The sequence below is a fragment of the Vicugna pacos genome, chromosome 21, assembly GCF_048564905.1.
Source record: "Vicugna pacos chromosome 21, VicPac4, whole genome shotgun sequence".
In the NCBI taxonomy this organism is placed as follows: Eukaryota; Metazoa; Chordata; class Mammalia; order Artiodactyla; family Camelidae; genus Vicugna; species Vicugna pacos.
The window spans coordinates 21,604,124-21,656,813 of record NC_133007.1 but is presented as its reverse complement, the minus strand read 5'-3'; the positions used below and the strand labels follow the sequence as shown (position 1 = coordinate 21,656,813).

Genomic DNA, 52,690 nt, shown 5'->3' with positions numbered 1-52,690 from the left:
GCCCTTAAATTTAGTATTGAAGTACTTTGGCTCACCATGCTCCCGTTCCACAATCTTCTGATCAGTGGTATAAAACCACGTGAGTGAGTGGTAGCTCTCAGGCAAACTGGAAATTTTCAGACTCACATTGCTGCCAGAGACTGCAAGTTCTAAACGATCTGCCAATGAGAGAATGAGACCCATCTTAGAGAGGGCAGAGCTACTCAGTGGTCCAGGCTTTGGCCTGGGCTGGCGCAACAAGGAAGGAAGAGATTTTTGCTTGGGAGCAGTGAGTATTCTCCTCATCAGAGAGCCTGACCCCTGATCAGGAATTCAGTGTAAGTTGGAGCTTGAGAAGTGGGCATGCGGACAGGGGATGTTGCTTACAGTCTATCTAGTTCTGCCCCCAGGTGATAGAGATAAAGAACACAGAGGCTGGCCCCAGCTCTCTCCCTTACTCTCTTACCAGTACATTTTCAAGTACAGTGATGACAAGTCACGTCTCCTGTCTGTGCTTGTGTTCCCCGAGGTTCAGTTGCGTTCTCCAGCAAGATTGGTGTGAACAGGAGCCAGAGTTATTCAGGGGCAAAGTATTATAGAAGCATGGGACCATTTTATTAATAAAAATATTGGTTATTTTTCTGGCTTTCGTGATTTTTGCAGTAGTGGTTGGTTTTTTAAAAAGACTTATGATCCATTGGGATTTCTTTTCTCCTTCTAACTAAATTCAATTTTTGTTCCTATTTGTAATTTTGTAGTCTGTTCTTTATTTCATGAGGGTACCCTAAATTGTATAAGCCTCGGTTCTAACAAACCTCATTTGGTGAAGGCGAGGAGAAAGAAAAGATGACAGCTAGGAGATACAAGATGAAGGGAGGTTTATTGATTGTTTTTGTGGCGGGAGGTGTATATGTATAAGTATATATATAGAGAGACTGAGAAAGGGCAGTAGAAAGAAGCTAAGAGGAGAGGAGAGGGAGTATGACCTATATGACTCTGGTCTCATGTACTGTCACACGCAATCTCACCTTGTTTAACCGTGTATCTATACCTAGCTATTTACTTTCCACATGTCTATCATTTCTAAAAGCATTCTTTTCAATAAAGATAAAAATGCCTCTGTCCCCAGGGCTTTCAAATCATTAATCCTTTAAACCATCCATCTATCCATTCAACTACAATTTACTGAGGATTTAACCCATGCGTGGAGCACACACAGACAAACCTAGGTAATATTTCCCACAGTGCTTCTGATTGGTCTATTCCATACTTTATCGTCTCTCTGACATAATCAATTCAGTCCAAGCAACAGTATTTGAAGAATGACTCTATGTGCCAGGCAGGCCCTGTGCTAGGCTCTGATACCAACAATGCAGACAGAGTCTCTGGCTTCTTGGAGCATACAGTCTAGCAGGAGATTCTCTTCAGGATTTAAAAGTCACTAGACATATATTCTAGACTTGTTCTCATTCTGTTATTTGTTTCCATGCGAATTAAGAGAAAAGGTGATAATAGACTGCCTAGGTCAGTGTTTTTCAATCTTGGCACTCGTGACTTTTTGGCAGAGAATTCCTTTTTGTGGAGAGCTGTCCTTGTACATTGTAGGATGTTTAGCAGCCTCCCTGGCCTCTGCCACTAGATACCAGTAGCATCATTCCACGTATGATCATCAAAATGTCTCCAGACAATGCCAAATCTTCCCACCTTCATTCTTGTTGAGAACGGCTGGCCTAGGTCATTCTTGGCAGACTCTCCAACAAATCTCAGACATATGCTTAGGAAGGTAATGCAACCCACAGTTAACCACTTTATATCTCAGTGATAAGTCACAGCCAACCACCAGGATGGCTTCTTGGGAACTGTTACACATAGATGGTGGAGGAGGGAAGAAGGAACGATACAACATCCTGCGCACGCCTGTATCTTAGCACTTAAATCGTAGTGAAATGATCTGTTTAATGTCTATTACTTGCTTCTATAACCAGACTATAAGCTTCCTAAAGACAAAAATGAATCTTATGAGTCTAACTCATTTTCCATTGTAGTATGATGGTTAAGAACATGGCTTTGGAATTACACTGTTCTAAATCTGGCCCTGCCACTTACTAGCTGTGTAACTGGAGCATTTTCCCTAACCTCTCTGACTTTGTTTTAGTATTTATCTTACAGAGTTTGTGATGGTTAAGTTTATGTGTCAGCTTAGTTACAGGATGCTCAGATAGCTAGTAAACACTGTTTCTGGATGTGTCTTTCAGGGTATTTCTGGAAGAGATTAACATGTGAATCAGTAGACTTGAGTAAAGATGATCACCTTCACCAATGCCGGTGCATCCAATCTGTTGAGGTCCCAAATAGGACAAAAAGGCAGAGGAAAAGTAAACTTGCTTTCTTTGAGCTGAGACATTCATCTTCTCCCACCCTTAGACATTAGTGTTCTCGTCCTTGGACCTTTGGACTTGCACTAGGACATACACCATTAGCCTCCCTGAAGCCTCTTTGTGGAAAGAAGAATGAGGATGAGTCCACTGAGAATGAAGAGTACAAAGCATGGAGATTCGAGTTATGAGTCTACGTATTCTCAGGCCTGTGGACTTGTACTGGAGCTACACCAGTAGATTTCCAGGCCTTTATCTTGCAGATAGTAGATCATGGGACTTCTCCAGAGAAGTACATGATATGGATTATGTGTCCATAATTGCATGAGTCAATCCCTCATGATAAGTCTCTTTCTGCATGTTTATATGTGTCCTACTGGTTCTGTTTCTCTGAATAACCCTGACTCACAGTTACACAAATAAAATGCTTAGAATACAATTTAATTAATACAAATAATCAATTAATGTACATAAAATACTTAGAATAATACTTGGAAGATTAGTAATTATTCAATAAATATCATGTAGTGTTATTTTATTATAATTATTTACATTATTTTTTGTATAAATGCATACATGCATAAATTATTGAGATGTTTAATAATTGCCTGTCAAACTTATTTTACCAAAACAGTGGTAAAATAAGGACTAGACTAATAATGTATCTTGTAGGAATGAATCTGAAAGAGTGAAGAATGTGGAAGAATGGGCCTAAAATCCAAAAACATTTTAGCAGCTCTTGAAGAAACTTTCACTTGTAGGCTAGGTCTAAAAGTAAAAGACATAGAATGGACAAAAGATAACACAAAATCAGGTCTTTGGCCTAGGACAAGTGATGATAAGAAAGCGAGGCCCCGGCACCATGGTTAGACCAGAGAACCTACCAGGTGCTTCCTTGGGGAAGGAGGAAATGAGGATGAGTCCAATGAGGAATGAAGAGTACAGAGCATAGAGACTAAAGTCATGATCCAGGCCCAGTTCTAAGACACATCCTTTCTCCTTGTGAGAATGGAGTCTGCTTTATAACAATGAGATCTTGTTTGTCCAGGGTATCCCCCAACATACTAAAAAGAGCATGCAACCAAAGTACAAGAGAGACACATAGTCACTTAGATTGTGAGCTTCTCAAAGGCAAAGACCATGTCTTACTCAACTCTGAATCTCCATAATACCTGGCCCACATTTGGTTTAGTATAGTATAAGTGAATGAATGAATAGAGGGACAAAATGTATTCTTTGTCTTCTCTTCATAACTTCCTACTAGTCATAAATATTGTTCATATTTTTGCTTCCCACTTAGCTTCCTCTTGCTTACTACTTAAGACTAGTTTGGACTGAAAAGGTGGGAAGGAAAGGAAGAGATAAACAGGGGCCGCTCAGGTTGGTTCAGGAAATAGGGGTGCTACAGCATTAAGGCTCAAAAAAGTGAGAATCTTTGGATAGAAGATGGATGGGAAAGTTTGAGAAGACTAAAGAGGGCAGGTAAGGAGGTTGTATGAAGCATTGCTATAGCTTATAAATTGGACTCCCTTTAACATCTTTTGAAAGACTACAAGTAGAAATTTGAGTTACCATTTAACTACTTATGGCCAATGGACTGTGTTTCTTAAGTATCATAATGTGCCCAAACTGGGCCAGTGCAGCAGCCCTGTCTTGTGGCTAGGTCCTGAAAAAATAAATAAAAGATGACTATCATAACATAGACAGCAAAAAACAAACAAACAACAACAACAACAACAAAAAAAACATAGACAGCAGAAGAGCAGGGATCTTCCAGGCTCTTATCTGTCTCAGATTGTGTGTGTCACAATCACAGAGTAATTGCTTTATTTCATTTGATCCTAATAATAACCCCTTGAAGAAACAGGGTTATCAAGCATCTACCATAATAGAGATGAGAAAGTTGAGACTCGGGAAGCTTTTATGATTTATAGAAAATCCTGTGGCATGGAACTCAGAGCCCAAGTCTTATGATTCCCAGTACGTACTGTTCTCACCACATTCTGCTAGTGTTGTGGGGAGACAAGGAGGATGCCCAGAGTGGTGAGGATGTCCTGAGATCAGAGAGCTGAGAAACTCAAGTCTAAGGAGGGATGAAGTAGGAGATTTAAAAATACTTCTCAAATTTTTCTACAAAAGCATCCCTGACCAGGAAGGAGAGAACTACTACATCCCCAGGAAGATCTGGACAGATAGCCTGAAATGAAGTTCTTTCAACTCATTTATTCATAGGATTAATGGTTATTTATTGAGCCCATGCCATATTCTAGACACTGTGCTAGGCTGAGCACTGGACAAGGTCCCTCTCCTCACAGAGTTCAAGGAGACAGATGATCAAACAAGCAATTCACCAACCATAACCTGAAGCTTGAGGCATCGAGGAGGAAGTCATGTGATTATGAAAGGCTAAGGGAGGGGCTAGAGAGAGGAGCGTGCAGAAAATTTTAGGCAGAAGGAAAGGCATGTATTTACACCTAGAGATAAGAAAGCACCTTCCTCATGGCAAACAACCAAGTTAAATTTAGATGAAATGTAGTTATGGGGGCAGGGGAGTCATAAATTGGGGATAAAATGACCATCCATAGTCACAATCTAAGCATGAAGAGATTTAGACACATCGACCTCATGTCTAGAGAAACTCCTGAAATATTCCAGCTCTCCTGGCATCTCTCTTTCCCAACCACTGGATGAATACTTCACCCCACCTCTGACACCCAAGGTCATATGAGTGTTCTATGAGTTAAGTCAGCCCCATGGAGCCCACATAGCCATGAGTGTTCTGAAATCATCATGTCTCTAGACTTCCGCAGTGTAGTGAGCAAAATTTGCCTCCTTCAATTATGTCTCTTTGGCATAATGTCTCTTAATTGCTTTAAGCTGGTTATTGTCTAAGGAAACAGCAGACATGGTAAACACTCTGAAAACCAAGTAGTTCACCTTTTGTAAGAAACATTCACATCTGTAGGAGAAATACCCACTTGTAAGGGCATAGGGAAAGTTAGCTCAGTCCCTCGGCACACAAGGGGGAACAGAACAAACAGTATGGCAGACGAACGAACCTTAACTCTGAATCAGATGTTTGGGGGTTCATCTGATACTGAAGCTTCTGCTCAGACTCTCATTCAGAGACTAGACAGAGCAACCCTTTCCAAGTTTTCTTTCCCACAATTTTGATCTCTCTCTGGCACAACGACAACATCATTTACCTTTGCTCAGTACATAACTCTTTGCACAGATAGAGATCTCAAAGAAAGCCTCAGGGAGCACAGCGTGGCTGAGCATAAAATGTGGCGGCCACCAGTGTAGAGCTTCCTGTTATTCAAAACTACAAACTGGGACTAACTGTCAGGGGCCTACTTCCCCATCTCACCAGGGTCTTATTTTTGTCACATCCTCTTGGGGAAGGAGATGGAGCCTGATTCTCCAAGGCTAAAGAAGGCTCCCCAAGCTCACCACAGCCCTGCCACCAGGGCGAAAATATCTGCTGCCTGGAAATCCTGCCCTACTTCCGGGATGGAGCCACCCCCCACATTCCTTTTTCCGTCTGACTATGCCTACAGGGCACAGCACAGGCAGAGAAGCTGAAGAAAGTACCTCGAATGTTGATTGCCAGGAACAGGTGGGGCAGCAGTAGAAGTCCCAAAGCCAGATGCCATTTCCCTTTCCTGGAGCACATGCTCCAGAACGTCTTAGGAACTCTGGAGACAGTCCAGAACCAGGCTAGAAAAGGACTGAGGCCTCTCTTGAACACATAGCTTGAGGTTAGATTAAAAAACCCAGCAACTGATGGGTGGAGCCCCAGGACCAGAAACAGGAAGTCTCACAAGTTTTGGAGTGTTTTTTTGTTTTTTCTTTTTGAGGGCCCTGAAGGGGAAATAGGAAAAGGCTAATTTTTAGATTTATTTTTACTGCTTGCTTTTAGAACAATCAGCAAACCTGACTGACCAGACACTTCTCCCAGCCCCAGACTCATTTTTAAAGCTAAAGTTATTGATTTCCCCATTTATTTTACCTTACTCGAGCAACTGAAATTTACAATCATGTTTGGATTCTGAGACAGTCCCCCAGGAAGGGAGTCATGGGACAATGATCTCAGGAGAATGACCAGACCCTCTGAAGTTCCTCCTGGCACCTGGTAAGTCTGATCAGATAAAGAAGTTCGTGGGCTGATGACCCTCCAGACCACTGGGTGGTCCCACCATGCTGGAGAGACTCCTGAGATTTAGGAGGAAGCTTCACCAGAGATTGTTGTTGAGTAATATCACTTTTTACACCCCAATTTGTTCACTATATAATCACTGTACCCCATCCCCAAGGTGGGCTCACAGTGTTGAAGGCACCAGCCTGCTGGGAGTCCCCTTTGCCCGGCAAAGCAACAAAGCTGTCTCTTTTCTTCTAAACTCTAAGACCCCGCCTCTGTGTTATTTGGCTCATCAGGGACGGGGGCTGAACTTTTGGCAACAGCACCACAGAATTAACAATTTTGTTTGAATCTGTTTTCTGATGAGAGGATCCATCCAGAGAGGGATCATTTCTCAGAAAAGATTAAAAGCCCCTGATAGAGGCTCCCCTGTCAGGAATTACCCTGATTAGTCCAGAGGCTACAATTAGCAGGTACCTACCCATGGGGATTTCTGGCCTGAGCAACTCTAAATCACATGAGGGGTAGATCATGTGTAGCGTTGTCGTGTGGACTGAAAAAAAAAAAAAGCACAATGTAAAAGCTGAGAATTATATTTTATTCAGTGGACATTTTTAGGACTTCAAGCCCAGAAGGCAGCCTCTTGGACAGCTCTGAGGGACTGCTCCGAAGAGGTAAGGGAGAAGCCAGGATATTTAGGATTTTTTGCAACAAAGACCAGGTAGTCAGAAAATCAAAAGATTGCTGTTAATTAAAGAAAACCAGATATCTCAGGTTAAGGAATTTAGTGCTTTTCTACATATAGGAAGATGCAAAGTTCTGGGTTCATTGAAATCATTCCTAAGATACGCACCTTAGCTATCTAGGGCCAGTATCCTGTGCTTCCCATCCTGAGCCTCCTCAGGGCACACCACTGGAAGTGGCTGCAGTGGCCAATGGCTTGCTGGTGGGCATCCTGTTTCCATCTTGAGCTTCCTCAGGGCTCACTGTCAGGAGTGGCTGCAATGTGATGACTTGAGGGCTGCAACATCCTTTATTTACTGATATGACAGGCAATATTTTTCATTCACTGTAGGTTGAGAGCAGAAAGTCTGGGAAATCAGATCTACATAGTCTGAGTACTGTTTCCCACCCACCAAAGCCCCACCCCCAGGCTCTTCCTCCCATATGATAAATTCACTGTTTGAAACTTTACTTTGACCTATCCACCCATCAGCAGACAGGCCACCTAAAGACTTCCTAAGGCAACATTATTTGACCCAAAAGAATGGATTCCCAACTTTTGAGGTCTAAGAAATTTCAGGCCCTTCCCTCTCAAATCTAAATGAATTATTTGCCCACCCAGGGCACTTTGGAGACCCATAAGGTAAGCTACAGTCCAGCATACAGCATACTTGTAACTACTTCCAAACTGGGGACATTTCTGAGTCTCAGCATGGAGATCACCAATAAAAACACTCTTTCTCTCAAACTGGGAACTCCTGTAATGGAAGTAGTTACCCTTCCCAAAGGATCAGCCTGGGGCTACTGAGTCAGATCAATATCTAAAATTGCACATGAATTGCACTCCATTCACTTGATCATACTGGAGCCCTGTGAAGTGAAGCAGATAGGTACTATTACCTATACCTACATTTTATAACTGAAACTCAGGGTCAGGCTTGCCCAAGGCCATGCGTCAGCTCCAGTCAAACCCAGTTTTCATTCAGCTCTTCCCGCACTGTGGGCTACAGTAAATTTGTGAACTGGAAAAGAAGATGAGACAGGAGTAAAATGAGGAAGTTTGAAGTGGAATCAACTAAGGAAGACTTTAAAATAAAACATGAAAATGAAGCCGAGGAGGAGTAGGTAGGTGGAGTCAAATGACAGAACAGGGTAAGGGATGGAAGTGAAGTAAACTACATGTGGCTTTGCTCAGACCCTGACTCCTGTCAGGGGTCTTCAAAAGGGCTGCTGCCAAGTGTTTTGCTGTAGCATTTGAAGTCTTAGCCAGCAAAGAAAAACAAAACCTATTTCCAGGGAGACTTGTCAAGATGGTGGAGTAGAAGGACCTTGAGCTCACCTCCTTTCACAAACACAACAGAACAACTGACCAATGAACAATCATCAATAAAAAAGACCAAGAAAAGATCTACAACTGGAGACATAAGGAGGGAATCACAGCGGGACAGTAGGAGGGGAGCACTTATGATATAATCAGGTCCCATACCCTCTGGGTGCACAACCCACAAGCTGGAGAATAATTATATTCTGGAGGTTCTCCCATGAGAGTGAGAATTCTGAGCCCCATGTCAGATGCCCAGCCTGGAGGTCTGGCATCAGGAAGAGGAGCTCCCGGATCATTTGGCTTTGAAGACCAGTGGGGCTTAATTGCAGAAGCTCCACAGGACTGAGGGAAACAGACTTCACTCTTAAAGAGCTCATGCAAAATCTTACACGCACCTGGACCAAGGGCCAAAGCAATGATTTCTCAAGACCCTGGGCCATACCTGCCTGCTGGTCTTGGAAGATCTCCTGGATAGGTGTGGGGTGGCTGTGGCTCACCCTGGGGACATAAAAGCTGGTAGTGGACATTCAGAGAGCATTCATCTGTGTGAAATCTCCTGGAGGCTGACATCTTACTTGGGTCATTAGCACCAAGACCTGTCCTCACCCAACAGCCTGTAGGCCTAAGTGCTAGGACACCGGAAGCCAAAACAAACTGGGTGAGAACACATCCACCCATCAGCAGACAGGCCACCTAAAGACTTCCTAAGGCCACAGGCACCTCTAGGCACACCCTTAGACATGGCCCTGCTCACCAAAGGGCCAGGACCCTAGCTTTCACCCACCAGTGGGCAGGCACTGGCCCCTCCCACCAGAAAGCCTGCACAAGCCTCTAGACCAGCCTCGCTCACCGTGAGGCAGACACAAGAATCAAGAAAACTATGACTCCGCAGCCTGAGGAACCAAATTTGCAAACACAGGCCAGTCCCCTACCCTGGGACCAGCCAGGACTCCTGCCCCTTGGGTGATGAGAGGGGAGAGTACTGCTGGGACACATAGGCTGTCCCCTACAGAGGGCCGCTTCTCCAAAGTCAATAAACATAACTAATTGACCATATAACAAAAATACAAATAGAAGCTGTTCGAGATGAAAGAACAAGATACAACCCGAGAAGAGCTAAGTGATGTGGAGATAGGCAATCTACCCAAGAAAGAGTTCAGAGTGATGATTGTGAAGATGATCCAAAAACTCAGAAGAATAGATGCACAGAGTGAGAAGTTAGAAGTTTTTAAAAAAGAGTTAGAAGATATAAAGACAACCAGAGTTGAAGAATACAATAACTGAAATGAAAAATACACTAGGAGGAATCAATAGTAGAATAAACGAGGCAGAAACATGGATCAGTGAGCTTGATGACAGAGTAGTGGAAATCACTGCTGTAGAACAGAAAAAAGGAAAAAGAGAAGTAGAAGGACAATTTAAGAGACTGCTGGGACAGTATCAAGTGCACTGACAGTCGCATTATAAGGGTCCCAGAGGGAGAAGAGAGAGAGAAAGGGCCTGAGAAAGTATTTGAAGAGATAATAGCTGAAACCTTTTCTAACATGGGAAAGGAAACAGTCAGCCAAGTCTAGGAGGCACAGAAAGTCCCATATAGGATTAATCTTAAGAGGAGCACACTGAGTCACGTAGTAATCAAACTGACAAAAATTAAAGATAAGGAGAAAATACTGAAAACAACAAGTAACACACAAGGGAGCTCCCATATGATTACTAGCTGATTTTTCAGAAGAAAGTCTGCAGGCCAGAAGGGATGAAAAGGATAAACCTACAGCCAGGAATACTCTACCCAGCAAGGCTTTCATTCATGTTTGACAGAGAAATCAAAAGTTTTACAAACAAGCAGAAACTAAAAGAATTCAGCACCAACAAACCAGCTTTGCAACCAATGCTAAAAGAACTTCTCCGGGTGGGGGAAAAAAAAAACACAACTAGAAATAAGAAAATTATGAAATGGAAAAGCTCACTGGTAAAGGCAAGCATACAGTAAAGGCAGAAAATCATGCACACACAAACTAATAGGGATGTTAAAGACAAAAGTAGTAAAATCCTCTGCATCAAAAATAAGCAATTAAAGGGTACACAAAACAACTAGATGTAAAGTATGATATCAAAACCAGTAAATGCGAGGGAATGAGAGTCCGAACGCAGGGTATTTAAAATGCATATTTGAAGTTAAGAGATCAGCAGCTTAAAACACTCATATGTATATGTAGACTTCTATACCAAAACCTCACGGTAACTGCAAACCAAAAATCTATAATAGATATAAATATAAAAAAGAAAGAAGAATCCAAACATAACACCAAAGATAGTCATAAAATCACAAGAGAACAAAAGGAAAAAAGGAAGGATAAAAGACCTACAGAACCAAACCCCAAACAATTAACAAAACCTATTTCCAAACCCTCTAGGACCAGGGGCAGTACTATTGCGGGCTGGCCTCTTACTGGTTCCAGTAGGGGGCAGTACAACACTGCAGGTGTCTGAGTCGGCGCCAGTCTCCAGTGAGACTAAGAACAGGGGACCCAGGACAATATCCCGAGGGTAGGGGGTAGGCCTAACATTTAAGAAGCAAGCAGAAGAAGGATCCTGAAGAGGAACATTAGAAGGATCTGTCTGATAGACAGATAGGAATCTAAGAGAAAGCAGTGTCTCAAAAAATAAGAACAACAACAAAACAAACAAACAAACAAACAAAAATAAGGAAAAGAATCAAAACTGTATCCAGATTAGCAAAAAGTATGTCCATTGCATTTAGTAATTTTGTGGTCACTGGTAACCTTGATCTTGGTGAGAATCATTTTAGAGGAGGCAAAAGCCCGATTCTCCTTTGCTCTTCTTCTTCCTCCCTATGTCTATTAGATATTTCTTGAACTACATTTGAGGATGTAGAAATGAAAGCTACGCTCTGCCTGCTCTTAAGCAACTTGCAGTCTCATAGAGGAACCAGACAGAGAAGCAGAGCATTAAAATGTGGTTGTGAAATGGGGAATTATGTGGCCACTTAGAAAAACTATGTAATACAAACTGTACGTGATCAGAGGAGGCTGTTGGGAGACAAGTAAGTAGGTGCGGCTCCTCTGAAGAACAAGAGAGGTATGTAACACAAGGAAGGTGAACCTGGGTAATGTCTGAGAATTTGGAGAATTTGGCTGGTTCAGAAAACTGAGGAAATTTTAACGCAGTTGAAATAAAAGGATCAGTTCAGTTTGGAATGGGTTAGGATTAAGTTGTCTAAGACAGATTTGAATATATGGATGTGGGACTCCAGAGATTGACCTGAACTATATACCAGATATATGAATAATCAACACACAAATTGTGGTTGAGATCATACTATGTGCAAGGAGGATCTTTCCGGGAAAGAATATGTAAAGTGAAAAGGGGGTTGAGGAGGGGAATCCTCTCTGGCTTATCCCACACCAGCCACTGTATCAAACCACCGTAGGCTCTCTGACTTAAACCACAAACATTTATTCCCCACAGTCCTGGAGACTGGGCAATCCAAGATCACGGCACCAGCAGACTCAGTGTCTGGTGAGAGTCTACTTACTGGTTCACAGATGGTGTCTTCACACTGCGTCCTTACATGGTGGAAGGCAGGAGGGAGCTCTCTGGGGCCCAATCTAGGGTGGGGCCAAGATGGTAGAGTAGGAAGACAGCGGTTCACCTCCTCCCACAGGCACACCGAAATTACTATTCACAGAGCAACTATTGATGAGAAAAACCAGCAAACTAGCAGAAAAGATATTCTACCAATAAAGATAAAATGAGACTGGTAGGAGGGCGAAGATGCAGTATAGTCAAAACCCATAATCCCAGGTGGGTGATCCAAGAATGGGAGGATTATTATTACAATTACAGAGGTTCTCCCCAAGAAGTGGAGGCCCTACATTGGGCTCCCCAGCCTGGGGGTCCTGCACCAGGAAGATGAAAACCAGAACATTTGGCTTTGAAAGCCAGTGGGGTTTACTTTCAGGAGAGTGAGAGGGCTGTGGAAGTCTCTACTCCACTCTTAAAAGGTGCACACAAAAGTTCACACATTCTGGGACCCAGGGCAGAAGTGGTAATTTGAAAGGAGCCTGGTCAGAACCTAGTGCTGATCTTGGAGAGCCTCCTAGAGAAGTGGGAGGAAACTAGAGCTCACACCAGGACACAGAAACTGGAGGCAGCTGTTTTAGGGATCTTGTTCTACCACGTGGGCACTCGTGCTGGCAAGAACCATTTTGTAATCTTCTCTCTAGCTTATTAATGCTGGGACCTGGCCTAGCATACCAGCCTTTCAGCACCAGCATTGGGACGCCTCAGGTCAAGCAACTAGTTGGGTGGGGACACAGTCTCCTCCACCAGCAGAGCTTCTGCCTTAAGCTTCCTGAGCTCACAGTTATCCTGGGACCAGGCCCTGTCCATTAGAGGGCCTAGGACCTAGCCTTACATACCAGTGCACAAACATTAACCCTGGAAACCCCAGGGCCCTACAGCCAGAGGCCCTGGGACCTGGTTCTGCCCACCAGTGGGTCAGTACTACATCTAGTGTCAGCCTACTGGTGGGCAGGCTCAGTTACTGACATGACTATGGGTGGGGAGTGTCCGGGATGTCCCAAAGCTGGTATTGGCTCTCTAGTAAGAGAGGTGGTATCCCAGGGCAGCTGGCTGAGGGGTCCAAGGTGTCTTGGAGCTGATGGGCAAGGCTGTGTCAAGGAGGTCCCAGAGTTGGTGTTTCAACTGACAAGTGGGCAGGTCCAGGTCCAGATCCAGTGAAAAGGGGATGGAGGAGGGAATCAACAGCTCTGAGACACCTTGAATCCCTCAGCCAGCTGCCCCAAGATTCAGCCCTACTCACCAGAGGGCCAACACCGGCTTTGGGACAGCCTGGACCCCACAGTCAGTCATGTCCCACAAGTAGGCCGACACTACACCTATGCCTGAACCTGTCTCTACTCACCAGTGGGCAGGTTTGAATTTAAGAGAACTTCAACTTAAGTAATCACACAGTTATGTACAGTGGAGGAAACATGGTCAACAACAAGTATCTTTGTATGGTGACACGTCATAACTAGACTTATCATGGTGATCATTTTGAAAAGTATGAAATACCAAATCACTATGCTGTGTAACAAAAACTAACAGGGTGTTGTAGGTCAATTATCAAAAAACAGGTCAAAAAACAGACTAACTCATAGAAAATGAAATCAGATTTGTGGTTACCAGAGGCAAGGTGGGGAGGTGGCGTGGTGCTGTTGTTTTGGAGAGGAATTTGCTGTTACCTGTCAAAATTTTAACTGCATGAAATCATTGGTACTCTGTTATAATAAACTATATACAAACATATCAGCACAATTTCACAAGGACCAATGAAACATAAAGTGATGTTTATCACCACATAATTTACAGTGAAAGAAGTTGGAAATAACTTACAAGTACCAATCGATGGTGATAAATTATGGTATAAACATACTGCAGGACAATATGGGGCTATAATTTGGAATGAGACAGAACAGAATGTATTGATCTAAAAGGAATCTGTAATATATTGTGAGGGAAAAAATCGCAGAAAAATGCATCCTATAAACTCTTATTTTTGTTAAAAATCTATTCATGTAGGAAGGGTTGTATATAATATGATTTATATGCATATAAAAAGATCTGAAATAATTTATGTAAAAGTGGAAATTAGTGTCTAATTCAGGGTTACAGGTGAGAAGTTTTGATGTAGGAAAACAGATGTGGGGCGCGAGGAGGGCCAAGTCCCAGGTCTCGGGACATACCCTGCCAAGTGTGGATCCTTGGCAGGAAAGACTTCAAGTGCGAGCCACCGTTGAGTTGAGGTAGATTTATTTAGAGAGATACATACTGCATAGAGTGTAAGGCAAGAGAAAGGCAAAGAAAGAGGTGTGGGAGTTGGGTGCTCAGGTTAAAGTAAAAGTAGGTACACACTCCATAGACAGAGTGCAGGCCGTCTCCAAAGGGGAAAGAGAGCGCAAAGTGCCACCAGGCGTGGTGTTGCCACTTTTTATGGTCGTAGTAGCTTCACAGGGCTACAGGTGGGATCAATCCAACTGCCCTGGGGAAGGGGCTGGGATTACCAGGAATTGGGCCATGGCCCATTCTTTGGCCTTTTGAGGTTGGCCTTGGGGCTGTCATGGCACCTGCGGGCATGTTCATTGTTACAATGAGCATATAATGAAGATGAAGTTCTTCTAGATGTTAAGCCTCTTAATCCTTGAGACCCACTAGGAGGTGAATCTTCCACCATTTTGGTGTTAAATTGCTGTCATTACTTGAGTGGTTGTGCCCTGCCCTCTTCCCTCCTGTCTCAGTTTGAGTAAAGCTTTTACCACTTATTATTTGATTTTTTTTATAAAAAAAAATTCTTATCCTCTGTTCCTAGTCTTACCTGTTACTATATATTAAAAAAAAAAAGTAAAGTCTCCATTGGGTTTAATAAATCATGAATTTCAAATGAATCATGGGAGAAAATCTCAGTTTGCAATGAGCTGAGAAATAAATGAGAAGTGTAGAAGTGGGCATAGGCAGTCTAAACTCAAGAAATGGTGAGCTGTGTGAAGAGAAAGAAGCAGGGCAACTTCTGGACTGGTCAAAGCCAGTCATCCACCACTTGCCCTTACTCAGCACTTAAGTCCCACCACCAGCACCACCAACACCACCACCACCACAGTTCTCAAGAGCAAGGTTTACAGGATGCTAAGGGTAATAAAGCCAAGACAGACCACAGCTTATCTGCTAAACCTCCTGCAAAGCCAGAAACCAAGCCTAAAAAGACTCCTGCAAAGAAAGGATAGAAGATACCCAAAGGGAGAAAAAGAGAAAACTGGCAACGATGGGAATAACCATACAAAAAAAGAAGATGCCAAATAGACCAGGCACCAAGGCTAAGGGGCTGGAGATCGCACATGAGGTATGTGTAGTTTTGACAAGTGAATACTTCTGTGAGTGTACTGTTTAAAATTCTACTTTTTGTCAAGTTTTATAAAAATGTAAAATTTTGTTTTAATTGTAGAATAGACAAACAAGATTATACTGTATAGCACAGGGAAATATACACAAGATCTTGTGGTAGCTCACGGTGAAAAAGAATGTATGTTCATGTATAACTGAAAAATTGTGCTCTACACTGGAATTTGACCCAACATTGTAAAATGATTATAAATCAATAAAAAATATTAAAGATGAAAAAAAAATGTAGAGTTTTAAGTTCTTTTAAAACTGTGTTGTTAGACTGCTTCATTATTTTGAGGTGGGAGGCTGTTTAAAAATGTCACTAAGAGAAAGTCTCAGCAGCAGATTGAAATGGGGGAAAATAATTCTCCCTTCTAGCTTTTTTGAAAGAATTCTGGTTCCCAAGAGGAGAGGTTCCCCAATGTTAGCACACATTGGCCACTTGACACAAACTTCTTGTTATATAGGGAAACTATTTTTTTTAATGCTGTCTTCTCCCTTAAACTCAAAGGTACCCTCCGAAATTAAATATATTGGACACCAGAATAAGGCAATCTGGACCTTCCACAATATTGAAAGGGCATCACTCAAGCTGTCCTTTCCTTTCTTTCTTTCCTTCTTTCTTTTCTTTCCTTCTTTCTTTTCTTTTTTCTTCCTTTCTTTCCTTCTTTCTTTTCTTTTTTCTTCCTTTCTTCCTTTCTTCCTTCCTTTCTTCCTTCCTTCCTTTCTTTCTTTCTTTCTTTCTTTCTTTCTTTCTTTCTTTCTTTCTTTCTTTCTTTCTTTCTTTCTTTCTTTCTTTCTTTCTTCCTCTCTCTCTCTCTCTCTTTCAACATTGTACAGGCTGAGAATTCTGTAACTTTTTTAATGAAAGAAAACCATTTCATCAAAATTAGAGTTAGCTCATGAAAAGTTAACAAATTAACTGAATATGGTTCCAAAGGTGTTTTGGGCCTAGCTTAACCTGTCCAGGCACCAGTCCATATAGTGATGTTTCTGCAGTAGAACTCAGTAGAACTCACAATAACCCTTTCCTACTGGCACTCTAGCAATCTATTCTAAGGACTCAGTATGGGTTGGGTCAGAGCCCCAGACCCAGACTGTGGTGGTGCCTTAACAGATGAAGTATAAACAGCCTGAACTGAGGCAGACACCATGTGAAATAGATAAACAAAGAAGCAAATAAATTATACATATATAAAACATATATATGATAGATATCACTATAGATAGATGCCAAATAGTGATATAGATGACATAGATATAAATCTAAAAGTGGTTCCTGACACAAGCTTCTAAAATCCTTGTAAATAGGAGTGCTAGAAGTATCTTTTGTTCTAACATTTAGTCTTTGATTCCAGTTCCTGACACAGAGCTCCTAAATCCCTTGGAATTTCCTGGATGATAGGACTGTCTTTGGTTCCAATGAGGTGACTCTTGGTGGAATCTTGGATGGTCACCAGAAAGACTAAGCCATGATTAGAAGCTTGGAATTTTCTGCCCCATCCTTCATTCTTTAGAGAAAGGGAAAGGGTGGGAAATGGAGGTGATAAAGCCCATGTGATAAATTTTCTGTAAAAATCCCAATATTATGGGGTTCAGGGAACTTCCAGGTTGGTGAACACATCCACATATGGGAGGGTGACATACTCCAACTCCACAGGTACAGAAGCTCCTGCTCACAGGACCGTTACATCTTCCCCTATGAATCTCTTCTTCTGGCTGTTCATTTGTGCCCTTTATCATACTCTTTATTATACAATAAACTGATATTTATTTGTAGAAGTTGTGGGCAACTTGGGGACCTACTACTTGAAATTGGAGTCTGAAGTAGAGGGCAGTCTCATGGAGCTGAGCCTTTAACCTATGGGGTCTGGATTAACTTTGGTTAGTGTCAAAATTGAGTTGAATTATAGAATACCCAGCTGGTGTCACAGAGAATTGCTCGGTGTGGGGAAAACCCCATATATCTGATGCCAGAACAGCTATGAATGTGGAAGTAGTGTGAGAGTAAAGGAGAAACTCACAGGGGCAAGAGTGGGTTTACCCCCGTTGATCTTCTTACTTCATGTGGTGAGAGTACCATCTGGACCTTAATATTTTTCTAAAAAAATTTTAAATGGAGGTACTGAGGCTTGAACCCAGGACCTCATGCATGCTAAGTAGGCACTCTACAACTGAGCTCTACCCACCCTCCCTGGACCTTGATGCTCTTGCTTAGAAGATGCCCTTCCCCTAAATGACTTGGCCATTCTTCCTCTTTGGGCTCACTCTACTTTCCTTCTGCTCTGACTGGATGATCTATTCTAGCATTCTGATCACTATTTGTATATTTACATAAGTAGATGATTATCTATTCAACTTGTCTTTATTCTGGTCACTTTTACTGTAACTGGAAGAATAAATATAGTTTTATGTCTTATCCTGACTGATGAACACACTTGGAACATAGCAAAAGCCCAGATGACATTTGGAAAATAATCAGCTTGTAGATGTGGCCAGATGTTATAATCTCTTGGAAGTATCTCCTGAAAGATAGCTTTTCTACTATTTATGGATGGTAAATTATGACTTTCTGGTAATTGGTTCTATGAGAGTATTCTTTGAATACATTCCCTGAAACTTGACAAACCTGAAAGCTATTCAGAATCAGTTTGTTCACAAGTTCTAGCTTATTGCATGTTCCCGAATTTAAAATGGGACAATACTTTAGGGTCGAGTACGCGCATGATCTGTTTAGCACATCTGATGTCTTTTTGAGAACAGAAGATCGAATGATATAGTCTAACATGGTTAATAGCATTCTACAGGAAAATGTGTTCTGAATGCTAAACAATCAAATTGCAGAAGAATATTGTCAGTTATTCCAAAAAGGTAGAAGATAAGGAAGATTGAGGAAAAGAGAGGATATGGCAAAGTTGGAGGAAAAGAACTACCATTTAATAAGCTCATGAATCAGACTTTGGTCAAGGAGCTCATATATTATCTTATCTATTCCATAATGGGACTCTGGAAGGTAGGTGTTGTTGTGCTTACTTTACCGATAAAGATACTGAGCCTCAGAAAAGCCAACATACTCACATTTACGTCACTAATAAGGAATGAAGTTGGGATTCAATCCAAGTGAGTTTATATCACTCCAGGCTGCTGAGGAGATGTGGGAGACCTTTGAGAGGGTAAGTCTCACTATTCAGTAGGAGCTAAACTACACTGTAGAAAATTAAGTAGGAAATGTGTGGGCAGGATGTGGAGGCAGTGATGGAGACCACAGGTTTGAGTGTTATTCACCGTCACCCTGCCAGACATCTTGTGTCCAGCCTCAGCTGTACTTTCCTCAGTGCTGCCAACCATTCTTTTACTTGTCTCCTCTCCTCAGGGATTACTGCAAAGCTTCACATTCACCTTGAGCATTCCATCACATCTCATGTGCCCTTCTAAGTTGATTATCCTGCCTATCCCACAGATATGATTGAGCCTCTCATAAAAATCAGTCAACTGCTTATCCTGCAGGAAAGTGAATCTATGCCACCTTAACCTTGCTTCCTCCTGCCTCAGGAAAAAGGATAGCATCTGTCTGTCATGACAGCCATAACAATGTTCAGCCCTCTCTCATTTTTTTCTTACAAAATATGTTCATTGTTCCCAGATATTTAGCAGCTGTGAAAAACAACACTAAAGCTTCAATAAACAATACCCTGGACTCAATCTTAATGCCCTAGCGGCATAAGACTTTGACATAGATATTGATTGCTACTGGCAGCGGTAGTAGTACCTTTGGTAAAGTGATACCATTAAGGAGCGATGATCACGATACTGGGCATCATCAGCCAGCCAAAGCAGAGGAGGAGGAAGATAGTAGATGCCCTGGGTGCTGCTCTGTGGAGCATGCATAAGACCTTGGACAATGGATTTCACTTCTCTGATCCTCAGTTTCCTACTTCACAAGTGGGCATAATAGTAGTATCTATATCACAGTGTTGTAATGATAACTTTCTTATCATAAACAAAACTCTTCTTGACTTTGCATTCTCCCTCTTTCCTTCCCTTAGAAATCTAGTTCTCTGAAAGAAGAGTCTACAATCCCTGTTTCCTTATCTCTCATCCAGTCCTGAATCCAAAGCAGACAGGCTTCTGCCTTCCCCAAGCCACTGAAACTGTGATCTCCTGATGTCAAACTCAGTGGTCATTTTTAGCCTTCATCTTCTTGGGTCTTCCCTCAACATTCAACCTATTAACCACTCCTTCCCTAGAATTTTATGTTCTCTTTCCTCCATGACAGCACTCCTGTTTTATTTCTACCTCTCTGACTCTATTTCCTGTGTTCATTTTTATTATTGGTATTTCCAAAAATTGTGTCCTTCATCCTTTCTCTTCTCACATATGGTCCCTGAATAATTTACTCTTGTTCTGTGGCTTCATCTGTCCCCTATCACATTATTCATGAGGGAGTTTTTCTAATAAGAAGAGAAAGTTGATATTAATATAGGCAGTTGGCTCCTTCACAAGAGAGTGAGTCTCAAGGCAGCCTTCCCTCCACCCTCACCATTGTCTGGTCTGCACAGCTTTTCTGACAAACAAACCCAGCCAAGGATGGTTTTCCACCAAGTCTGAGAGGTAATCTCTAAACTCTTGGAATGTCCAGCCTGTTAGGAGTGTCTTTGTTTGCCAGAGGGGCTTGCACTTGCCAGATAGTAACAATGTGATTTAGGGTAAAGGTTGTGAGCCACATCCAAAATGTGATTCAGGGTGGGGGTTTTGGGTCATATATATCAGCTCCACCTCCTGAAAGGGTGAAAATTGAGATCAGCCATATTGGAGCCTAAATGATGAAATCCAGTACTGACTCTGGACAGCAAGACTGGAGTAAGCTTCTCTGACTGACAATACTTCATGTGTATTGTCACACATCATTGCCAGGAAGAGTTGATGCTGCCCATGACTCCATGGGCAGAGGACATGTTTTCAAGCCCTCCTGGACTGTGCCACAAGCATCCCTTCCCTTGGCTGATCTTAATCTGTATCCTTTCCCTATAATAAACCATAAGTAAAGCAATTGTCAGTGATCTTTTTTTAACAAGTGGGGAGACAGACCCAGAGACATTAGCACAGCAAGAACCTCACACAGTGGCCAAGTGGCAGAGACAAGATTCAAACCCAAGCCCTGCAGTGTGCGCTAATCCTGTGGTTCCAGCTCTGTTCTCGTTCACAGGGACTTGCAAGGGTGAGGCTCATGCTCACTGCCCTGGTCTGAGTACCAGAACCACTTGGAGAGTCCCTTATGTCCACTCAGTTATGAACAGAGGTGAATTTTAGTGAGTTATGAAAACTGAGTGTGATTTTGGGAACTCCCTAAAGTAAAAATTAATGTCAGAAGTGAGGGAGTTCTTAGTGACTTCTTTCTAACTTCATAGTTGGCTAACCTTTACAAATAATTTCTGGTGATTGAGGAACTATAGATAGAAGTACCAACGCTTTCTCCCCTTTTAGATCTTCCGGAATCACAGGCATGATCATCCTCAGGGATGGAGGTTCATGACAAAAGGGTTTTAACAGTGGTTTGCCTGTTCTAAATGTATCTCTGTATTTTGGGCAGATGGTACTCTCCTAGATGATGCTGTTTTTATTCATTGCCAAGATTAATTTTATGGCCCATGCTGTCCTTCAACTGCATGATTAAATGTTTAATCACTTTGGAAATGAATTATAAGCTTTTTGAGCAATTATGGTATGGTTAGAATTCTTTATCCATAACACAGGAGTCTGTATGTTCAAAATTATCTCTGTGTCTTTGATGGTTAGTTGATATTCTTTGAGGAAAAGCATGTATAGCTGTAAGTAGAATCTCTGAGGTCCAAGTGCAGCAGCACAGAACCCATACATACAAACATTCTGGACAGAAACTGACAAAATAATAAGACTCCTGAAGAAATCTTCCTGGTCAATATCTAGGCATTGTGAATAAAGTCCATGCACAGCTAGATGCAAGGCACTCGTTCACACCTTTCATATTTTCTACGTCTCCTGAGTGTGACTCTCTTTGACCAATTTATGTGAGTATCCATAAGCAAGAAGAACCAGTGAATTGTTAGGAATGTCACTGTTTCTTATTATAGCCTATTGGTTGGGGTGGTATTGAAGTGAATGTGTGTGTGTATGTACATGTGTGTGTTGAACCAGGTTGTGTTGGAAATACATTGCAAATTTGAGAAGGACTGGGCTCCTTAGAAATTCTAATATGCTTACTTCTTTAAATTGAGAAATTAAGATTGTGATATCACTTTGCTCATTTTTAAGGAAACTATTGTATATTACGAAGTCAATAAAACTTTAAAACTTCTGAAAAAGAAAAAAAAACAGTGGTTTTCTACTTTTCTATGAATGTTCTGGAAAGCATTAAATTTCATTCACTTATCTCACTATTCTCTAATCACCCTCCACTGCTCCCATTATTTGTGTAGAACAGTTTACAAGACTCACCATGCTGTTATATTCTCAGGAGGTAAGTTTCTTGCATGTTTCAGTAAATATGCCATCTCCCTTTAAGGTAAAATTGACAAACCTTTATTTAGACTAAGGCAAAAAGAGAGAAGACTCAAATAAATAAAAACAGAAATGAAATAGGATGTATTACAACTGACATCACAGAAATACAAAACATCATAAGAAACTAGTATGAACAATTATATGCCAACAAACTGGATAACCCAGAAGAAATGGATAAATTCCCAGAAACATGCAAACTGTCAAGACTGAATCATGAAGAGACAGAAAATTTGAACAGACCAGTAACAAAAAAAGGAGATTGGATCAGCAATCAAAAACCTCTCAACAAAGAAAAAGCTGGCCGGGACCAGATGGTTTCACTGGTGAATACTACCAAACATTTAAAAAAAGAATTAACACCAATCCTTCTCAAACTCTTCCAAAAAAATTGAAGAGGAAGGAATATTCCTAAAATCATTTATTAGGCTAGCATTACCCTGATGCCAAAGCCATAAGGAACTACAAGGAAAGAAAACTACAGGCCAATATCTCTGATGAATACAGACACATAGATTCTCAACCAAATACTAGCACACCAACTTTAACAACACATTTAAAGAATTATACACCATGATCAAGCAGAAATTATCCCAGGAATGCAAGAACATTTCAACAAATACAAATAAATAAATATGATACAGCATATTAATAGAATAAAAGATAAAAATCATATGATCACCTTAATAGACGCAGAAAAAGCATTTGAAAAAATTCAGTATCTCTTAGTGATAAAAAATCTCAACAAATGAGGCAAAGAAAGAATGCACTTCAACACAATAAAGGCCATGTACAACAAAATGTTAACATTATATTCAATAGTGAAAGATTGAAAGCTTTTCTGCTAAGATTAAAAACAAGACAGGGGTGCCCACTCTCACCACTCCTGTTCACCATAGTGCTGTAAGTCCTAGTCAGAGTCATTATAGTCAGCTAATAAAGGCATTCAATTGGAAAGCAAGAAGTAACTTTGTCTAGACCCAGTCCCTCACGGATTCCAAGGGATGACTGTATATGAATATAAACATTGAAATTTACAGTTGGCGGTAGGCCCCCTGTGAAAACAGACTACGTTTGGCAGATATCTCTGTGTTTGTCACCTCCCACACACCCCTCAGCACCACCCCCGGCCCCCCTTCCTACATCCCCATCTCTCTTACCCAAGCCTGGCATGTGGCACACATAACCGTGTCAGCAAAAAGCAGCAAAGAGTCAGGGAATCTGAGATGAGGTATCAGTTAAGAGTGCTGTGACCTGTCTGAAGGGGTCAGGTAGCTTTTCTGCAACAGGGAGGGAGCTAGAGCATCACAGAAAGAGCAAAGGGTAAGTGGAAAGACAGACCAGGCTTGTGGCTCACTAGCATTCCTCTGCTGAAAACTGGGACTGGAACTTTATCTGATTATACCTAAGACCCAATGCCTGGCTCTTTGTAAGTATTTAGAAGCTGTTTTAAATGAATTAATAAAACTAATGGTTAATGTTTACTGACAACTTACATGGAGGTAGTCTCGATGCTACTTTAATATCTCTTATCTTGTTAAATACTTATAATCTTGTAGACCAAAAACTATGGTTATCCTCACTTCCCAGATGAGTAAACGAGGCATAGAGCATTAAAGTCATCTTGCCCAAGGCTAAACAGGGAGGAAGGGATAGAGAAAGACTCAAGTCTAGGCAGTGTGGCTAGAGCATCTGTGTGCTCACACACACACACTGGGCAATACTATCAGAGTGAGAGAGGGAGAGGCAGGAGTTATACTGAGGAGAAGAGTGATGTGAGGGGCTATGCTGTGAGTAACAAGGAATATGGACAATCTGTGGGTAAATGGACATTTCCTACATCACCTCATCTACTATATACCATCTTCTTGGAGAGGTTAATGAAGAGGTATCAGCAAAAGCTTGTAGTTGTTTTCTCTTCCAACCAAATCTGGAAATCACCACACATTAAAGCAGGAGAAATGGAAATTAGACACAGAGAAGAACCATGTTCTGAGATGCTGGAGTAGAAGACCTGCAAAGAGAGATGCTGGGATCAGACCTGCCTGAAAGGATTCTACTTTCCAGACTTTCAGGATTGAAAGAGGTTCCAATGCTGCAGGCACAAGACTTGGGTTACCCAAGGCTCCTCTGCTCTCCTTTCTTCTATCTTGATTTTCACATTTCAGAAGTTACGAAAACTGAACTAGAATCAGCTCTGAGCTCTAGACATCTGAATAAATTCCCTCACCCAGGAGACCCTCACAGGAAGTATTAACAGGATCATCCCCACCCACTGCCACCCCACCCACTGCCTTGCAGTCACGACAGTATTCCGCTTTAGAGTTACAAAATACTTTCACATCCATTCTACAGTTTTGCTCCCCAAATAACCCATGAGATTGGTAAGAGAAGGCAGTTTTTACCAGAACAACTCTGTGCTCCAACCACCACTTAGACTTTATCCATCACAGCCCTTGCCCTCTGCATTGTAATAGTTGCCTTATGTACAGATTTCCCTCAGCAGAGCATGGTTTATTTGAATGCAGACAAATGTCTTTCAACTGTATTTTCAATGCATAATACAGTGAATGATAAAAGTCATGTTAATGACAAATGAGGGGAACCAGGACCCTTCACCATAGTACTTAAGGTAGATCACTGGGTGTTTGGGGTCAGCATATGGGGGTCTAGTCATATCAGGCATGGTCCTGGGCACAAGAAAGGGGTAACCTTGCTTCATAGAGCTTCATTCCCCAAAGGACATGTCACATGATCGGTGGGACCCAGAGAGAGAGAATGTGATTTATGAAGCATGGAGACTGGAGTGTACATGAGACACATGAGATCTAATCACAATTCTCACACCTCTGCCCACGTGGAAGTGACGTGTAGAAATCGGGGTCAGTTTCAGGAAAGCACAGCCAGATACTCATAGCCAGCTGATCTGAAGAGGGCATGACAATCTGTAGAGTCCAAATTTGCACGTGGGCAAGAGGGAAGTGAGGACCCATAGAGGAAGTGGGTGTGCTTCTGGCTTCAGGCACTGGGCTTGAGGATTTCTGCTAACAGGAGGGTAGACTCTGTGGAGGTGTTGCCGGGAAGCCACTGACCAACGAGAACGTAACACTCTCATCGCATCTGCAGCCGATTTCTGTGACATCTCAAAGTACTACTTTATTAAAGCTGTGCACATTCCCAGGGACATTTTAACACTAACATAAAAATTTCAGAGTGAGTTAGGAGAAGCATTCTATTGAAAACGTCCAAAAATTTGGTCAAATTGTGATTGAAATGTGTTAGTGAGAAAGGTAACAAAATGTTCTTGTATTTTTTCAGCTTGAAATTTAAAGTTCTCTATTTCATATTTTAATGTCATGCTTAGTTATTTTACATACAAAAAATGTTAATGATAATTGAACGCAAAGTCACACCCTAAGAAATGTGACTGCTGTGCTTGCTCTATGGCCACTTTTGCATAACATACTTGAATTATAAATGTTTTGAAGATGAAATAACTATCAGAAAGCTGTTTTTAAAATTAGGTGAGTTCTACCAATACTGCCATCATTTAAAACAATAACCATTTCTCACTTTGAGATGACACACATTTCCTTTTCGAAATATAATAGCATTCTATTCTTTATAAACTTTCTTTTACCTCCCCAGAGTTTCTGAATCTTCCTTCATATTCTTCTCTGCCACTGTACCAATCTCACAGAAGATTGAGTCCTGAGATCCTGAGAAATCCCATCCCTTTTCTGCTCCCAATTTTCCTCTGAATAGAAAAAAATACTGAGTATCACTAATAATTACTCAACTCTCATTGCTCATTCATTCATGCACTCAATTCATTCATTCATGCATTCATTCAACATGTATTGAGGAACTACTATGTACCAGTTGTTCTAGTTGCTGAGAATAGAGTACTGAGCAAAGTCCCTCTTCTTAGAATTCTTAGATTTTACCATGATAAGTCCTATGGAATGTTGACCTGAAATAAATAGGCTGTCACCTACTTCTCTATCAAAGATGAGTTTATCTGGAATCAGCAAAAAATTGCAATTTGAGTTCTGCAACCATGATAAGCCGTGTCAAAGTCCCCACACAGCAAAGGAAGGAAAACACTTTTATAGAGAGGAAAAGAAAGTTGGGAGGGCTATAGTTAACAAAGCTCATGGCTTTTCACTGGCTGATTCTTGCCAGGAAAGAAGAGTCTTTCTTCTTCCTGTTGGGCTCTGCTATCATCTCAGGGCATGAGAACTCTCCCTGTTGGTCTCCCAACTCTATTTAATTAAGGTTTCTGTTTATTAACTTTTTTACAGGAAAAAAAATAATAAAGCAGAATAAAGGAATAGAGAGTAAAGATCAGGGAGTGTTGTATTATCAAGGGGACAAGGAAGCTGTCTTTAATAGGCAAAGTTGAGTAAATCTTAAGGAAGAGGTAGCCATGTGGATATCTAGGGGAAGAGCTTTCCTCTAGTGCAAATACCTTGAGGTGGGAATGTCTCTGGAGTATTCAGTAACAGTGAGGTGGTTAGTGTAACAGATTTGGAAAAAGCTGGGTAAAAGAGCTAGAAGATGACATCATAATGGTGGCCAAGAGCCATCATGTAGGGTCTTGGAAGCCCTGGAAAGGATTTTGCATATTATTCTAAGTAATACAGAAAACAACTGGCAAACAGAGTAATAATGAGATCTGATTTACATATTATAAATGCTACTCTACTGGCCCATCAAGAATAGATTACAGAAAGCCAAGGTTGAAGTAAGGAGATTAGTTAGATAGCCATTGTAATAGTGCAGGCAAGAGACAGTGGTAGCAAAGGTTGGTAAAGGTGATAAGAAGTGATTGGGTTCTAGGCATTTTCTAAGGTAGAGCTAATAGAATTTGCTGGTAAATGGACACAGGATATGAGAAAGTAGAGCCAAGAATAATTTTAATTTTCTAGCATGAAAAACTTAGGGACTGTGCAACAGTTTACTGAGGTGAAGACAGGTGGAGGAAGAAAAAGAGGGTAGGGAAACAAGAATTTGATTTGGCACATATGAAGTTTTAGATGTCTGTTAGACATTCAAATGGAGATGCTAAGTAGGTGACTGAATATACAAAACTGGAATTCAGGAAAAAGTCAGAGCTGGAAATAAAATTGGGTATTCAAATAAAGAGATTGAATGAGATCAGCTAGCGAATCAGAATAGATAAAGAAATGAGTAAGTCTAAGGACTGAATCCGGAGACTTTTCAATATTCATAGATGAGAGATATTTGCAACTTTGAGCAAAGGATAAAGAGTAGACTTGGGTAGGAGAGAACCAAGAGAGATTTTACCCATGGGTAAAAATGTCCCACAAACATATGAAGAGATGATTAACAAATAGTAAGTTTCTGATGCTAAGTTCCATGTTTCAAAGGCAATTATTTTCTGTTTTAGCATAAACTTTCTTTTTCAGTTCTTCTCTCCAGATTAATGGGGCATCCCTAGGATTTTTTTTACTGATCTCATTCCGCCCTATCCAGGCCCCTTCCTGTCTCAAAAATATTTTCTCTTCATATCTTTCCAGAAACCTTGGCATAGTCATTTCTAAGACAAGGAAAGCCTTGACATAAAGCACAAAAGTGAAATTGTTTGAATGCTTCAAAACTACTGTTTGATGAGTTTCTACAAAATGCCTTCTCTACAACCTCATTCTGTTTACCAAGAATATCAAGAATCAAGATCACAACATTTCAAAACTGCTATTTCTACCATTGCCACATTTGTACTAAGATGATTAACAAATGAGTAATACACCATAATGGAAAAATCGCTGGATTTGAAGTCACAATATCCGGATTCCTATCCTGGCTCTGCAAATAAAATGCTGTGTAACCTTGGGGAAAATATTGCTCTGGCTCTTAATAGAACTTGGTCAAGAAAAGTAAACAAATGCCAAACTGTGAGCCAAGTTAGAACAGTATCTTGAATAAAATTGCAGTTGTTGGCTGGAGTCCTGTTCACTCTCTTATTAGTTTCCATAATTTGCCTGCAGATTTTTTTGGATGTTCTATGTTAGCAGTGATGTGATCTGAAAATAATGATAATTTGTCTCTCCTTTTCTAATCCACATACATCTTATTTATTTTTATTTTCTTATTGCTTTGGGAAAGACACCAGTTAATTAATGAACAGTAGCAGTGACTGGAGAAATTCTTGCCTTAGTCTTGACTTTAATAGTATTGCTCCTAAAGGTCTAACATATAAGTATGATGTTTGCTTTAGTTTCCTACACATTTTTGCAATTATGAGTACTGAATTTTATCAAATTTTTATTACATCTTCTGAGATAATCATGTTATTTTGTCTTTAGTCAATGTAATGGATTTCACTGATAAGTTTTTATAACATTGGCCTATTCTCACATTCCTAGGACAACTGATATTTGGTCATGATGTATTTTTAATATACTGATGGATTTGATGTGTTAATGTTTCATTTAGGATCTTTGCAACTCTGTTCAGAAGTGATACTGGTCTGTAATTTTATTTTCCTGTCTTTGCATGATTTTGGTATCAAAGTCGTTTTTACATGTTCCTATCTCCTCATGTGTAATGGATTTCTACATCATTTCTTATTTTCAGCAATTATCTTAGTTTTGAGCAAGGCTATATAATTTAATACATTTGAAAATGTTTCATCTATCATTACTGTGTTTTTCAAGTTAGATAAGAGAAATATCCATGTTGGATTCATTTTGCCAATTAACAAGGAGTCCTTTTTTTAAGATTCCACCATTATTTCAACGATGTCAGAAGAGAGAAAGGATATAAAAACACATGATCAGACTTCTCCTTCTGAAGAAGATGAAGCATCACATTTCTCTCTGTTTTTCCCATTAAGTACAGATAAAGACCCTGAACATTGTACAGAAAACACAAACACAAGAAAATTTTAAAGTGGAGAGAAGAAACACTGGCTAGGGACCTCAAGATCCAAGGAATGACATAGAAATTAGTTCTCTAGGTTTCCTTTTTGTCATCTATATATCCTGGTCTGTACGTTAAACAAGTCTGTAACCCAGAAAAGCCAATCCCAGGAAAAGTCTGCTCTTTCTTGGCAAAAGACTGGAAAAGAGATGGCCTAGCAAGACAGAAGCCTTAGACAATAATCATCTTATTCCAGCCAAATGCGATTGGAAAAATATGGAACCCCACCTCCAGCAAAGGCCAAGTGGAAAGTCTAGCCCTCCACTCTCCCTTAGCAATAGGAGGAATCCATCTGGGTGCGGAAGACTGAACTTCCACTCTCACCCTGAAATTATGAGACACTACTCCCTCTTCTTGCTTGGAATGTTATTAAGGAAGGTCAAGGGAGAATTTGGATTTTCACAACCACTCAGTGGTAATAAGGTCATCCATTCCACCACCAGAATGTCAAAAATCATTCATCATACCAAAAACCAGGAAAATATCACTTGAATGGAAAAAGGCAATCAATAGGCAGCAAAACCAAGATGGCAGATGTTGGAATGATCTTAGAAGGATTTTAAAGCAGCCATTGTAAAAACGCTTCAACAAGTAATTATCACCACCCTGGAAACAAACAAAGGAACAAAAAAAACCCACTAGAAAGTCTTAGCAAAATAATAGAAGATATAAAGAAGAAACAAAGGGAAACTTTAGAACTGAATAATGTAATAACTGAAATTTAAATCTCACTTGATGGGCCTAATAGCAAAATGGAGATTATAAAGGAAAGGCTCAGTGTACTTGAAGATAGACAAGAGAAAATGCCCAATCTGAACAACAGAGAGAAAATAGACTGAGAAAAATTAACAGAAACTCAAAGTTCTATGTGGAAATCAGAAAAGAAAGTAATATTCATGTAATCACGGTCCCAGAATGAGGAGGGGAAAAAGAAGAATGAGGGGCTAAAAAAAAAAGAAAACTATTCAAAGAAATATTGAAATTTCTCCAAACTCGACAAAAGCACAAACCTACAGATTCAAGAAACTGAATGAATCCCAAACATGAGAAACTCAAGGAAATACATTCCAGGACACATTATAATCAACCAGCTGAAAACTAACAACAAAGAAAAAAATGTTTCATAACAGAGAGAAACAACACATTGACTATAGAGGAAAACAATTTAAATGACTGCTGATTTCTCACCAGAAGTCAATGAAGGCAAGAGGAGTGGCATAACATTTTTCAAGCGCTAAAAAAAAAGAATTATCAATCTAGGATATAAAACAAGGAAATGAAAATGAAATCAAGACAACCTCTTCCTGCTCCTGGGTATATATCCAAAAGGAACCCTACTTCAAACAGACACCTGCACCCCAATGTTTGTAGCAGCAGTATTTACAATAGCAAAGACATGGAAACAGCCTAAATGTCCATCAACAGATGACTGGATAAAGAAGCTGTGATATATTTATACAATGGAATACTATTCAGCCATAAAAACTGACAACATAATACCATTTGCAGCAACATGGATGTCCCTGGAGAATGTCATTCTAAGTGAAGTAAGCCAGAAAGAGAAAGGAAAATACCATATGAGATTGCTCATATGTGGAATCCAAAAAAGAAAAAAAAACAGAAATATAAAACAGAAACAGACTCATAGACATAGAATACAAACTTGTGGTTGCCAAGGGGGTGGGGGGTGGGAAGGGACAGACTGGGATTTCAAAATTTGTAGATACTGACGGGCATATGTAGAATAGATAAACAAGATTATACTGTATAGCACAGGGAAATATATACAGGATCTTGTGGTAGCTCACAGCAAAAAAAAAATGTGACAAGTATGTTCACATACAACTGAAAAAATGTGCTCTACACTGGAATTTGACACAACATTGTAAAGTGACTATAATTCAATAAAAAAAAGTTAAAAAACTAACAACATTCGTCACCAGCAGACCTATCTTAAAAGAATGGTTAAAAGGAGTATCTTGAAACAGAAAGAAATAATAAAAGAAGAAAACTTGGAACATCAGGAATATAGAAAGAACAATGTAATGAGTCAAAATATGGGTAAATATAATAGACTAGAAAACCCTTGAGTTTTCTAACTTATGTTTGACAATTGAAGCAAAAATTATAAAATTACCTAATACGATTCTCAGTGTGTGGAGAAGATATATTTAAGACAAGTTACTAAGAAGGGATGGTAAAGGAATCTAGTGCAGGTAATGTTTTTACACTTTAGCTGAACTGGTAAAATGTGAACATCAGTAACCCATAAGTTATGTATGTATAGTAATGCCTTGAGCAGCCATTTAAAAATCTGTTCAAAAAGATACACTCAAGATACACTGCAGACTAATCAAAATGAAACTATAGAAAATATTCAAGTAACCTACAGATTGGCTAGGAAAGTAAAACAGAAGAGCAACAACAAAAAGAAAAAGAAAAAGAAAAACAGAAGAAACAAGAAGCAAACAAACAATAAAATAGCAGGCTTAAGCTGTATCAATAATTACGTTATATAAATCAGTGCAACAGAATAATCCAGAATAACCCCAGGATATATCCACACAAGTATGATCAACTGATTTTTGACAAAGGTGTAAAAGCAATAATGAATCAGCTACACCAAGTCAAATGGTGCTGAGACAATTGGACAACCACATATTAAAGATACAAAGCTCTTGTGGAATAAATGTATTACAAATATCTTCTCCCACTAGGTGGCTTGCCTTTTTACTCTCATAATGGTTTCCTTTGATTAAAAGAATGTCTTAATTTTCCTGTCAGATACTCTAAGCCTTCATTTTCTCATCTGTAAAATAGGAAATATGATAGTATCTCACTCACAGGGTTGTTTTGAGGAGTAAATAAAAGAATGCAGGATACTCCCGGTACTTAGTAAACCTCAGTAGATATTATCATTATCCCCAGTGCCACTCTTTCATTCCCCATATAATCGTCTATTTCCTTCCATGTTTCCTGTTCTGAATTTCTGAAAGGTCATCTGGTATACCAGAAAAAATTTGCTCATGTGGTCTTGATTAATTCCTAGCCTCTCTGAGACTATGATTCCCCATTTGTAAAATGAAAGTTCTACATCTTCATTATCTGATTCATTTTTCCTTCGCTTATTGAATACATGTAAAGTAACGTGAGCATAGAGACTTGAATTGACTCATTCTTATTGGTCAAGATCATAAACCCTCCCCTCCTATCTTTAAATATCCAGCAGGTGAAGAGTTTGAGCACCTCAAGAGGGAAGTGGGTTTATTTTCTGACATCCAGAGAGAAATATGCTTGGTTTCCCGGCAGGTTTCATCCAAATCTTCCTTCTCTGCCAGCTTGCAGGTAAGCCCAGCCACATCCTCTGTTCTCCTGCCTGCCTACCCCATCCCTCCAAGCTCCTGGCTCTGCTCTGTGCCTCTGGCTCGACCCAGGAGGATCTGCCCCCTCATCTAATATCGTTTTTTATGTTCTGTGATCTCTGAATCAGAGTGCAGGAAGAGACTGGAGGGAGAGAAGAAGGAGCAGCTTTGGGGACTGACTATCTTTCTGAATGTCCCAGGGAAGGAAGGGCTGAAAGAAGTGGCACTGGGTATTATCAGGAACACCTGTGTTCTGAACTGAATTCTGCCATAAATTAGATAAAGAATGACATCTTCCCTGGACCTCAACCCCCCCTCATTTTGAGAGTAACTTTAAAAGCAAATTGAGATGGTACAGGTGTATATTTATTTATTTATAAATATATATTTAAAATATTTTTATTTATATATAACATTTATAAATATATTTTATGTTGTATATTTATAGAAATATATTTAGAAATACATTTTAAATATATTTAGAGAAATATTTTTAATTGATTATGCATTAACAATCATATTGATGGCAGAAAACATTTGAAATTTGCTCTCTTAACCCAAGCCATCCAATCAGTCTCTACTTAGAAAGCTAGTTCACATTGTAGGTACTTTGTGTTTAATGCCATGAAGGACTGAGGACTTTTCTGTACCGGTCATAGGTATTCTAGTCTTTGAAGATTTTACTGTCCTCAGGGCTCTCAGAAAGAACCAGAAGCCCCATGAGTTAGGAATACCTCTCTGATCGTCAAACTCATGAGGGTACCACCGCGAGGTCTCCCTCTGATGACTTGGTGTAGCTGATTCATTTATGTGTGCCCCCGACTTGCCTGAAGAGACCTCCCCAAGCCCACATTGTGAGTCAGGGCTCCCAATTCTTTCCTTCCTGCCCTCTGACCTCATGAAGGTTTCAGTATCAGCAGAGTCTAACCCTTGAGTTTGTTAGAAGTGTGCATTTTTAGCAAGCACCTGGTTCTAAGCAAATGGCTCTAAAACAGACCTTCACTTTAAAAATTACTCTCTGAACGGAAATGGTGATCAGAATTTGGGGTAGGTGGGGTAGGGGGGTAGCCGGCAGGACTTTTCAAAACCCAGGTGCCCACTCGAAACCTGACAAGTGTGTGCCCTGCTCCAAGAGTCTGTGACAGCCTGTGTGTATACCTTCCATAGTTGAAAGGAGTCTAAGATTGTCCTAGAACCTCCAGTGGGCAGGACAGTGGAAGCAGTGCTGGCCCTAGACAAGGACTCCTTGGGTTTGACTTAGTAGCTCTATTACTGTGGGTCAGTTTCTCAGCCTGTGAACCTCGGTCTGTACAAGTATGTAAATGAAATCTAAGCTGCAGAATTATTGTCATGTTTTAAATGAGATAGCAAATGCAAAATAATACAATAATAATAAACATGTATTAAGCTCCTATTACATCCAAGGCATTTTTCATACAATTGCCTCACAAGCCTGTAAAATAGATATTATTATCCTTGAAACTTAGCCTCCAAGAGGTCAAGTGTCTTAGGCAAGATTATACAGCTATTAAGATGTAGAGCAGAGATTGAATTTCCAAAGCTAGTGTTCATTTCATGACACCAAACAAACTGCCTGACATTGTACCATCAGGAAAAGTGCTCAATAAGTGTGTATTTGAGCTGAATCTTCTCCAGGAATTCCTTTCCTCTCAATACATGAGGCCAAGGTAGGCGCTGGAAAGAAGAGCAGGTCACTCCATTTTCAGGATGTGGATGCACCAACCAGGAACCACCCTGGACAAGTTCAGAGGGGCCAAGGAGCAGCTCTTGTAGCCTCAGTAATCTCATCTTGAAAATGGGCACAATTTATTATGATGATGGTGATGATATGATGCAATCATGTTAAGGAGAAAATTAATAAAAGGAAAACAGAAAAAGTGGGTGAGGAGGTATTGGAAATGAGTTGAAAAGACCAGAAGAGACAAGAAGGAAGGAGTGGAAGATGAGTGAAAGGCAGAGTGATAAAACCTTGAATGTGAATGTTGCAGGTTACAGTTGGAGAGCTGGCAAAAGCATATGGTGAATTGGGATGTTTGTCAGCCTCTGTTCCATGTACATCTTACATGGCACTGATTTTCACTGCTCTTTCCAGGTACGTTGGTTAAGAGGAAGCTAGGTAAAGAGCATTCGTTTCCAAAATCATTCTTTTTTAAGCAGTGGTTTCCTCTTATAAAAAGAAATCTTACACAGAAACAAAGACGTAAACGACTCTAATACACAGAATAAAAGCCTCCTTGATGGAGGATGTTGTTCAATTGCCTCCACTCCTTCCCCTACCCCCTAGACTTCCCTCTACACTCCTCAGAAATAGACTGAGGCACTGCCACAGACCTCAAGTGTAGCAGGGCATACAGCTTGGGAAATCCTGCCTTTGGAGCCCTCATTCTTAATTCTGATCTTCCACTGATTTGGGACACACCACTATAACCCTCTGAGAATCCGTCTCCTCATCTGTAAAATGGAGTTGAACTGAGTAGTCCCTAAAATTACTCCCAGCTTAGAGATGTTCCGGTCCTTGGTCTCCATGATGAGAGTACCAAGCATGACACACTGGTGCATTCTGATGGAGGCACTGAGTACTGGGAGAGGTGCTCAGGGACTGGGCTGGCAAGCAGGAGGTGAGCTTCACACTCTCCCTTATGCTGAAGTCTGCCTCCCAGGTCACCATCACTTGGTTCTGACTATACTGATGACGTCCCTTCCTCCTGATGTGGCTCTCTTCTTCCACTTAACTCTTAAGCCTTGGGGGGAGAAGGTGACAACCCAAAGGAAAGGCAGGTGGCAAAGGGGAGGAGCTGTTGCTCCTTCCTGTTATGAAGAGCACCTTAGGGCTGACTCTCCTGATGTCAAAAATATCTGAGCCTTGGCCAGAGCATAAGGCAAAGCGTGTCCTGTGCCAGATCCCACCACCTCCAAAGGCAGGTTGGTGGGAATGCTCACTGTAGGACATCTCCCCCAACATGGTGACTGGGTGATGGGACATACTCTTTTGCTGTGAATTAGCCAGTGACTGGTATATAGGCATTAGGGCCCAGATCATCTTCTATAAAGCTTACCTTGCTGAGAAGCCATCCAAAGAGGTTTTGGGAAATCTCACTTTCAGCCATCCTTGAAGAAATGAGACCAGAAACTGGGAAGCTTTCTCAAGGCCTCTTATAACACTACTGCTTGTCCTTCCCTCCCGTGTTTCAGACTTCTCTGTACTTCTCAAAATGCTTTCAGGTCTGTATGAACCCTCCATCCTTCCCAAAATCCTAGCAAATAAGGGTTGTTGTTTTCCTCCTACGAGAGGTGAGAACACTGAAACTCAAAGTGGTCATGGGAGGTGTAGTGGAAAGAGCACTTCTGGAGGAGACTGAGGAACCAAGCAGCTTCCAATTTCCCTCCTGCCGCTTCCCAGTTTGGAGCCTTAGGAAAGTCACTCGCATCTTGGAGCCCCAGTCTCCTCATCTATAAAGTGGGGCTTAACCTCTATCACCTAGAGTTGCTTTGAAGGTCAAGAAAGGTAATGCCCATGAAACTAGTTTATGAAATACAGAGTGATACCAAGTGTTTGTTGCTGGAGTTATTATTACAGTGGAATTGAGAAGAGAACCCAGGTCTCTTGACCCCTAGTTAGGCCAGAGCTCTAACTTTCTTACACAGCTCCATGCTCCCTGAAAGAGGAGGCCATCTACTCCTTTTCCTGGGTGAGACCCCAGACCTGATCACCAGGTGATCTGGAATCTAATGCCAATAGATCTGTCATCCAATAGCTCGCAGCAAAACGGTAAAAATCTAATCAATACCCAGGAGAGTATCTCCTTCTGGGGAATTTAAACTGGAAAATGAAGTGACATTCGTTGTGGAATTCTAGGGGGCAGGTGTGAGAAAGAGTTGAAGACTTCCTCAGGGAAGGGCTTTGAACTAGGCATTATGGGTTTTAAACATGAGTTAGATGGACAAAGAGAAGGATCAAGCACAAACAAAAACATAAGGTAGAAGGCAAACTGGGAATCAGCCGAGGGAGGAGGCCTGGCTGCAGGTCGGTAGTAAATGGGTGGCAGTCCAAGACTTCATATCTCCTCACATCATCATGTGGTCATCCTGGCCTCGGAGCAAAAGCCCTGGACTTCTCTCAGATACAATCCACCCGGGAGGTGTGGTACCCCTGAACTGATTACTATGCCATGGGAAGGTTACCACTGGAGCTGGATGCCTGTCTGTCCTACCCACTTGGCTGCTACAAAATGAGGAATGAGTGAAATGGATGCAGAGGAGGCAAGTTGTAACACTCACCGCACTGATCCAGGTGGGAAGTACATGAGTCTCATGGGGCCCCATCCTCCCAAGTCTTGTACACAGGTGCTAGTAGCCAGCCATCCTCTAGAGTCTTCTGACCACACAGACCATGTTATGTTCCTCATTGTGTGTTCCCTAAGTATCTGTCCCTTCCCCTTTCATAACACCTGTTGTTACTTACTGAATGACTCCCAGCTCCATAAATGCAAGGATCATGACCCTTTCGCTCCCCAGTTATATCCTCAGCTCCTTAACAGTGCCTGGAACAACAATGGAACTAAACAAATTCATGTTAAAGGAAGGAATGACTGAATGAGAAAAGCATGACCTACCTGGACATGCTAAAACTCTACAGGGCCACACACAGCAGGTGGAGAAGCCATCAGAGAAAGGGGAGCTTCAGTTCAGTCTTAGCAGCTGAGAGAAGTCTCTTGTTTCTGGATCCCTTGTCACAATCAACTGAGAAGAGAAAACAAAATTGGTTAGGACCCATCAGCCCAGCCCCCTATCCTCAGAGTTCACATTTAGGGGATGGCACGGAGATGCTTTCTTCTTTCATGACCCTTCTCCTCACCCTGAAGAAACAATTAAGATAGAACAATATCCTCTATCTAGGTTCATGTCAGCAATTTACAGTGTCATCCTCCAATAATATTCTAACACGGAACAATGAATTTGGAGACATTGTCTTACATCTCCAAACAATTCTCACTTCTTGAAATTTACCCTGAGAAGATAGCACCACATATGCAAAGGTGTGAGAAGAACAATTAATTACTCACGGCTTAAATGCATGCACACATGCTACAAACTCTAAAGGCACATCCTTGTAGTTTTTCACCTCCTCGACTTAAACATCTCTCCAAAACCTCATGTGAAAATGAAATTACTCAAAGGTGCCCTAAATCCAAGAATTGCACTCAGCTTGGGGGAAAGTGATATCTAATCTTGATTTGACTGCAAAATATTCACCCTTTCCATCTTATCATTGTAGTAAAAGGATGAATACATTAATTGATCAATCATAAATTCAAAATAAGATTGATTTTGTTGGTAATATTTACTGGGACTATTTTGACACTCTATGGGATGAACAAAGAGCAACAAAAAGCCATCTGCCTTAGTATTAGAGAAGCAGGGAGGGCAGCATTTTGAAAAATCAGCTTACTTAACAAGATGATTCAATAAAGGCTTGAGTGATCCAAAGTATATATGCACTGCCTGATAAATTACAGGGGGAAAAATGTTCGAAAACTGGATTCAGCTCTTAAAGGCATTCACACAGGGAGAGAAACCAGTGCTTTTAGAGATAAATTTATCAAAAGAATGTTGTCAAGTCAAGATCCTAGACCAGTAATCAAGGGACTAGGTCAACATTTGGTACTGTCAGATTCTCTCACTCTGGGGCACTGGTTGAGCAACTCATTCTTGAGGGAAGGTCACCAAAGGACATGAATGGGAAATCGGGATTCCATGAGGCCCCAGGACTTCAGGGTTGACACCTGAGCCCTTGAGAGAACTGAGGGAGGGGAGTTAGGGAGAGGGCTGGAGCTGGTACAAATGCCAGGGGACCTTCAAATTAGGCCATAGTAGAAAGAGTCCAGGCTCCAGAGCTGGAATGACATTGGGTTAAATCCTCAAATCATCACCTACTTTGTGCCCTTGGATAAGTGACTTAGGTTTTTTTGAATCTCAGTTTTTTCTTCAAATCATAAGTTAACAAACTCTTACTGTCAAGAGCCAGATACTAAATATTTTAGGCTTTGAAGGCAATGTGATCTATGTCACAACTACTCAGCTCAACTTTTGTAGTGGAATAGCAGCCATCAACAACATGTAGAGGAAAACATGGCTGTGTTCCAACAAAACTTCATTTTCAGAAACAGGTGGCAGGCTAAGTTTGACCCATGGGTTGTAAGTTGCTGATCCCTGTGTAAAAAGATCAAAGTTCCTAAATTTCAGGATTGCTTTAAGTGTCAGGCATAATCTTTACAATAAATGTTTGGCACAGAATAAGGTGGCAAGGACTCAGGCTGATTTTATGGTTCTCCATGTCTGCAGGGCCAGCAGCCTCTGGAGCCATGAAGAAGCTGGTTGGTGCCCTTGGAGGGTCTGTGACTTTCCCTCTGAATTTCTCAGTAGGTTCGATTGACAGTATTGTCTGGATCTTCAACACAACCACTCTCGTCACCGTTGAACCAAAAACGGCAGACAAAAAAGCCATTATCATAGTCACCCAACAACGTAACAAGGAAAGGGTGAATTTTCCAAATGAAAACTACTCCCTGAAGCTCAGCAAACTGAAGAAGAATGACTCAGGTGCCTACCGTGCAGAGATACACAGCTCATCCATCCAGAGTCCCCTCATCCAGGACTATGAGTTACGTGTCTATGGTAAGCAAAGTCAGTTGCAAAAGTGGACGATTGCCTTCGTAAAGTGATGACCTCCCTGATATTGGAGCTGTTCAAACAAAGGCTGCATAAACACTTGGTAAGAATGTGGAAGAGGGAACTCCTACACGGAAGAAGTAGATGCCACTGATCCCTCAGGCCCCTCTTACTCAGAGGTTCTGTGAGAGGGACTGTGGTGCAGCAGATGGGTGTTATGGGAAGTGGCAATCACACAAGTCAAATGTTGACTTCTCTACTTACTAGCTGCACCACCGTAGCCAAGTTACTTATTCTCTTTGAAATTTAGTTTCCGTATATGCAATGGGAGGAAAGTGATACTTATCTTAGAAAGATTATCAGGCATAAACATCAATCACACCTTTCCCCCTACAGAATTTAACTAACTGAGAAACAGACACAAGAATCAGAGGGAAGATAAAGTCATCAGCTTTATCTTTTCTGGTAAAGCTAGATAAAAGAAATGCTATCCCCCAAGTCTAGACCTTGGAGCCTATGCAGAGACAATGAACTTATGAAACAATTGCCCAGCTACAACAGTGTCTCACTCCCTGAGCTGCAGACACCAGGAGATATCAGGGATGCCAGGAAATGAGCCTGCAGGTTTGCCTGCAGGAGGCAGGCCATGTTATCTTGATCCAGGAGTGTCTTCCATATAAACATAGCTGAAAAGAACGGAAGACATGCATTCTCTGGCTGAGGGTAGGGGAAATAAAGGGTAAACCACATTTTTACAGCAATCTTGACAGCTCAAACTCACAAATAGAGAAATGTAGGTGATAAATGGCAGACTCTCACCATCTCAACAATGAAACCATTGCTGAACCTCTGAGAGAAAGGAGTGAGCACAGTAGAGAGGGAGACCAGAAGTGTTGCTCCAACACTGTTCTCTCCAGGAGAGTAAAGTGAGGCTCTTCAAGGAAGCCTGAGGACAGGGGACTAGGAAGCCTCCAAAAAAGATAAACCCAGGTAACATCTAAAATGCATTTAACACAGTGCTTGCCATATGCCTGTGCTTAGTAAATGGCGGCTTATTCTTGTTGCATTGTAATTCTTTCTACTACTATTATTGTTGCTGTTTTATAACTGTGGTCAAGCAGACCTAGATAGTTCTCTTCTAGGTCTTTCAGAGAAGAATGATCATTCTGCTCTGAACTGCTGCCTCCTCTCCACTCTGTAGCACACCGGGGGGATTCAGGTCCAAGATTTACAAGAATAATTCAGTAAAGGGAGGGATATGGCCTAGTTCCTACACTTGGTTGTCTGTTTCTCTTTTACAGAGCAACTGTCAAAGCCAAAAGTCACCATAGATCTGCAGAACAGTACAAATGGCACCTGTATAACCAATCTGACATGCTCCATGGAACAGGGAGGAGAAGATGTAACTTACAGCTGGAAGTCCCTGGGGCAGACAACCAATGAGTCCCACAGTGGCTCCGTCCTTCCCATATCCTGGAGGGGGGAGAAAAGGGACATGACCTTCATCTGCATGGCCAGGAACCCGATCAGCAGCAACTCTTCAACCCCTATCTTTGTGTGGAAGCTCTGTGAAGGTGACTGTCTCCCCTCCCTCTCCAGGAACCTCTGGTCTCAGGGCCTATATCTTCTTCAGCTCCTGGTCCCCTTAGGAACAAGACCTTTGTGAAAATTGGAAGCCCCTGTCAAGTCGCCACACTGGGAGGAAGGGTGCAGTTACTCTAAAACTTGGGTCATTTTCCATGGCTGACTCTCCTCCCTTCCCTGTACCTCCACCCATTCTCTCTTTAAAGGTGCTGCTGGTGGCCTGGCTTCCTCTGTGATCTTCAGCCTCCTGTTGTTTTTCATCCCGCTCTGTTTCCTTGCACTGATGCTGATTATTTTGATCTTACGAAGAGAAAGAAAAGGTAGAGCATGTACTATTTTTGTCTTCATCTTCATTCATGTATTTTCTCCCTCATTCATTCAACAAGCCTACATTGGACTTTGTGCCATGCTTGGTGCTAGGCACTAAGGATACAGAAGTGAAGAAGCCATAGTGTCTGTCCTACAGGACTGCTTAGTTCTGGAGTGAAGGGAATACTTGAGCCCTTAACTTCTCTCTTGAGGCCATGGTCCCAGTTCCCTTTCCAGTGCCTACCCTTCTCCTTCCCCCAGAGGGACTTACTGGTGTAGCCCTCCTGCTGCCATAGGCCGCAGACTGTTGACTCTGTTTCCCTGACCTGGAAGGCCATGGCTTCCAATTCTGAGGTCCCCTAGACCAGCACCCTCCAATCTGTCCATCCCTGTCAGAGCCCCCAACCAACCCCAGTTCTCTCCATTGGATCAACTCCAGAGACTCCTTTTTACTCCCTACCTCAGTCTAGAAAGATTCCTCCTGGAGAAGCCTTTCTCTGCCTCTCTCCATGCTGTACTCCATGCTCTCTGTGCCTAAACCTCGCTGATTTGTATTCTCAGGTTCCCCCTGGTACTGTCCATGCAGGGTGTTGGGAAGGGACCTAAACTTTTGGGTGGGTATGAAATGCAAACTTTGAGATATTCCCTCCCTCTTGGAAACACTACAAAAGTATTTCTGACCTCCCCTGTGTCCTCTTTTGACTGCCTTGGTTCAAAAATTAGGAAGTGAAGTGATGAGGGTGAACAGTTCATCTGGGGTTTTTCTTGGGTTTAGCACTGAAAGTCCCATGTCCCAAAACCTTTTAGTTACAGGGAAATCAAGATAGTCGGTCACCCTAAGTGAGTCATGGGATGGTGGGCCAGTTGGGGTGGTGAGTGGAAGGAGGGGCCAGGTGTGATTCTCTCCCAACTTGGTTTCAGAGTTCATTGAAGAGAAAAGGGAAATAGACCCTCGTCTGGAAATTCTTAACTACTACTCACCTTCTGGAGAGACCTTGGAGTATGACACAATCCCTGATCTTAATGTGAGTTCTTTCCCATCTTTCCTGGAGCCTGATCCTCCTCTCTGAGGCCCTCTTTGTTTAGCTTGAGATGTTTCCATGGATTTGAACAACATGGGGAATAAAAATGCATAACCCTTGAAACCCACTGCCCCTGTGCTGCCCCCAAGTCTTTATAGATTCTTTCTTGTGCGGGAGTTGGTGGCCTCCAGAGCACCTGGTTCTGACCCAGCCAGGAATGCTCACAGTGTGATCTGTGTAATCACTTCTTTCCCTTCCACAGTTCACAAAGGCAACTCAACAGATTAATTTCCTTTTGCATAGGATAGCAGATAGAGAAGTGTGACTTTGATGTGCTGTTTGAGTTATGATGTCAGAAGACTGGCTTTAGAGATATCTTTTCCTCTGTGATAATTCAAGGAACGATCAGGAGCAGGCTCAGAGGACCCATGGTGGCTCTGGACCCACAAGCAAGGCTTCCCAAGTGCGGGTCATCAGGCTGAAATGAATGCACACAAGGTTAATTCAAAGAAAACTCTTTGAAAAGAAAATCATAAGAATAAGGCTTAAAGAAATCCAAATAACAAGAGACAATTTGGAGATATGAACTAGGTAGACAACTTCAAAAGTTCGCCCGGGAACAATAATTATAGCCAGGCTAGACTCACCCTGGCTAGACTCGCCCCTTGGGAGTCACAGTGACCTTTTCCACGTTGGCCAGTTTAATGAAGATATAAAAACACTTTCAAGCCTCAAAAATCTTAATTTTACCCCAGCCTTCAGTGTCTCCCGATCAGGATGCATCTTCCTACACTTATCCACAACTTTTCCAAGAGGAAACATTGCGCTTCCTCTTCGAAGTTGGTGTCCTGGGAACTCCTTCCTTCCTCACAGGGGAGACAACTCTGTGTTCCACTCAGCCTGACTTCTGTCGAAATTGGTCACTTTATCGCCATCCTCTTCCCTTGTGCAAGATCCATCCCCTAGAGAGCACAGGACTGTCCCGAATGTTCAGGAATAAACTTCACCAACCCAGGATGTTTTTCTCTAGCCTGGAAGGAGCTTTTGTTATTGCCATCGCTGTTGGTTTATTCTGTCTTGTCCCTTTAGTCATCCTTTCTGATTTGCTCCACCAGCTTTTTTGACTGATGGAAAAGTTTATGTGCAGCATTAGCAATATTACTTCAAATTATCTTTTCATCAACTTAGGAGGCTCATAACTCATGGGGCTTGTATATCTTATATATTTATTAAGTAATATAAACAGCACAGCTTAAAAATAATGCTTCTTGGAAAAAAGTCATCAATAATTATAACAGTAATCAGTGAAAACAGCACTTCCTACCACCCATTCCAGCTCCAGAACCCCCTCCTCCCTCTTACCACCTCCTCCCACCTCCACTTTCCCTTTTCTGGATTCTGGGTGTCTTTTCGGCCTTGTCTATGTAACCCATGGAGTAGGTAATTACTTCTTTTGTTTGTTTTTTGTTTTTTAATAGAATACTATTCCAGAGGAAAATCCAGTAAATTCAATTTATTCCACTGTGCAAATATCCACAAATGTAAGAAGCTTTAGAGCTGAACTTCATTTCAGTTGTTCCATCCTTTTCCCTGGTTCAAGCTTAGCTTAGAATTTCTTGGGCCCCAGTGATCTCATATTCCCTGATACTAAAAGGTACTCCAGGATGTCCCATTCCCTTTGCTTAGGGTTACACAAGTATATGGTGACTATAAGAAAACATGTTTTAGGAGTTGAATAAGGGTGATGTGGAACAAATGGAGTAGGTGAGAGGTTCCAGGTAGGAATGATAGGGAAAGTCAGCAAGATCCTAACTAAGGGCATGGGTGGGGAGAAAGGCCATGGCTCAGGCTGTTCCCGGGAGGGGAGGGGTGGCTGGGGCCACCAATAAACTAAAGGCAAGAGAGTGTTCCTCTTTTTTCCCGTGGTCTAGCTATGCTACATCTGGTTTCTACCGTTCCCCAGTCAAACTACTTATATATTGAGATTTTAAAGCTTATTCCTTCACAGATCATGCTTGGCAGAAGCAGGGATACCTCCTGTCTCCTCTCCCAAACAGATCAGAAAAATTAGGATGGGTAGAGCAGTTTGCTTAGTTGGTTTGGACAGATTATTGAGAGGAAAGTTCTGTTCATTAAGCATTCAACACGGTAAATGTAGGTTAGCTTTAAGGAATAGTTTTCCTAAAGTTGAAGTGATTAAACAGAGGGAGCAAGCACAGCAAGAGGTTTGGGTTGGTACCCTTTGCAATAAAGAATGTCTGAGATGGTGGGGTCTCCTGAGTTGGGGGATACAGAGCCCTGCTCCACCTCCAGCATTCCGCATCCTTATGTCTGCCTGACAGATGGAGAAACCTTACTCACTACCAAAGTCACCAGATACACCGAAGCTATTTACTTATGAGAATGTCATCTAAACAGCCATGTGCTCCCTCATGTCTTGCCCCAAAAAGGATGCTCAGAAAAAGTCACTGACTTGACCAGATTCATCAAAGAAGAATGAAGAAGGCTGACATCCTTCCAGAGTAAGCTATCTTTTATGCTCCTTCAGGATTTAGGATTTGAGTTCCTAATCCTACTCACTGCCTCAAACCCTGGGTCCCTCCCTGGAAATGTGGTTGTGAATCCATCAGCCAACCCCAAGCCAGGAGCTCAGAAGCGGCTCTGTTGAAATGCAAACTCAATTTCATATACATGAATGACAGCTCCCACGCCAGGGCTCGGAGATGAGGAATATCCAAGGGTCTGGTTGCCAAGAGAGCAAGAACTCCAGAGCGGCTGACATTGCCAGAAGCAGAAGACAGCAATGAGAAATGGATTTATTTACTGACTCATCAGCTATGTGCCTGGCACTGTGCGGAGCTCACAGTGATTTGGGTCAGACATGCTCTTTGCCTTCCTGAAATTGGTCTTCCATGAACTGCTTCCATAGGCAGTGGCAGCAGGCCTGACCACAGAGTCCTGACACCCAGGGGGTCAGTTGTGGATCCACAGGACTTGAGAGACAAAGTGCACAAGGACAGAGAAGCCAGGTAGAAGACTGGGTTTGGCTGACTGGAAAGGTAGAAGTGTGCCTGGCCCTCGCTTCATTTACACTTTGTGCTGCAAGTGAGAAGCCCAGGCCTTAGGGCTGTACAGGAGCTCATCTTGTGAAGGAAAAGTCTGGCTGGGCTAACAAGATAACGCACAAGTCTAAGAATGTGAAAGAAAAGTTGGGCTGGGCTAACAAGATAACTCACAAATCTAAGTATTGGAATACTGATCTGAGTTCTGCTGGACTAACTCATAAATCTAAGTTAATTAGTGCTGGTTTGCTGTTCATGTTTTTTTTTTTTTTTTGCTAGCCAGCTGGATTTTCAAAGAGATATATCTGGCTTAGGAATGTTGGTTTGCTGCCTCCCTGACTCCACTTTTGTGATAATGCTGCTGCTAAAGCTGTTCCATGCCTATTGGCCGAATACCCCAAGCTTGTACTTTACCCTATAAAACCTCATGCGCATGTCTTGGAGGTGCTCAGAGCTTCGGAGCAGAAGCCCCTCTGAGCCCGCCAGTGTATTACATCTCAGTACTCCAACCCTCCGAGTGGTGCTTGTTTATTGGCTGGCCTGTCGTTTCCGTAACAATCTCAATGGAGGAACTGCACCTGAAGACATATTTCCCATATATTAGAGGAGACAGAGTCAGGGGTGGTCACTTGCAAACCTTTAAAGTTGCTTAATTCATTCAACCAATATTTATTTGGAACCCCTGCAAGGTCAATCTAGCAAATGACAGACGTGACCTCTGCCCCTATAAAGCTCAATCTTTTAATGAAGTGAAAAGCACATGGAGGGAGAGGGTTGCTTTTCATGTGTTCCTGGACACAGACCTTGAATGCAAACGTTGGGAAGGGACCTGAGGTCCCAGGTCTGAGGGTGCAAAGAATCTCTTTACTCAAGGGAAAATGATCCGTAGACTAGTAGAGCACAGAGCCTCACAGGCAGTGAAGAACTATTCCTGAGGGATTTGGGGCAAGAGTGCTTCAGAAGAGGCAACTCAGGGGGGAAGGGTATAGCTCAGTGGTTAGAGTACATGCTTAACATGCATGAGGTCCTGGGTTCAAATCCCAGTATTCCCACTAAAATAACTACCTAAATAAACCTAATTACCTTCCCCACCAAAAAAAGAGGCAACTCAGAAATAGGACATGGCTGGGGGAGGATATAGCTCAGTGGCAGAGCTCATGCTCAGCATGCATGAGGTCCTGGGTTAAAAAGTAAATAAGTAAAAACAAACCTAATTATTCCCCCCACAAAAAAGAGAAGGAGGACACGATTGGCTGGGAGGTTGGGAATTTCCTATTTCCTTATCAAGCTGGCAGGCTCTGTTTTTTAGGGTAAGGTGAATTAGCTAATGCTGAGTAGGAGGACTGTGACTGGTGGATATTAGGTTCCTTGACAGGTATTTCCCACAAGTGTAGACTGACTGAGGTTTAGTATTTTTGTTGTGTTTTATTTTTCGCTGGAGGAGGTAATTCAGTTTACTTAATTATTTATTTAAATTAATGGAGGTACTGGGAATTGAACCCAGGACCTCATGCATGCTAGGCACTCACTCTACCCCTGAGCTATATTCCCTCCTCCATGAAGTTTAGGTTTTTGATGTGGGCCAGGCCACTGGGGCAGTCTCCGTTGTGCGGGTCCCAATATATGAATGATCAGAAATTAGGGGAAGAAATGTGTGCTAAAATGTGTGAAAAGGAAAAAGTATCTGCTCTGTGTGGTAAGGCCCACGAGGGAGATGAGCAGGCCCCCCACCCCCCCCCCCGGCTGACAGCCCCGCTGAGCTTACAGCCAGCAGCCACACCAGCTGTGAGCCACGAGAGCAAGGCCATCTTGCACATTCCATCATTCTCGGCACCTCAGCCAACACCACATGAAGCAGGAGAACCACCTAGCCAGTCCACAGAATAGTGAGAAATGAAAAGTACTGTTTTAAGCTGAGACAGGAAGAGAGAGAGAAAGGGAGAGAGGAAATACCTGGGGGGAAAAAAAGACTTCAAATATAAGGTGGCCAATATAAGAGATAAGAAGTCTTTATTGACTGAAACAAATGCTCAGCCTAAAAGTTGAGAGTTATTTGGCAGGAAGACTCGAGCCTGGATGACAGCCTCTCAGATCGCTCTGAGGGGCTGCTCAAAAGAGGCAGGGGAGGAGCTAAGATATGTAGGAGCTTTACAACAAAGAGCAGGTTGTTGGAACAATAAAAGATTACTTGTTATCTAAAGAAAACCAGGCATCTCAAGTTAAAGAATTTAGGGCTTTTCTATGTAAAGGAAGGAGCAAATATTTGGGCTCATTGAATTCATTCCTTTGACAAGCACCTAGCTATCTAGGGCCAGTATCCTGTCCTTTCTTATTCTGAGTCCCCTCAGAGAGCACCACTGTGAGTGGCTTTAGAGGCTGGGCTGCAGGCTTGTCTTCACTCGGGGGAGGGGGGCGCGGGGGGCGGCGCAGCAGCTGATGACTTGATGGCTTCACAGTTTTTGTTTACTGATATGGTTTGCAGTATTTTTTGTTCACACCTTCAAGAACAAAACTAAGCAGGAGGGGACCAAGAGAACAGTCTGAGACTGATTTGAGAGGGAACATGATGTGTAAGTAGAAGGAAGTCTCCTAGCTCTGAGGAACTTGGAGGAGGGCCCAGCTGGCCTCTATGGGGAGCCGTGCAGATGTAGGGGAGAAAAAATAATTTCCCTCTACCCTTCTAGTTTCTTGGCTGAGACCCTCGTCATAAAAAGATTAACAGAAGAAAAACAAACGGAAGTTTAATAACAATACTTCCTGTATGTGTGCGAGATACCCAGGAAAACTGAATAAACCCCCTGGAAATGGTCTCTTCTGTCACCATCTCCAGCTAAAGACTGTGAACGAAAATACTGCAATGTGAATGGAAAAAAAAAATTTATATATATATATATATATATGTATATATATATATATACATATATATATATATATACTGGACTAAAAAGGACGTAGGGGTCTGAGGCTTTAAGGGCAAGTAAGATAATTCACAGGAAGATAAATAGAGTTAATGTTTGGTAAACAATGTTTGCTGGGCCATCCAGAGATAATGGTCACAGAGAGAACTTTGATCAGACAGGCTCTGCTACATTCCTCCCTGTCTACCGCTACTACTGCTACCCTGAGGAGGGGGAAAAGGCCTCAGTTCTTCATCTTATCAGAGAGAAAAGCATTCAAAGTGAAAGCATTGTGTAAACAGAGAGTTTCATTAGTAGAGCGCAAGTTAGTAGAGTCCACCTTCAAGAACTGAAGGTGGGCCAACCCAAGAGAGGACAGTGGCGACTCCTCCTTGGTTTCTCCTGGCTTACATCCTGGCTTAGGGGCATTCTCGTAACGGATTGATGGCTCAGGTCCCTTGAGTACTTAGGCACGCCCATCTCCTTTGTGCGTGCTCTTACCCGTGATGCACACAGAAAAGCCCAGGGGAGGGGGCCCAAACCGCAACGCTAATTACGTTATAAGGAGCATTGAGCTATGTTGAGTTGGGTCCTTCTCTCTACCGTGCAGCTGCGGTGTTCATTCTGACAGGCTTTTTTTGTTGCTGGTTCTCATTTAGAAAAAGCAAAACTCTTTGAAGCCCCTTATCCTGAGAGCAGGTGTACTGCTATCTTCTGGATTGTTCCCTCCCTTTTCCTCTCCCCTTACCCAGAGCTCGTTTCTATCTAACTGCCTAACACTGATACTTAATATAGTTATCGCTGGTGATAGCTTCTTCCCTAACAGGACTTCTATCTTAAAATCTTTTAGGCATTAAGGAAGAAGTCCAAAGATTCTTCCTGAGATGCTGAAGTTTGAAGCAGAGAAAAGGTTTATTCAAAGACTGCCGAGTAAACAACAGATTTCATCTGTATAGCACAGGGAACTATATACAATATCTTGTAGTAACCTGTAATGAGAAAGAATATGAAAACAAATAAATGTATGTGTATGTATGACTGAACTATTATGCTGTACACTAGAAATTGACACAACATTGTAAACTGGCTGTACTTCAATTTTAAAAAAAGATCAAAAAAAAGAAACAAAAACAAGATTGCTGAGCAAGGAGATGGGAGAACAAATCTCAAATCCACCATCTCAAAGGCAAGGGGCTCAGGGTATTTGCGGGATAAGGAAGCAGGGTGGTCTGAGGCGTGGGGAGCATGGGGAAGGGTGAATGGAAATAAGAAAAGGTGAGATAGTCATTGTTCTGCACAAGCACAACTAAGCTATGGGCTTCCTCATGAGACTCATTCAGAAGATGGCTGCGTTAGCATGTTCTCAGGGTGGAGTTTTGGACCCTCTGACATCAAAAGGTCACCAAAAAGACACTCACGTATGCCCAGTTGGAGGGTCATGGTCATAACCAGTCTCAACTGGCTCAAGCTCCAACTAAACACAACTGACTCTCAAGTTCCAGAAAAAACATCTTGGGCAAACATCACACTGTTTTGGCTACATGACACTTGGAAGGCATAAAACAAACAAACAAACAAACAATTACAGCGAGCTTGATTAGTAAAGGCAGGTTACAAGTTTAGTGAATCTATCTGATGTTTACCCTGGTTACATTTTAAGCTCAAAATAATCTATGTACCAGACAGGCACACCTTGGGGCGGCCTGTTCTTAGCCCCATGACCATGATGGAAAAAAATACCAAAATATTAAATACAGTGCCTTGCCAAGTCAGACTGGAGATGAAGGAAAAAGGAAAAATTAGTAAGAGTGATTCTGTCTTTAGTCAAAATGTTGGTACTTTGTTCTCTGAGCTACACAGCTCTCTCTCCTTCAGCCCAAAACCAGGTGGTCTTTAGGCAAGAGTGTGAGTCCCCCATTATTCTAACTGGAAAAAAAACCAAACACTAATTTACAGTATTTCCTAAACTGAGATCAAAGCCTCTCTGGGTGGGGGCTCAGGTATTTGACTGGCTCCACTGGAGAAAATGTGTCATTGAGATTCCACTAGCATTTTGCATCTACCTGAGCCTCCCAACAGCAGGGGAGTCTTCTAAGACTCCCCTGTCGCCCCACACGTCCCCACCCCACCATCCTGTGGCTTTCATGTAAAGTAAACTTTTGACCCATAGGTCTTCATGTGACTCCTATGAGGCAAGCCAGTCTGGGGTACATATGTCCAGTTTGCAGATGTTGACATTGAGGCCAAGAGAAAGTAGGAGACTTGCAACCAAAGCTAGAACAAAAGCAGTGTTCCTTCCACCACGCATTATCCACTGCAGACGATGAGGAAGATGGAGCCAAAGTCTGAGAGGGGCGGATCCCCCTCTTTCCAGCTGTAGAGGTAGGAAAGAGCATAGCTCTGGAGACAGTCAGGCCTGGGGTTGAAAGCCCTAACTAGCAGAGTGATCCTCACCAAAGACTTGGGTTCCATGAGCCTTTATTTTCTTATCTCTATCTAACACCCTTATAGGGCTTGCAATGTGAGGATTATATGAAACAAGTGTGAGTGCTTGTCCTGTAGTAGGAGATTCAAATATGGTACCTGATGCTGAAGGATGAAGACAGTACATTGCAAATGGTCAACTTCCCAAAAATCAACTCAGGATAAGATACAGAAACAAATGGAGACTCAGCTCTTAAAAGAAAGGTGTCTAGTGTAGAGGAGAAAAAAATGTTCCCTCTTTCCCTTCTAGGTTCTTTGGCCAGTATAATGATTAGATCGACAGAAGACAGAGTAACAGGAGAAAAATTTAATTTTATACTATACATACAGGAGATGCATAAGAATATGAGACTCAAAAGCAATCAGGCAAGTAGACTTATATACCATCCTGAGCTAAAGAAAGAGATGTGGGTCTGGGACTTCAAAGGGGTAGAAGGCAATTCACAGGAAGATGAGCAAATGTTTAGTTACCAGATGTTTGCCTTGCCATGCAGATAACTCTCTCAGATGAAAAAGTTCTCTAGTAATAGCTCTCTTTCTGGCCCATGCCCCATTTCTAAATTCTTTTAGGCAGTTTAGGGGGAGATAAAAAGCGTTTCCTGAGTCAGTTGGGTCTTGGTTGCCTTCAGCTCAAAATAATCCACCTGCCAGAGTAGCACACTTGGTCCCCTTCACTGGTGAGAAAAAATAAAGAAAACTGTTTAGGTGATACAAATCTTAATATTTCATGAAGTGTACAGTCTCCATTTGAAGAACAGCTAAATGAGCAGGAGACAGGAAGCTTTTTATAAGGTAAAGAATAAGGAACAAGGAAGAGGAAATTAGAAAATATCTGATTGGCTGGAGCCACATAGTCAGCCTTGTTTGGCGTGAGAAGACCCAGAGCTGGCTTGGTGTTTGGGGGAGTGGCTGACCGGGTACACTGCATTTCCGATCAGGCAGAGCATTTGCAGAGACATCAGTTACCTGAGTTTCAATTTGCTGACCTGACACCCTGGGCAGAAGTAGCTCCACCTTTGACCTAAAAATTTAGTTCAACACTGGCTTCCAGCAAAGAGAGGCAGGAAGAGATGGGGAAGATGAGAATTCGTCTCCCCTCCTGCCAAATGTCAAAAGAACTTAAAAACAATGCTTCTTAAGCAAGATGGGATTGAGAATCATCCTGTCTGAAAAAAGAACTGTGAAGTTTACATACAAAAACATGCATTATTTTGCTATGTGTGATAGTGAAGTTCTGGACTTAGGAGTCTGATCACAGGGAAAGATTAAGTGAATACAGATATTAGGAATTATGAATGATAAAGCTAGAAAATGTGATGATGTGGAAGGGTAGCCAAATATGCTACCCCAAATTATGCCTCTTGAGCATAAGGATTATTTTGAGCTGATTATTTTTAAGAAATAGACACAGGAGAGGCTCTAAAAACTGAGCAGAAGTTACCCTTTTATAAGGGACATTGATATTTATAAAGGAAATCTCCACATCTAAGGGTGTCTCCTTCTCTGTACCAGAAAGAAAAGGATGACTAAATCACAAGAAACTCTTAACAATGGAGAAGGCAGCGACTTAAGCTACATAACCACTTTATCCTTTTTTGTTCTTCTTCTGATTACCTCCCATAACTGACTCCCCCACTAAAACATCTTTCTTAAAGAATATGAAAATGAATATATGTATGTTCATGTATGACTAAAGCATTGTGCTGTACACCAGAAATTGACACAACATTGTAAACTGACTACACTTCAATAAATATGTATATACAAAACAAAGAAATTGAAACATCATAAATTGACTATACTTCAATCTTTTAAAAAAGCAAATAAAAAAACAAACAAACAAACAAAACCCATCTTTCTTGTGTCTTTAGATGAAGATGGTATTTAAGGTTGTGTTAGGCCGTTTGGGGGATTTTTACTCAATTTTCCTGGGCCTCTCCCATGTATATGTGAGGTAAACATGTTATTAAACATATGTTTGTATTTCTCTTATTGATCTTTGATTACAGGGAAGGGTTTCAGTCACAGAACCGAAGGTAGAGTTTGGAAGATTCTTTTGCCTCCCCTACAGCATTACAAGTGAAAAAAGTAGAATGTGAATTTTAATATACTGCATGCCTATAACTGCATTTTTAAAACACTGCAAAAAAAATTTTTAGAAGTGTGGATGAAAAAATTAATCAACAGCTGATCTAAGAAAGCAATGGAAAATTTCATTCAAGACCACTTGAGGATTATAACCCATAAGACAGGCTTTCAGAAAGCTCTGAGGACCGTTCAGCCTGTTTTAGAG

General features: G+C 41.7%; 2 protein-coding genes and 1 non-coding gene across 3 annotated transcripts in view; 2 read left to right on the top strand and 1 right to left on the bottom strand.

Moving 5' to 3' along the window:
• Window positions 1-6,104, bottom strand: part of CD48 (CD48 molecule) — an 11,659-nt gene extending 5,555 nt beyond the window's left edge. Inside the window, exons 1-2 of the mRNA XM_015249005.3 lie at window positions 5,949-6,104; window positions 1-158 (exon numbers count right to left, since the gene is read on the bottom strand). The exon at window positions 1-158 is cut by the window's left edge and continues 136 nt beyond it. Coding sequence (XP_015104491.1) covers window positions 1-158; window positions 5,949-6,030 — 240 coding nt within the window. The 5' untranslated portion in view covers window positions 6,031-6,104. The remainder of the gene's footprint in view (window positions 159-5,948) is intronic.
• Window positions 6,105-32,239: 26,135 nt separating this feature from the next.
• Window positions 32,240-44,368, top strand: SLAMF7 (SLAM family member 7). Its single transcript, XM_072945891.1, has 6 exons — window positions 32,240-32,332; window positions 38,713-39,045; window positions 40,341-40,613; window positions 41,854-41,957; window positions 43,433-43,495; window positions 44,297-44,368. Exons 1-6 carry the CDS (start codon window positions 32,278-32,280, stop codon window positions 44,366-44,368), a joined length of 900 nt encoding a protein of 299 aa, XP_072801992.1. The 5' UTR covers window positions 32,240-32,277.
• Window positions 44,369-45,992: 1,624 nt separating this feature from the next.
• Window positions 45,993-46,068, top strand: TRNAV-AAC (transfer RNA valine (anticodon AAC)). Its single transcript has one exon. It is a non-coding gene; the product is annotated as a tRNA-Val (tRNA).
• The last annotated feature ends 6,622 nt before the right edge of the window (window positions 46,069-52,690 follow it).

Excerpts from the sequence above, each read along its gene's own strand:
- SLAMF7 (XM_072945891.1), top strand. The coding sequence starts at position 32,278 with ATGCTTGGTTTCCCGGCAGGTTTCATCCAAATCTTCCTTCTCTGCCAG. Across the intron at positions 32,333-38,712 it reads CCTTCTCTGCCAGCTTGCAG|GGCCAGCAGCCTCTGGAGCC; the intron begins GTAAGCCCAGCC and ends CCATGTCTGCAG. Across the intron at positions 40,614-41,853 it reads TGTGTGGAAGCTCTGTGAAG|AGTTCATTGAAGAGAAAAGG; the intron begins GTGACTGTCTCC and ends ACTTGGTTTCAG.